General features: G+C 43.0%; 1 protein-coding gene across 2 annotated transcripts; it reads left to right on the top strand.

Annotated features, from left to right (window-relative positions):
• Positions 1–50,174: 50,174 nt before the first annotated feature.
• Positions 50,175–67,013, top strand: PGRMC2 (progesterone receptor membrane component 2). Of its 2 annotated transcripts, XR_005882344.1 has the most exons (4): positions 50,228–50,645; positions 63,053–63,208; positions 64,899–65,109; positions 65,994–67,013. XR_005882344.1 is itself a non-coding variant. In XM_040966916.1 (3 exons), the coding sequence occupies exons 1-3, from the start codon at positions 50,228–50,230 to the stop codon at positions 64,994–64,996; spliced, it is 672 nt and encodes a 223-aa protein (XP_040822850.1). In that variant the 5' UTR covers positions 50,175–50,227; the 3' UTR covers positions 64,997–67,013. The 2 variants fall into 2 exon arrangements, 1 of the variants encoding a protein (XP_040822850.1); XM_040966916.1 differs by having other exon boundaries at positions 50,175–50,645; positions 64,899–67,013.
• Positions 67,014–72,089: the final 5,076 nt, after the last annotated feature.

Raw genomic sequence — 72,089 nt, 5'->3', positions numbered from 1 at the left:
AAAGGGTCTTTCCTCCCTTATAGCCCCCTCTTGTCACTATTGCAGGATACTTCCCTCTCACTCTCTCTTAAATAAATCTTGCCTTGCACACTGAAATTTTATGAAAATGTTTCTTTCATGGGAGACAAGAAATGAGGTTGCTGTCACTTTGCATCAAATTCCCTGCAGCATTAGCACAACCAAGATTTTTTCCAAATAGCATAGTATTAGGTAGTGCTGAATGATTTACATACATTTCTGTTTCTACCTCTGGATTTGGGGGGGAGGGGGAGAAAGCTGTTAGCAACCTAGCAGCCTAGTACCTAAGCCAATCTTTAAGCAATTGGTAGTTGTTGTTTTCTTTTTATGTATGACCTAAGTACTTAGCTCGTATTCTAAGGGAAACTGCTAAGCAATAGGAAGAACGGAACATGGTCTCTTTATATTTATCTTGGGACACAAAGACCTCCTCTGGACTTTAAAAGCTGTCTAGGACAGTTAAAAATGAGGCAAAAATTGTATAGTCTTGGATCACCTCCAGGCAAACAAACAAAAAAGCCTGTTTTATATGTTTATTCAAAAGTTCAGGTTAGGATCCCAAGCCTGAACATAACAGTGTATTTTTCAATGTTTATATCACTGCTTTTCTACATCCTATGTACTTCACTATGCTCAGTTGTTTCTCAGAGAAAATTTTATTATATCATAAAACAAACAGTAGAGCTCTTTAACTTGCCAAAATTCTGCAGTCTAACATCATTTGCTAACAGAGGAAGAGACTGCTGCCACAGCACAACAGTGCCATTATTACAAAGGCATATTTCTGTATTTCCGACATTGAAACAGGAAGAATGACAATTCATCTTAGATTGATTGGCATGGCGTTATTTAGCCAAAGTAAAAAAAAAAAAAAATCTCCAGGAAGATCTAGCTATAAACCTGTAAATCTTCCCAGCAAATATGAAAACTATCCCCAGCCATCAACAGTAGTCACACTTTGGCTCTGCCAGACATGCAAGCAACACTTTGCTGGGCAACTGAAGAGCATGCTTGGCATTGGCCAGAAAATCACACAAAGCACCATGCTCCCTTCGCCAAGACAGCAGGTAAATCAAAAGTCAAAACCGGGGTATTGATGCTGTTCTGCAGTGGGTTAAGCCACCCCTGGCAGCACCATATGCCACACGGATGCCACTCCACTTCCAATCCAGCTTCTTGATGTGCTTGAGAAAGCAGCAGGAGATAACCCAAGTGTTTGAGCTTCTGTGCCCACTTGCATGACTTGGCTGAAGTTCCTGGTTCAACTTAGCCCAGCCCCAGCCAGTATGGCCACTTGAGGAGTTAACAGAAGATTTGCCTTTCAAATGATAACAAAATGGGTTTTCTAAAAAAAAAAATCAAAAGTGTCACAAAAGCATGTGATAATATATTGAACAATTTAATAAGCAATAATGTGAGATTATAAGTATACCCCACAAAAAAATAAGAATTTATCCTAGAGATTAAAATCATTTATAGAGTAGTTACAATGGTTTAACCAAAGCTTTAAAAAAAAAACTACTGGTCCCTGCGCAGTAGCCTAGCAGCTAAAGTCCTCGCTTTGCAAGCACTGGGATCCCATATGGGCGCCAGTTCTAATCCCAGTGGTCCTGCTTCCCATCCAGCCCCCCTGCCTGTGTCCTGGGAAAGCAGTCGAGGATGGCCCAAAGCCTTGGGACCCTGCACCCTTGTGGGAATCCCAGAAGAAGCTCCTGACTCCTGGCATCAGATCAGCCCAGCTCTGGCCCTTGTAGCTATTTGGAGAGTGAACCAGTGGATGAAAGATCTTTCTTTCTGTCTCTCCTTCTCTCTGTGTATCTGCCTTTCCAATAAAAATAAATAAATCTTTTTTTTTAAAAAAAAGGGGATGTGATACAATTCTAAGATAATTTACAATAAAATATTTATGATTAAAGTACACTTACTAATGCAAGCATTTGTAAAATTGCTTGAATTTTCAAACATCAGCCTTAATTGTTTTACTTCTAAATAAATTTACTACAAGAGAGAAGAATTTCAGAGAAACATAAAAATAGAAGATTTTGGCTAATATTTTTGCATGGAATTAAAAAGCATCAAAATGTGCTATGTCAAACACAAACCTAAAATTCACATTGTTGTGTGTGAAAAAGATTGACAGTTCAGGGCCCATTATTCCTCAGAAGCATGATAAAAACAAGTATTATATTTTGAAAACCCATAAAATGACAGCATCCCAAAGAACTCAATATCATGTAAGAATATAAAGATTCTTTCAACAAAACGTGTGTCAGTCACCACATTGGGAATGTGACAGTTACAAGGTCAGTGTGTTTACCCTGAAGCATCTTGCAAACAGCACAGAAACTATGCACATCATGCATTCTATAATTTTATGCCTATCAGTAACGTCACCAAAAAGGGTAGAGAAATACAAGATCAACTGTCGGTAGTAAGTACAAATAAATAGTTGGCAGCTAGTGTTGCCCTAAGAGATGCCTAAAGCAGAGCACTGGTGAATCAGAAGCAACGTGAGCCATCCATGGCACTGGAGAGACCTCAGACTGGGTGGCTGACTTACTTACTAGTCATGCTCCCCTAAGTCTGAAGCTCTGGTTTTCCGTGCTTTGTTTTCTCAGCTAATCAGAAAGGTGGATGTGGGCCTCATTTCAGACAGTTATCAACTAAGGAATAAAAACATTCGCTCCATAGAAGCCTGGACACAACACTCTGAATGACTCAAAGGAACCAGATGGCAGCCTGACCTTTGTGTAGTTTATCATCTGACTGTGTAGGCGAAATACCCATCAAACTATTCAAGAGGGAAAAAACCCATTTAAGTGTAATTGTTAAGCGACATGAAAACTAAACACAAGTGAGCTGATACAACATATACAACGTGCTATGAGAATGTCAAGTGTGAACCACTCAAAATCAGAACACTGCCACAAGACCATGCTCCCTCAGATACAGCACAGGCTATGACTTACACATTCCAAGAAGCCTAGAAACAATCTAGACTTCTTATCCCATGCTGAGGTCAGAGGGAGGAAAGCCTGTCACCATGTATATTGAAAGGTAGTTTTCCAACTGTTTAACCTCACAAAACCCAAGCTACTTTATCATCATCACCACCATCATCATTATCGTCATTCCTGTGTAACATTTGCTGGGGACACAAGGTAACCATAAACGATGGTTCCCAAAAAGTCACCAGACCCAGGTTTGATTTCAAAGACTATTTTTCCCATGATTCTTTTCTTTTACCACACTCATTTGAATAAGGGTTACCGTCCCCAAACTATTTGCTTCTCAGAATTTTTGCACTATAAAAATATTGCACTATATGTATCATAAACTTTGGAGTTAGGGCATGAAAATAGATACCTTAAAAATGCTCCTAGGTGATTTTACATACTCCTACTTAAGAATTCTGCCTCAAAGCAGGCCACATGTGGAAAATGTAAACTGAGTAATTTTGAACATTCCCCAGAACTAAGGAATATGAATTTCCAGATGAAAAGTGCTCACTAAATGCCTGTCCAAATTGGCTACAGGAAGGCACAGCTTTATGAAGTGGTAGAACACTGAGAAAAAAGATAATATCCAGTGAACTTTGAAAAGATTCCTTTCTAAAGATTTACTTATTCATTTGAAAACTCGAGTTACAGAGAAAGATCTTCCTTCTACTGGTTCACTCCCCAAATGGTCGCGATAGCCAGAGCTGTCATAGCCACAATTTGAATCAGAAGCCAGGAATTTCTTCCAGGTCTCTCATGTGGGTGTGGGGGTCGAAGTACTTGGGTCATCCTCCACTGCATTCCCAGGTATATTAGCAGAGAGCTGGATCAGAAGTGGAACAGCCAGGACTGGAACCAATACCCATATGGGTTGTAGGCACCATTAAATACCAGCTTTGCCTGCACACAACAGTGGCAGCCCCTGAGGAAAGGTTTATAAAAATTTGTAGAGAAGCAATACTACTATCAGAACAGCTTTAGGACCTCAATAATATTGAAAGCTAAAATTAAAAGGAACAATGGTTTCAAAAATGAAGAAATATGTTCCCAATCAGTTTTACACCCAGCCCAACTTTTAGGCATGAACAAAAGTGAGATACAAAACATCTTTATATATGCAAGGTCTTAGAAATTTGACTCCATGCATCCCCTTTTTGGGGGGTGTGAGAGATAGTGAAAAATTAGCAGTAGAAAGAGTAGACACAGAAAATACTGTTAACAATGGACCCACCAAAGAAGAGGACGAAGGGAATCACCAGATGGCTGATGAGGGTGTGTTGGGCTGATGGCTGCGCCCCCTGTCCCAGAACAAACATGTACATGGAAGAGTCAGAGATAGGGTCCAGAAGATCCAGAAGAGATAAACCTAGACATGAACTCAATAGAATGGTGGGTGTTTCTGCATATCATGGGAGGAGACCCTGAGAATGTGTGAAGCTGGGAGCTGAAGTGCATTTAGCTGCAGGTAGGCAGGTTTTTCCTGTAAAGAGCAATACAGCAGGCTGGAGTCTCCATCATACTACTTCACTCTGCTGTTGTAGGGTGAAAGAAGACATAATGAATAAATGGACATGCCTGTGTTTAAACAAAATTAGATTTTATCTACAAATATGGGTAGCAGGCATAGTTTTCAGAGTCCTGATACACACACAAACGCAAACAACCATCTAAGCATGGAAATTATTAATTTCAGGAAAAATAAGAAGTTGTATGGAAAATGAAAAGTTTTGTGGCTCAGATTAAAAAATAATAACATTCACAGTGTTAGAATTCTGCAATCAAGAAATACTGACACTACTAGAATAATTATATATCCATATTAGGGGGACAAAGGGGTGGGAAGTATGCGGCACTTGTGATAGGTAAAAAGAAGAATGAATGAAAGATGTCAAATCCTCACCTTGCACAGTATGAAAATCACCTAAAATGAAGGTTTCAAGATGACTACCTTCTCAGTCACAACTGGGGTCAAGCTTTTCAGAGTAACCAAAACTCACGGGAGAAAGAAAATAAAATGGTGAGATGCCAATGTGACAAGCCATTACACTCAGATGTAAGAAGTTGTTAGGACAGCTAAGGCATTGCCCACAAGAGGGCCTCCCAGATAGACAGCCAGTTCTACTCACTGCCAGTTCTGGTAGAACATTACAGAAAGAGGTCAAGAAGCTCAGTTGCAACGATTGGTAAAGGTGTGGTTGTCTAAGGCCATGCTTTCAGCCAATGCACACGACCAGAATCAATCATAGAGTCTCGGTGTCTAAAGGGATTCGCCAGGCCACAGGCAGCAGGCGGAACAGCAGAGCGCCCTGCACTCTCCTTTATGTTTCTCATACTGCACTTTCTCACCTGTTTCCAGTCAGAACCCTTAGAGAGCCTCGACAAAACTGGGCCTCTTTTGACAACCTGGGTTCGAGTGCTTCAATAACTACTTCTGATATCTTCCTAAAACTTCAAATTAAGAATTCCTTCGCAGTTGTTTTTTTGTTGTTGAGATGGATGATGAAGTAATTTTTTTTCAATTATTAACATTAGTGTTTACTTCATTCTCTGCAGTTTCTTGGAATGACCTCCGCCTACTCAAGCGGAAGTACCTCCATTGCCTCACAGAGAATGAAGACAGTTACAGTGGGAAGGACAGGGTGTGGAATTATGTCACGATGGCAGATTGGAAGGTGAGCAGACAAGCAGAAATGATCACTCTAGATCTCCTGATTAACTGCAGATCACTTGGGCTGGGACTGAAAGGAAAATAGTGATAAGGATGAACTCGTATATAAACAGGAGAAATGGATTTGGGGGAACCACCTGGTAACTAATCCCATGGAAATCAAAGATGAGCCAGGACTCATCGACCACCCAAAATACCATTCTGAAGAATGAGGGGCTATAGAGGGAGACGTGATCACTGACAAAGGCCACATCACCCTTGCAGCATCTGACAGGGAGATGTGTACTCATCCGCGAGACCTTGCTGAGTTCCACATGAACTTCCCCTTGAGGACATCCCTGAAAATTCCTAAGTCCATGAAACCCAGAGAAATGATGGGTCATAAAAAGGGAACCTTCAGCAACCTGTGAACTACACATTGTTTAAATCTACCCCAATCACAGGCACATCAACTCAGCAGGCTCTTACCTACCCAAGTAGACATATTTCTTTTTTTAAGAGATATTTATTTTTTATTGGAAAGGCAGAGATATATAGAGAGAAGGAGAGAGAGAGGAAGATCTTCTATCCACTGATTCACCCCCTCAAGTGGCAGCAACAGCCAGAGCTCAACTGATTCCAGCCAGGAGCCAGGAACATCTTCCAGATCTTCCATGCTGCTACAGGGTCCCAGGTGTTGGGCCATCCTCAACTGCTTTCCCTGGCCACAGGCAGGGAGCTGGATGGGATGGGAAGCAGGGCCACGAGGATTAGAACTGGCTCCCATATGGGATCCCGGCAAGTGTCAGGTGAGGATTTTAGCTGCTAGGCTACTGTACTGGGCCCACAAGTAGGCACATTTCAAGGTAGTTAATGAGACTTTTTTTTAGATTTTTATTTACTTATTTAGGAGGCAGAGAGAGCATCCATCCTTTGGTTCATTCCATACACACCTGCAACAGCTAGGACTGGGCCAGGCCAAAGCTGAGAACCAATAAGTCAATCCAGATGACCCACATGGGTGGTAAGGACCTAACTGCTTGAAGCATTACCTGCTGTTTCTAGGGTCTGTATTAGCAAGAAGCTGAGTCAGGAGCAGGACTGTGACCGAAACCCAGACACTAGATCAAACAGCCAACTCAGGACATTTTTTTTTCTTTTTTTGGTCTGTAAAATAGAGTTTTTCCAAAACGTTCATGGAAGATGCATAGTAAATAACTCTGCATGAATTTCAAAATATTTTGTACCAAATTAGACATCTTTTAATTTACTTTTCCCATAAACTTTTTTGAGTCTTCTTCTATATAAATGCTCATTTAATTAAATACATAATTTTATATATGTGTGTGTGTGTGTATATATATATATATAGAGAGAGAGAGAGAGAGAGAGAGAGAAAGTTCATTTTGGGGGTGTGAAGAGAAAAGCTTCAAAAGTTTCCACTTTTAAATACTATGTGAAATGTATCAAGGGAGTAAATCAGTTACCCTGAGAAAGAAGCTTGGTAATAGGAATCTCTTGGTTAGTCTCTTGCTTGAATGCAGGGTTCACTAACAACAGTCCCCACTGGAACCCAACATATGTCCAGAGGAAACAGCTATTAATTCCAGACAATAAGCCAACCACCAGAAGCAACAAGAAAAGTACACTTCCCTTTGGATACTTGGTATTTCTAAACATTAATATGCTATTCACAGGATACAGCATCTTTTCAAGAAATTCACCATTCTTACATTTAGAAGTAAATACTAGAAGTTCTACTCAGATCTTACACCTTGGATCAATAATCACCTATAATTTACAGCCAGTAACAAATTGTCAACTTAAAGCCATATCCTCTGTGTAAATCTCCACTCCTCCAGTTTAATAGATACAGAGGGCTCTAAGGTCAACAACACCTCATATATATTTACCAAGGAAATTTTCAACTCTTGAAAACAGAATGGTCTACAGCAAATCTTTTAAACTAAGAATTGGAGCAAGAGCTCAGGCATTGCTTAATAGCAAGTAGGAAATGTGGCTTAGTTAGATGCCTGCTTACTCATTCACGCTCATGACAGGATTCCATGTCCACCCAACATTAGGTAAGAAAAATGGTTCCAGGCTAGAATTGAAAGGACAAACTATAGCCACCAACTCCTAAGTGGAATGTGGTGACTCAGGAGAAATACAGTGGGTGTGTAAATACGCAGTTTATAAACACTACCTAAAAACAGGTTGACTTATGTCTGCGAAGGCTCCCAATAAATTTCTGGGTATGTTTTACAACCTTACCAAATTAGATGTTCCAAACACAAGAGCTGTGTTGCATAACTTTAAAAGACTAAATTTTTAATTTATTTATTTTATTTTATTTGAAAGAGAGAGAGACAGAACCTTCCATTCCCTGGTTCAGTCACTCCAAAAATGCTCACAACAGTCAGGGCTGGGCCAAGCTGAAGCCAGGAGACTGGAATTCCATTCAGGTATCTCCACATGGGTGGCACAGATTCAAATATTAGAGCCATCCCCTGCTGCCTCCCAGGGTGCACATTCGCAGGAAGTAGTAAGAAGACAGTAAGAAGAGTGGTAGGAAATAGGATGGTAACAAACTTAGCTGGGACTAGAATCAGGCAGGCACTCCAAAATGGGACACAGGTGTTCTAGTTGGTGATGTAACTGTTAGATCAAATGCCCATCCACCCAGAAAGTCTTAAGTTATTAAATCTTAACAAATGACAGACTGAACAAGTCTGCGGTACATATTGGCAAGCATAGGAACCAGAATACGGAGCAGACCTGGTGGGGGTTATGGGAAGTTGCCCCAACTAGACTGCAGCTCCCACTAGTTTGCATGGGGGCTGAGTATGAAGTGGGCAGGATTGGGCTGGACTGCAATACCCATTGGTTTGTATGGAAGACAGGGCTGGAAACAACTGCAACCACAAGAATATGCATAAACTAATTAGGTTGACAGACTGTGCTGGACCCTGTACTGGCAAGCACACACAAGAACCAGGTCTAGGGGCCCGGCGGCATGGCCTAGCGGCTTAAGTCCTCGCCTTGAAAATGCCAGAATCCCATATGGGCGCCAGTTCTAATCCCGGCAGCTCCACTTCCCATCCAGCTCCCTGCTTGTGGCCTGGGAAAGCAGTTGAGGACGGCCCAAAGCTTTGGGACCCTGCGCCCATGTGGGATACCTGGAAGAGGTTCCTGGATCCTGGCTTCGGATCGGCATAGCATCAGCCGTTGTGCTCACTTGGGGAGTGAATTATCGGACAGAAGATCTTCCTGTCTCTCCTCCTCTCTGTATATCTGACTTTAAAAAAAAAAAGAACCAGGTCTGGGATCACCTTAGATGAAGTTTTCTCTGGGGATCCCTCCAACTGAACTGCTGATCTCAGAATCCCAACCATGAAGAGACTATGTCAGCCAGTGCTGAAGAGATTTCACTGTGCTTGGAGCGGCAAGATTGGCAGTAATTCAAAACCGTTGAACTATCATAACTGCATGAGCAGGACCCTTGGAGCATGTCCCACATTAGGGACCTGCGATGGGTCAGAGGCTGGGTGGAGCTTTTCTTTTTATCTCTTCCCTTACGCCGGATGCAGAAAAAAATAACAATATTAATGTAGAAACAATGGTCTTACCCACTTTAGCTCTTAACCCTTTGTGCCTTAATCAACTATGTAAAGATTACCAAAATACAAGAATTTTTAAAATTTTTTTAAAAGCTAAACATAAAAAAAAAATCTTAACAAATGAAGAGGAGTTGCTGCTATGAACACCAATGGAATGTCCACAGCTCTTAAAGCAAATCTTTGGAGGAATGTGGAACTCAAGTATTCAGAAGTAAATTAAATGAAAGACACTGTTAAAAAAAAAAAAAAGGGGGGGGGGAGTAGTGCCAAATGCAACAGCATAGTGGTTAAAGTCTTCGTCTTGAACACACCAGGATCCCATATGGGCGCCAGTTCGTATCCCAGCGGCCCTGCTTCCCATCCAGCTCCTTGCCTGTGGCCTGGGAAAGCAGTCGAGGACGACCCAAAGCTTTGGGACCCTGCACTCACGTGGGAGACCCAGAAGAGTTCCTGGCTCCTGGCTTCAGATGGGCTCAGCTCCAGCCATTGCAGCTGCTTGGTGAATGAACCATCAGACGGAAAATCTTCCTCTCTGTCTCTCCTCCCCTCTGTATATCCACCTTTCCAATAAAAATAAATATTTAAGAAAAAAAAGAGGGCCCAGCGCATTGGCTCAGTGGCTAAACCTCATCTTGCAGGCCCAGGATTCCATATGCGTGCTGGCTCCTCTCCCGGCTGCTCTACTTCCCATCCAGATCCCTGCTTGTGGCCTGGAAAAGCAGTAGAGAATGGCCCAAAGCCTTGAGACCCTGCACCCATATGTGAGACCCAGAGGAAGCTCCTGGAACCTGGCTTCAGATCAGCTCAATTATGGCCGTTGTACCCAATTTGGAAGTGAACCAATGGATAGAAGATCTTTCTTTCTGTCCTTCCCTCTCTCTGTAAAACTGCTTTTCCAAGAACAGTAAATAAATCATTTTTTAAAAAAGATGATATTTCCAATTTAAGGTCAGAAAAAAATTACAGATTTCTGAGTTAGAACAAACCTTACACATCATCTAAACCAAGTCTCTCTTTCTTAGCATATAAGAAAGACCCAGTATTATACTAGTTTTCTCAATTACCCATTTCAATTTAACCAGTTTTGGCCTTTTCTACTTTAGTTTCCTGAGAATAAGAACCTTAGCCTTTTAAAAGATCCTCATATTCCATAACTCCTTGTTTCATGAGAAATTTCATAGCTGTAAATCCTGGGCCCTTCAACTTCTTCCCTACAGGTCAATTCTATACTTCCAGTTCCTGTATATCACCCAAAGCAAACAAACACCAATGCAATACATTTCTCTGCATGGATTTATGAAGGAAGTAAATAGACACGTCTATTAACAAATCATTTCATTGTTCCAAAGATGAAGAAAGATTTATACAAATGTCACCCTTTGGAGATGTTAAATGTAATCCTAGAGAAATAATAAGGGCCAATACAAGACACAATGTCTGCCCAAAAAGGCCTCCTGATGAAAGAAAAATCCTACGCTGGTAATTATTTACACTCAGTCTCAGGTGTCATGCCAACAGCAAGGGAGGCATCAGTTTGAGAAGGTCATCCGGGAAAATGCACTGATGATGCTCCAAGTGTCCTCTGCTCTTTCAGTATTTCTTGGGCATCTTCTCTATGTCATGCATTGAAGTAGACTGGAAGACACAGCAGCAATAAAGCCAAAGTCCTGCCCTGCTTACTCAGCGTCCTTCCGGTCAGTTCTCTGCTCTACAAGCACCCTCTATCCCTTGAGATACCTACTGTCTCTCTCCCCTCTCTCCTTCCCCCTCTTGCAGAGCCAACATTCATCAGGCCTTCATCTAATGCCCAACCCAATTTTCTAACAGATCTCTCAGTCCTCTTAAAAAACAAACTTATGTTTTTGTTTTGTTTTTATTTTTTTTTCTATTGGAAACGCAGATATACAGATAGAAGGAGACACTGAGAGGAAGAGCATCCACTTCCCCAAGTGACTGCAACTGAGCCGGAGCTGAGCTGATCCAAAACAGGAGTCAGGAGCTTCCTCCGGGTCTGCCACACAAGTGTAGGGTCCCAAGGCTTAAGAAAAAATATAAGGGATTGAACATATGATATATTGATAGATATAACTTTGATGTATTTCAGAAAGATACAGAAATGAACTATTATGCTCTTCATGGTTGGGGCATCCTCGACTGGTTTCCCAGGCCACAGGAAGGCAGCTGGAAGGGAAGTGGAACAGCCAGGACAGAGACCAGCACCCATATGGGATGCCAACGGATGCCAAGGCAAGGATTTAGCCACTAGGCTGTCACAGCAGGCCCATCTCCCAGTCTTCTTACCAGCTAAAATGTTTACTGTGATCCATTTACATTTTCAGAAAATTCTTATCTGTTTTCAGTTAGCTTTACAGAGAGTTCCACACAGCCTACTTCAAGTTTATCAGAGTAGCATGGCCCAGACTCCAAGTTTTGACTTCAGCTCTTTTGTCCAGATTTTATCAGCAGGAACACTACTGAGAAGTAATTTTAAACTGCATTAATAGTTTGACCACATATTCTATAGGTTTACAGAGAAATGATTTATGAGACAAATAATTCTTTCACTTATGAGTGTTCAATTCTCACAAAACTTATTTTAAACCAACATAAAATGGATAGACTTTAATTTCTTCATAGAAACGAAGTTATTATAGTGTTTCACTTCTAGCCAGAAGGCTAATGCCCAACATTTTTATTGCAATTCAAGACAATGGGGAAAAGACTCTTTGTCAAAACAAAGCAGCATGTTATTTCAGGTCAAAATGGCTCTCCTTCCAACCAGATGGATACTGAACCAATCTGGATACGAGTCATCCACATTATCAAATTCAAGTTACAAAGCACAGGGCTTTCTGAAGTATGTGCAAGCAACCAATCAAGGTAATAAAATCACAAGAATGTGTTTACTATGATAAGGTATCAAAACCTGCACAGTTTTCTTTGCTTACTGGATAACTCTTACTTAATTCTCCCTACAGTAAATCCAAGGTTTAGGTGCACCTTCACCAAGGACATAGAATTCTGGAGGATTACCCTGGGTCAATTCTAAAAGCATCCTGGAGATCTAGAGCTACTTGCAACTTTTTTGATGATACTGATGTAGGGGTATCTAAACTGCCAGTGTCCTCTGTTTGCCTCACAAGAACAGCATGTTCAAGGTAACCCAGCCTGAGAGGCTAAATTAAAAGCTCTGTGTGTTTAAAAACTTTCCTGAAGGACCATATAATTCTTCAGGACATGAAGCGAGTCTCTCAATGAGATGAAATTTGTGAGCCCTCAACTTGTTAAAACCACCCAAAGTGATGTGGGCAAAGGCCAGGCTGAAAAACACAGTACTGGGCCCGGAGCAATGGTTCAATTGGCAATTCTTCCACCTCCAAGTGCCAGGATCCTACATGGGTGCCAGTTCATGTCCCAGCTGCACCACTTCTTCACCCAGCTCCCTGCCTGTGGCCTGGGAAAGCAGTAAAGGATGTTCCAAAGCCTTGGGACCTGGCCCCTGCATGGGAGACCTGGAAGAAGCTCCTGGATCCTGGCTTCAATTAAAAAAAAAAGGACCAAGCTTGATTTGAGCCTTAATCACAGCTGAGTTGTTGCCTGATAGTTATAGAAGGTAGCCAGCCTGAAAGATGCAATGAGTCAGGTAGGTAAATTTTTACAGATAGATTATGTCCTTAAATGTGTTGGTAATTTTTTTCACAACTATATGAAACTATGAGTGCACATGGCTTTGTTCCACTGCATGCCAAAAGCACTTAAAAATGTGTGTGCCTAATAACCAATGACAAAGAAGTTACCATGAAGGATATTGGTGAATTTATTTCTGAGATAGCAAGACTAATGATCACTCCCCTAAGAAGCATAGGAGTCCTTCCTCTTCCATTCATTCTTTTTTCATTAAGAACAACTTATCCAATTCACATGTTCTTTACTTCTGTTTCTCATTTTCCTCCCCATTTCCAGTGGAAGGGTTAGGAGATACGCCTGGGGAATCCTCCTGCTAAACATGTTTTTACTCCATTACACGGAGCCTATATGGAGAGCTCATATTCAGCTCTTATGTCCCTGTATAGTTGTGCTGGGAGTTTATGGCTTGCATCCACTCTGATTGGCAGATGAATGTGCTATATCATTTGTTACATTCTTTAGTATCAACTGTGTACAATCACATGCATGTGTACATGCATACATACATATATTATGCATTTATGGAAGGAGAGAGAGACATGTAAAGAAACGGGGGAGAATCAGCTAGGAACCTGTAGCAGAGCCAGTTATGGAAGCTGTAACTGTCAGTGCTCACATAAATACTCATATACAGTTTCTGTATACAGTAGCAATGCTCACACACAGAGGAACTGCCTTCAGCCCAGTACCAGAAATAACTCTCCTTTTGGTCTAAACATAGAGCATGGTTAGCAAAAAAAAAAAAAGGAGAATTTCAAGAAATTTGTTCTCTCCATCTCCAGAGAATGTAGTTCCCAAAAGAAGGATGTGGAGAAAATAGTTCATTTCTGTATCTTTCTGAAATACATCAAAGTTATATCTATCAATATATCATATGTTCAATCCCTTATATTTAAATACGTGAGAAGCAGGGAACATAAAACTCACATAGCAGCATCAACTTCAAGAATTGTGCTGTGGGGCCTAGAGAAATGGCTCAGTGGCTAAATTCTCACCTTGGACGCACCAGGAAAGCTGGGAAAGCTCCAATTTGTATCCCAGCTGCTCCTCCACTTCCCAACCAGGGCTGGGAAAGCAGTCAAGGACCGCCCAAAGCCATGGGACCCTGTACCCATGTGGAAGACTGGAAAAAGCTCCTGACTCCTGGCTTCGGATAGGCTCAGCTCCAGCCATTGCGGCCACTTGGGGAGTGAACCAGCAGACAGGATATCTCTGTCTCATCTTCTGTCTGTAAGTCTGCCTTCCTGGTAAAAATAAATCTTAAAAAAAAAAAAAACAAGAATTGTGCTGTGAGGCCAATGTTGTGGCACAGTAGAGTAAGCCACCACTCAAGATATAACCATTCCATATGGGCTCCAGTTGAAGTCCCAGCTGCTCCACTTTCAATCCAACTCCCTTTTAATCCCCTTGGGAAAGCCATAAAAGATGGCCCAAGTCCTTGGATTCCTGCCACCCATGAGAGACTCATGGAATCTATGGCTCCTGGCTGCTGGCCATTGCAGCCATTCAAGAAGTGAACCAGAAAATCAAAAATCTCTCTGTCTCTCCCTGCCTCTGTCTCTGCATTTCAAATTCACAAATTAAATATTTTTTATAAAACAGAATTGTATGTGTCCCTGACCATAATAAACTTGAAAATGCCCTTCTTTTCTTTTAAAGACATTTTATTTTTTAATTAGAAAGGTAGATTTACAGTATAAGCATATACAGGTATATGCACATACAGTATAAGCATATATACAGGCAGCTGCAACGGCCAAGGCTGTGCCAATCCAAAGCCAGGAGCTTCTTCTGGGTCTCCCATGTGATCCCGAGGCTTTTGGCTGTTCTCAACTGCTATCCCAGACCTCTTATTTGTCTTCCATGCCCTAGCACATAATGATTAATACTAGTAAACATTTGTTAAAATCTTGAATACTTTACTTAAATATAATGTACACACAATGTCTGTTGTTTCGGTCTGTGTGTTTATCACCACATTCCTTAAAGAGAATAGCTGTTTCCCACCACTCTCGAGCCATGGAGTTTAAACTTCTTATCCCACTCAAACCAAACATGAGTCATGAATTATCTTATACAAAATAATCCTCTTAGGCAAAGGCTCAAGGACAGGCACGTGGCACCCAGTTTGAGCCACTTAGCATCAGATCCAGGGCTTTTGTCTTGGCCGGGGGAGGGGGAGGATGGGATTGGGGGCTAAAGGGCACAGTGAGAGCTTTCTCATGTCTGATGGATTTGAAATCTTGGGAGTATGATATCTTGGGAGATAGTAGCCTTTTTGCAACCAAGAGGGGAGATCACATCTGAGAATAAGATCTTATATGTGAAACAGAGAGAAAATGGAGATGACAGGTAGCCCTGGAGATGGTTCTAGAGCACCGATGTCAAGCACCAGGGAAGGTAAGCCAGATTTGCCAGTTACTAAAGCCAGTATATTAAATCCATTTAGATCTTTTTTTAATTGGAAAGGCAGATATACAGAGCGGAAGATCTTCCATCCATTGATTCACTCCTCAAGCGGCCAAAACGATCAGAGCTGAGCCAATCCAAAGCCAGGAGCCGGGAGCTTCTTCCGGGTCTCTCACATGGGAGCAGGGTTCCAAGGCCCTGGACCGTCCTCAATTGCTTTTCCACAGGCACAGAGCTGAATGGCAAGCAGGGCCACTAGAATTAGATCCAGTGCCCATATGGGATCCCAGAGTGTTCAAGGTGAGGACTTTAGCCTCTAGGCCACTGCACCAGGCCCTATTAAACCCATTTAGGTTGAGCATTCCTAGCTGTCTACCAAAGAAACTTAACTTAGTTACTTCTTATAGCACAAAGAAAGCAGTTTGCTCCTACATGTTCCTGCAAGAATACGGAGGGGCAGACATGGTCAATAATGAGCTTTGTCAATAAGGGATTTTTCAAGGTGAAGGCTGGGGTTTGGGTGGTTTTGACAACTCTGAATCCAATATTTTTGTTTAATTCATCAAACTGGAGCCTTGCTGTGCATGTATTATTTATAAAAGGACCTTACATGGACCCAGGACTGTAGCCCAGTGACTAAAGTCCTCACCTTGCACACACCAGTATCCCATATGGGCTCTGGTTTGTATCCTGGTTGCTCTACTTCCCATCCAGCTTCCTGCTTGTGGCCTGGGAAAGCAGTTGAGGACGGCCCAAAGCCTTGGGACCCTGCACCCTCACGGAAGACCTAGAAGAAGCTCCTGGCTCCCTGACTTTGAAATAGGTCAGCACCGGCTGTTGTGGCCACTTGGGGAGTGAATCAGTGAATGGAAGAGCTTCTTTGTCTCTCCTCAACTCTGTATGTCTGACTTTCCAGTGAAAATAAATAAATCTTCAAAAAAAAAAAACACCTTACATGGAGCAGGTGTTTAGTGCAGTGATTAAGCTGCTGCTTAGAACTCGCACACCGCTTATCGGAGTGAGTGCCTGGGTTCAAGTTGTGATTGTACTCCCAGTTCCAGCTTACTGTTAAGGCAGGCCCTGGGAGGCAGCAGATGATGACCCACCACCCACATTGGAGACTGGGATGGAATTCCCATCAGACTGGCTGGGCGTGACTGACATGGGCCTTGGGAGTCAATCAGTGGATTAGAGATTTCTGTCCATCTCTCGCTCTCAATCTCTGTCTTTCAAGTAAAATAATCAGTACATACTTTTTGAAAATACTTTCATAGGGACTGGCATTGTAGTGTGGTGCGTAAAGCTACAGCCTGTACTGGTTTGTGTGTTTCCATGCAGCTCTCTGCAGATGCTAGTTCAAATGTTTAAGCCCCTGCCACCCAGGTGGGAGACCTGGATGAAGCTCCTGGCCCCTCCCTGGCTTTGGCCTGGCCCAGCGCTGGCCATTGCAGCCATCTGGGGAGTGAATTAGTGGATACAAAGTTCTCTCTCTCTGTAACTCTTCTAAATAAGTAAGTAAATCTTTTTATACAAAAAAAAAAAAAAAGATAGACCTTATGTGACTTTACTTGATTTAACAGAACTTTATAAAAATAGACTTGTAGGGGTGAGCATTTGGTGGAACATTTGGGATGCTGCCTGGGACGCCTGTATCCTTTATTGGAGTTTCTAGGTTCAGGTTCTGGCTCCACTTTCGAGTCCAGCTTCCTGTTCCTGCACACCCCAGGAGGGAGCAGGTAGTTGGCGCAAGTAGTTGGGTCTTTGATACCAATATAGGAGACTCAGCCTGGCTTCTTAGCTCCTGGTTTCAACCTGTTCCATGCTCCCACTCTTACCCCAACTGTAAAAGGCATCTGAGGAGTGAACTAGCAGACAAAATAATTCTCACTCTCTTTCCTATCTCTTTTTCTGTTTTTCAAATAAATCTAAAAAAAAAAAAAATTAAAACAGACTTACTGGGAATTACATACCTCGTGGAATGAAAACATTTTCCTATTGGAACTTAATCCCCATAATGTAGAAACTGAACCCAGCTTCTTGTCTGTTTGCCTTAGTCTAAGATGTTTTTGCTTGTCCTTTATCAAAAAGAATTCACTGACTTGGGAGTAGTTCAACTGGCCTTGCAAGGCTCCAACCACCAGATTCAAGGAGTTATTTGCTTCTCCAATAGATAAGAACTTTAATGGCCAGTATTGTCCTGGGGTGCTTTGTGTAGGGAAATTTCAGGTCTGGGCAGAATCTGTCCTTTCCTGTAATCCCCAGACCAACTGGAGTCCACCTGGCCATCATAAATTCCCTAAAGAGCACAGCCTCACTGACCAATTTGAGGAAGGTCATGAACACCATGGACCTACTGGGAACCCGGACATAAGCTGATTACACACCTCTCGGCCCCAATTCCAATGGATAAAAACCTTCTCTCCTAACTCGTCTGGGAGACCAAGAACTAAGCAATAGCTGCCCTGGGGCTCCTTGCCCTGTGATCTGCAATAAATACCTACAGTTTTCCACCACTCCAATGTTAGCCATTGGTTTTCTGTGCATCAAGTGAACAGACCCAGTTTGTGGTTCTGTAGCAACATCCCCAACTAGTTGGAGATGTTACTCAGCATCCCAATACAAATATTGTAAGTAGTGCAAATACAAATGGAATTCTGATGCTAATTTTTCCATTTGCGACTCCTTTAGGAATTGGTTTAAAAGTATTAACTAAATGTGGTTACAGCAACAGTCTCTATTTTTGTCCAGACTTTTCATCACCTGCCTATTTCATATGAGGTTGGAATGAGAGGAGATTGTATCTCAAGACCATGGCCTGCTGAGATCCATTCCAGGTGTGCCAATGCCTGCCAACTCACTTTAAAATACCACGAAGTATCAATAACACTCCCAAAGAGATCTCTCCAGGCTTCCCCAGTATTTCAGACAATTTTTAACTCTATGGTTCCTCCCGATTTAAAAACAAAATGAATTTCACAAACAGAATTGAAATGTCAAATTTTACTACCATCTGGATTTAAAGATTGTAAGGAAAACTAGGTTTGGGTTGTTTTATTTTTGTACCCAACATAAATGTATTACAGTACATTTGTTTTCAGACCATTTACCACCCTGTCTCTATGCATTTCAATCCCAGGGAATAAGATATTCAAGTGAAGAAAGGGAAACTGTCTGGAAAATTCTAAGCGGACCCAATAATTCCAGCAGTCTCATTCGATATCATGGGAAAAAATCCTCCAAATCCTTTTCTTCATCATCATCATGAGGATACACCAGACCTGTTCACTGCACTGAATTTAGAACAGTGAGTGTGAGTTAAATTCAGTGGTTATGCTCCTCCAGGGCTTTCAATCTGATGTATATAGAAACATAACGGCTATGTGGGCAACTGAACAAAGGCTTTATGGTCCATCCATTTGGAACTCAGTCTAGCTTCATTGCTCCAGAGCAGAAAAAGGAAGAGCAGCTGTGACCATCAGGCAAGGTAGATCTATTATGGAAGAGAGGTGAGTTTAAATCACTGCTAGCACATGGATAGCTAAGATCTCACCTAAAGGAAGAACCCAGGCCTGTGACACCTGCCAAAGGCAGCTGAGCAACGACAGCAGAAGAGCCCTCCACCAGTGTATCATCCAGTTCTCTCAGGAATTCTCAAGAATTCCAGCAGGCAGCTGGTGTTATAGTATAGCCAGATAAGCCACCTTTTGCACCACTGGTGTCCCATATCACAGCACTCTTTTGAGTGTTGACTGCTGTGGTTCTGATCCAGCTCCATGCTAAGGTGCCTGAGGATGCAGCAGAAGACCAGTCAAGGGCTTGCGCCCTTTCTACCCACCTTGGGAAACCCAGATGAAGGTCCTGGCTGGTGGCTTCTGCCTGGCCCCACCCAGGCCTTTGGACCTTTTGGGTGTGACCCATTTCTCTCTCTAGCTCTCCACTCTTTCTCTCACTCAACTTTCCAAACAACTTTTTAAAAAGATTTATTTTTTATTGGGAAGTCAGATTTACAGAGAGAAAGAAATATAGAAAGGAAGATCTTCCATGTGCTGATTCACTCCCCAAGTGGCCACAGTGGCCAGAGCTGAGCTGATCCAAAGCCAAGAGCAAGGAGCTTCTTCTGGGTTTCCCATGCAGGTCCAGGATCCAAAGGCTTTGGGCCATCCTCTACTGCTTTCTCAGGCCTCAGGCTGGGAGGAAAATGGAGCAGCTGGGACATGAACCAGCACTCATATGGGATCCTGGTGCATGCAAGGTGAAGACTAGCCACTAGGCTACAGTGCTGGGCCCTCCAAACAAATTCTTAAATAGCTTTGTCTGTGAAAGAAAGAGTGAAAGAGTGAAGGAGTGGAAGGAAGGAAGGAAGGGAGGGAGGGAGGGAGAAATAATTACAAGAGACTGGTCAAGGACAACCCAGATTTTAGAGACATGGAAACTTGTACCCTAAGAAGTTATAATTTGACTTGGCTGACTTGAGAGAAGCATGGTGAGAACATGTGCCACAAAATGCTACATTGACTTTAGGCCAAGATTCCCTGGATTGAAATTTGGCTTTCATCGTATGTTCATTCATTCATCCCCAACACATGGTTCTGCCACATCCTATGCACTGTGCGAGGTGCTGGACACACAGCTCTAGAAGACAGTTAAGGTCGTCATCATCAACCGAACTTGCGCTTAGCCGGGAACATAGATTCTCTTTTTATTCTTGTGTTTGTTTATTGTAGCAAAATATGCAAAACAAAAAAACATTCCTTTTTCACCACTTTTATGTGTGTAGTTCAGCAGCATCAAATAAATTCACATTTGTGTAACCATCATCATACTTATTGCTAAGGCTTTTTTCCATCTCAACAAGGAAAAAAGAAAAATTTAACTCACTAAATAACTAATAACTTGCTATTCCTTTTTCCCCCTAGTCCCTGGAAGCCACCATTTTATTTCCTGTCTCTATGGAGCTATAAAATTCTTGGTACCTCAGAATCACATAATGGACCTGGCGTGATAGCATAGTGGTTAAAGTCCTCGCCTTGCACATGCCGGGATGCCATATGGTTGCCAGTTCTCATCCCGGCGGCCCTGCTTCCCATCCAGCTCCCTGCTTGTGGCATGGGAAAGCAGTTGAGGACAGCTCAACACCTTGGGACTCTGCACCCATATGGGAGAACCAGATCCTGTCTGCTGGCTTTGGATAGGCTCAGCCCTAGCCGTTGCAGTCACTTGGGGAGTGAACCATCAGATAGAAGATCTTCTTCCCTGTCTCTCCTCCTCTCTGTATATCTGACTTTCCAATAAGAATAAATAAATGTTTTTTACAAAAAGAATCAGGTGGGCCTGGCGGCATGGCCTAGCACCTAAAATCCTCACCTTGAAAGCCCCAGGATGCCATATGGGCACCAGTTCTAATCCTGGCGCTCCACTTCTCATCCAGCTCCCTGCTTGTGGCCTAGAAAAGCAGTTGAGGACGGCCCAGAGTATTGGAACCCTGCACCTGTGTGGAAAACCCAGAAGAGGTTCCAGGTTCCCAGCTTCAGCTTAGGATCGGTGCAGCACCGGCCGTTGCACTCACTTGGGGAGTGAATCATCAGACGGAAGATCTTCCTCTCTGTTTCTCCTCCTCTCTGTATATCCGCCTTTCCAATAAAAACAAATAAAAATCTTTAAAAAAAAAAAATCAGGTAATATTTGTCTTTTTCTATATAGCTTCTGTCAGCTAACATTTACCATCACATCTCATTCATATTGCAACCTGTTTATTGATTCACTCCTCCTTGTGGCTATTTGGCTAATACAGATACGAACGTTGGATTATCATTATCATTTCAACTCCCTGTTCTAAACTCTTTTAGACACACTCACAAGTGAATTTCTGAATCATATGGTAAGTCTATTTATAAATTTTTTAGGAGCCATCATGCTGTTTTTCACAGTGGCTCCACAATTTTGCATCACCACGAGCAGTATACAAGAGCTCTGATTTCTCTACATCCTCATCAACTCTCATTATTTTGTTTGTGAAGTGTATTTGCATTTCCCTAATGATCAGGGAGGCTGCGCATCTTGTCATGTCTGTACAAGCCACCTGTATATCTACTTCAGAGAAGTGTCTATTCACTTTAGAAATTCTTTATGTTATTGGATATTAATCCCTTATAAGATATGTGATTTACAAATATTTTTCTTCCATCCTAAGGGATTTTTTTCCCACTCTTGTTGATGGTGTCCTTTGATGTAAATTCAGATTTAGATGAAAACTGCAAGTATCAGCCATATTTGAACACAAAGGTATAAAATGAATAATAAAAAAGAACTTGTCATAGTTTGAGAGGGTAGAGCACTTCCTCTGCCATTCACCAGTCCAACATTCATATATTCTGGGCACTGGGGATAGAACAATGAAAACAACAAACTCCTCAGCCCTAAGGCGCTCTTAAGCAAATGACATTGGTACAGTGACATCCAAGTTGAAGAAAGAAACATCAGGAACAATTTTATAGGGGCTGAGCTTGGGAGTTAAGAGAGAAGAAAGACACAGAGTGGAAGGGAACCAGAAACAGTAAGTCCGAATGCCGTTTGGGGACCAGAGTGGAGGTGACTAAGTCTTGAGCAGAAAAGGCAACTAAAACACAAGACTAAAAAAGTTGGGAAGCCTACATTTTAGAGAGTCATACTCAATAGTCTTACCCAATAGCCAAAACATTATAATGCAAATAGCCACTTATTCTTTCTTTTCTTTTTTTTTTTTTTTAAGTGGCTGACCAGGACATTGTATTTGCAGGCAAATGTGGGGGCTGAAACAGGGTGGTTTGGAAGAGGAATACCCAGGACATCTGCCAGCACATCTCACATCTCAGAGGAACTCTCTGGGTCAGACCAATACACCTACCCACATGGTAGACCTGAGCCGGGCTAGCTGGCATCAACCACTGCCCATCAGCACACACAAAAGCTAAAGTTTAGCCCTACCGCGCTAGTCCACAGTATCCATCCATGAGTGTCAGGACATGGGGCGGGCCATATTAGGCTGAGCCATGACACTAACTGGCACATGAGAAACCAGGCCCAGGGGCAGATTCTGTGGGGGATTTGTGGAATCACCCCTTTGGGACTGCAATTCCTGCTGGTATGCTCACGAGCTGAGAGTGCTGATGGACCAAGCTAGGCATGATCACAGAATTCACCAACACTCATAGGAATCGGTATTGAGAGCAGGCCAGACTGATCCAGGCTGCAGCACCCACAAGTATAACCAAGAATTGGATGTAGGGTGGGCTGGGCCACAACTTCCACAGCACAGAAAAAGGCCAAAACTAGGGGACACACTTTGCCAGGAAGAGGCCTAGCACCTGCTAGCCTGAATGAGATCTGGGTCTAGGAATGGCCCTGGTAGGGGAAATAGGGAATTCCCCTAGTATGCTATAGTTCCAACTGATAAGCACATGAGTTAGGGCTGGGTATAGGCCGGGCCAGGCAAAGCTGCTCCACTTGTTGACAGGTGTGTGGACTGACTCAGGAAGGTGGACCAAGCAGACCCTGGCCAAACCATAACACACTGGTACACTCCCACTGGAGAGATTGAAACAGGTATGGGCTCATCTGGCAAGGCTACAGTATCTTCTAATTAATGTTGGGATTGGAGGTGGGCCTAGTGAGGCTGAGCCAAAAACCCACTGGTATGAGGTGGTCTTACAGGTGAGCTCTCCTGCTAGCAAATACTGAGACAACACAAGCCATGCCAGACTGGGCCATAGAACCCCTCAGCACATTCAAGATCTCAGGCCAGGAGCAAACCTGGTGAGGGGCATGTAGGGCTCCCATGCTAAGCCACCACTCCCATTGGTGAGATTGAGAGCTTGGACTGGGGACAGACTAGTCTGGGCAGGGCTGCAACACCATCGGCGTGCAATCTGGATTTGGGGGAAATCTCAGCTAAGCCTGGCCACAGCATCCACTGGGAGATGCCAAAGCCAGGATAAGTGCCAACCAGCTGGGCTTTGCTGCAGAATCCACTGCCAAGTGCCAGTACAGGGTGCAAGTCATGTTAGACTGGACCACAGTACCCCCTGGAAAGTACAAGATCCAGGACTGGAAATGGGACTAGTAGGGAAATTGTGGGCACTCCTCTGCTGAGTTGCAGCTCCTGTTGGTGGACATGAGAGCCAGGGCTGGATTTGTGGTCTGACTTGGCTCAGGACTATGCCTCCTTGACTGCTGCTGCATGTGCAGTGGACAGCATGCCCAGGTGCATATGAGGGACAAGATAGCCAGCCTATTTAGGCCTGCAGAGATGTGGAGTGCCATGTCAGAAAATGGAGCACAGAAGATTGGCTAACTCCCCTGGCTGAGCTTTAACAGCAGGTGTCTGGATGAGTGGATGCAAGGAGGTAGATTCTGTCAGCCAATGGACTTTGGAAGGATTTTCTCAGCCTTGGAACAACCAGACCAATGGCATCTCAGAACTATAAAGATCATTCAAATGGTAGCCTCAGAACATTCTCCACACCTAAGATGACATCAGGTGGACATCCCCCATGCCCAGGTACTGATGTAGTTTGGTAGCTGGGAGCGGCTCCCTCCCCATCCCTTCCCCACCCCAACCACACCACTAGATAGAGGAGAAAAGGGGAGAAAAGGAAAATTGGAAGCATTTGTCCCGTCCATCTTCCTCCATGCCTCAACCCTCCCCACTATAATCAGTGGTCCTCATGGGTACAGATCCTTGTCAACTATGTAAACAGCATCATCAAATTATCCTTAAAAAGCCAATATATATATAAGTTTAAAAAGACATATTTAAAGATAATAGATGGATAGCTAGATAGTTAGACATGGATAATAGTAGCTGAAGAAGCTGAACGTAGACAGTCAGGTAAGTAACTAGGTAGATAAACAGATAGGGAAACATACAGATGCATAGATAGATATTAGATAGCTAGGAAACCAGAAGGAAAGGAGGGGAAGGGCCAGGAGATGGGTAAGACTTGGTTGACCCTTAGATGTATGGAGAAATACCTAGTTGTTCTTTGGAATAATTCAGTTCTATAATCTTATAAAAATGATATTGTTTAAGAATCTTATCAGCAAAATTAAGCCCAATTTTCTAATCTTTTCATTTTTAATTCCAAAAATTAGTGCAGCTCTGAAACAAATATAATGAAGTAGGGAAAGGGCTAGAGATGAAATCAGAAGGCTACTCTGGAACTGTCAACATAACCTCTGGATCAGAACTGATCATAAAGTCCAAGGGTAGGCCAGTGTGATAACCTAATGGCTAAAGCCCTCGCCTTGCACACACCAGGATCCCATATGGGCGCCGGTTCTAATCCCAGCGTCCCCACTCCCTGTCCAGCTCCCTGCTTGTGGCATAGGAAAGCAGTGGAGGACGGCCCAAAGCCTCGGGCCTGTGCACTTGTATGGCAGACCTGGAAAAAGCTCCTGGCACCCGGCTTTGGATCAGCTCAGTTCTGGCCGTTGGCAGTCACTTGGGGAGTGAATCAACAGACAGAAGATCCTATCTCTCCTCCTCTCTGTAGATATGAGGGACTTTAAAAAAAAAAAAAAAAGACCCAGGATAAGAATCAGCTGGGAGACAAAATTAGCTTTCTTCCAAAGCATGGCTTCAGTCTGTGCTGGCGAAGCAAGCACCGAAGAGTGACTTTAAAGAGAAGCTGATCTTGCCAGGAAAAAATAGAACTAAATCAGGACCAGTCTCCCTCATGAAGAGGACCTGGCCCTGGCTCTCAGGAAGGAGCCCCTGGTGGAAAGGGGTAACTCAAGAAGGGAGTCCAAGGAGCCCTCATTCAAAACTGCTCCTTTGTTTGTGCCTTCTTTAAATAAACTGTGATTTGACTCTGCTCATTCTAGAGGCAGTTAACAAAGCGAGCAAAGCCTCCATCCTAAATCCCTAAGCTTTGAACACACCCTAGCAAGGTGTTCATCACAGCCTCATATGCAACCTCTGGGAAGATATTGTTTTCATTCCCATTTTACACATGAACAAACTAGAGCTGAAGAAAGTCAGGTTTGACTAAGTCCCCTGTTTGCTATGTGAGAAAGTTGTGACTAAGTCCCCCATTTGCTATGTGATAAAGTTGCTCCCACATGCAAGGTCAGAATCTGTGGGCTTTGACTTCATGAACACATTATTTCCTTCTTACAGCCATAGGAGGATTCTGTAATTCAGAAAAAAAAGTGTTTTGAAAATGTTTATTTATTTAACATGCAGAGTCACAGGGAGAGAGATGGAGACACACAGAAAGACCTTCCACCTGTTGATTCACTCCCCAAATGGCTGCAACATCCAGGTCTAGGCAAGACCAAAACCAGAACCAGGAACTCCAACCCTATCTCCCACATGGATGCAGGGGCCCAAGCACTTGGACCATCTGCTGCTGCTTCCCAAGGCACATTAGCAGGAAGCTGGATCGGAAGTGAAGCAACTGGGACTCAAACCAGCACTCTGACATTGGATGCCAGCATTGCAAACAGTGGCTTAACATACTGTACCACAACATTGTCCCCAAGGAGTTTATTTTTTCAAGTTGATTTGTTTTGACTAACTTCTTTTCCTGAATATAAGTTGTTTTCTTGTTAAACACCTTACATACACACACACACACACAAACATAACCATGCTGCACTCTATAAAAGTTGGCATGACAGTTAGCAAAGAAAAACAGGAACTTTGCCATTTCTACAGCATTCAAGGTTGTTTAAGTAAAAAAAGTGTGGACTATTACTCTAGGACACAGAATTATTTATATAGCTGCCACAACTTGTAAAACAATGTTAGCATATGATGTCATTGACTCCATTAAAAAAAAATCCTGACCTTCCCAGATGCATTGCTCCTTAAATTAGTCAATCCAAGGCAAGCATTCTGAGCATCATACATGACTCCACTCCAGTATGACACACTTGAGCTATATTTACTTACAGTAGTTGAGCTTAGAACCAACCACTTTGGGCACCTATAGATCTGCAATTCAGCCAGATTTTCTCAGAGTTCCCCTTCCCCATGTCTCTCACTCAGCTATGTGTTCATTACCCCTCCTCCTCTCCTTTATACTTGCAACCAACATCCCCATCCAAATGCACCCTAGCTATGGGTCATCTGATGTCACTGAATCTATTTCTTCAACGTGTCCTACAGCTCTCCCATCTGATTTGAATGAATGAATATTCTTTCTGTTCACTCCCACATCTCTCATGCTGACTGCCCTGGGCTCAGCAGCCTCTCCTCATTTTGAATGAAGGTCATGGGCCTAGGCCGCTCTCTACCATCCTCTGCATGACTATAGAATGGAGGATAGAATTGTCTGCAGAATAGAATCCCAAGCCTCTTGCTGGCTTCCACCCACAACCTTGGTCTTCCTCTGTACTCAGTCTCCTTTCAACATCTTTGAGATGCTCCAGTTATGTCAATATTCCTACCAAGACCCTTTCTTCCTCTTCAGTCCAGCAAACTCCATCTTCACTGCATCTCAGTCTTCTCTCAATGTAACTAAATTTGGACTTTCTTCATCGTCCACATTGGCTCATTTCTAAAATCTTGAACTAAAAGAAGTGTCATGTCCTCAACTTTCCTGTTCTTTCACCTTCACTGCCATTTGAACTTCATCATGACCATAGTCCCATTAAGCTATCTCGGTTCTCCTTGAACTTCCTCTTTCCAGCACACTCTTTCCAGTGGTCAATTTCCTCTCTCCATTGAATTTCCCACCCCCTAATCTCTTGCATTTCCCTCTTTGTTAATTATTGTCTTTCCCTTAATTTATTAAACTGTTCCTGCCTTTAACCGCCTTTTTTTTAAGATTTACTTTTTTCTTTTTTTTTTTTTTTTGAATGGCAGATTTACAGAGAAGGAAACACAAAGATCTATCTGCAAAATTCACCTTCCTAAAAACCCTTCTTTGTCTAAGATTGTGATCCAGAACGGATCCCTCTTGCTTATTGAGTGGATTCCTCATTCCTTTGGCTGGCATCTGGAGCCTTCCCTGACGTGACCAAATTCACTGTCATGGTTTTCCATGTACACCCTGTGTTCTTCATCTTCATGTCTTCCGTTGTGAGCTCCGTTTCACCTACACAGTTTTCACTCCCAAACTACCAAAATCTGGCCATTCTTATGGTCTCACTCAAAACTTGGAAAGTCCTCCCCGATCCTCTGAGTTGGAGTTGCTTTGTTCCTCAGCATTTTAAAAATGATTTTATGGTTCTTAATATACTCTATTAAAGTTTAAAAACTTAAAAATGTGCCCTCTCCACTATGCAACAGGCCCCAAAAAGACAGGGAATGTTTGTTATTAGTTTTATATCCCCCAAATCTTTTTATATCCAGCAAAATCTTTTGAAAATAAAAGGCTGGGGCCTGACATGATGGCCTAGTGGCTAAATCCCCACCTTACAAGTGATCCCATATGGGTGCTGGTTTGTGTCCCAGTTGCTCCACTTCCCATCCAGCCCCCTGCTTGTGGCCTGGGAAAGCAGTCAAGAATGGCCCAAAGCCTTGGCGCCCTGCACCTGCATTGGAGACTTGGAAGAAGTTCCTGGCTCCTGACTTTGAAATTGGATTAGCTATGGCCATTGTAGCCATTTGGGGAGTGAACCAGTGGACAGAAAATCTTCCTCTCTGTCTCTTCTCTCAGTTAAGTCTGCCTTTCCAACAAAAATAAATAAATCTTTTAAAAAAGAAAAGAAAAAGGGCAGTACATATCTGTTCAATTCACATGTATGTATCTGTAAGAAAGCACAAGCCAGAATACAAAGTTGTTGAAACCACTCATGATCATTTTTCATAACTCAGCTTTCAAGGTTCTTCGGTGGCATACCTCTTTGATAGAAAAGGCTTAGAAGGTAGATTTCTATCACAGCAGTAAAGTATCGTCCCCACCCATGTCGTGTTCCACCTCCAGAGTGATGGCTGAGCTTACACATGCAACAAGCAAATTAGAGGAAAATAATTGTTGTAATCTGTCCTGGAAAACCCTTTCCCTGCTGAAGCTAACATCAGATTATAGGTTAAAATAGATTATAGGTTAAAATTATAGGTTAAAGTATAAAATTAATATCTGTGGCTCCATACTGATATAAATAAGTACTTGAATCAATAAACAAAAGAGATGATTACTTACAGAATAAGCTTCTAATAATTTACCTACTCTCCCTTTTAGAATTTGGAGCAAAAGTTTCCATTCACCCATGTCCTTTCAAACACCCCAGGCTTAGTGACTTGCTACCATGAGTGTGGAAAAGGAGGAAAAAGGAACTTGATATGAGAAAGCCTGAGGACCTGTCTAACATCAGTGATGTGATGAGAAACAGAGCTGCACCTCTGTGTCTTTCCTCCCCAAACCCATCACTTCTATCTAGCCATGAGAAAATCATCCAAGAAATGTACACTGAAGGACACAGCACAAAAAAAAATCTTGATCAATAGTTCTTGATAATAACATACTTCTGAAAATTGCCAAGGTCATCAAAGACAAGGGAAATTTGAGAAACTGTCACATAGCAGAGAGATCAAGGGCAACATGCAGCCTCAGCCCATTTATGCAGGTATAACAGAATGCCAAAGCCTGGGCCATTTATATAATGAGCAGAAATGTATTGGCTCACAATTCTGGAGGCTCAGAAGGCCAGTCTCAAGATGCCAGCATTTAGCAAGAGCCTGCTTGCTGTGTCTTACTTAACAGCATGGAAAAAAAGGCATCCTGTGGCAAAAAGGCAAAATAAGAGGGCAGACAAGCCCACTCCCATGTTAATTAGCACACTCGTGAGATCACAGCGTGAGCCCACGGATGAGGGCAGAGCTTCCATGACCTAATTCTCTCAAAGGTTTCATCTCCCAAGACCATCTCCAGGATAAATGTCATCATGGAATTCAAACTATAGCACATGATGGGACATCCTGCATGGGATCCTGTAACAGCAGCAAGAGAAGGACATGGGGAAAAAAACAAAACTGGTGAATTCTGAATAAAGAGGTAATCTTGGTTAGTAATAATGCACAGGGGACTGGGACTGTGTACAGCACCTTCAGCTGCTACTTTCAAAAGCATCTCGTATTGGAGCAGCAGTTCAAATCTCAGCTGCAGGACTTCCTATCCAGCTCCTTGCCAAAACACTTGGAAAGGCAGAAATGGATGGCCCAAGTGCTTGGGGGCTTACCACCCAGGAAAGAGACCAGGACGGAGTTTCTGTCTTCTGGCTTCCACCTGACCAAGTCCTGACCATTGCCACCATTTGCAAGAAATACATGAATCTTTAAAACAATAATAATGTACGAATTATTCATTTCTTTTTTAAAAAAATGTTGATTTCTAAGTTACAAGAATTAAGTATGATGTTACAAGATGATAACAAGTAGAAAATGAGCTAATGGCACACAAGAGCTCACTAAACTACCATTGCAACTTTCTGGGGGATCTAAAACTATTCTAAAACAGTTCATTTTATAAATAGTAACAGGGCAACAATAAAATAAAGAAAGCTCCACTGTGAAGAAATTATGTGACTTCATGATTTCAAACCTTGAAAAATTACACTTTAGAAAGTTATGCATCTTTTACACTTCTGAATAAAGTGAACAAGCAGCCCAGTATGCTCTTCCTACTGTAATGCAAGTTAGTTGTGCCCTAAGATTTAATTGACCTACTTAGAATTTTGTTTCTGGGCCTGGTGCGATAGCATAGTGGTTGAAGTCCTCGCATTACATGCACTGGGATCTCATAAGGGCACCAGTCCTAATCCTGGTGGCCCCGCTTCCCATCCAGCTCCCTGCTTGTGGCCTGGGAAAGCAGTCGAGGATGGCCCAAAACCTTGGGACCCTGCAGCCATGTGAGAAACCCGTAAGAGCTCCTGGCTGCTGGCTTCCAATCAGCTCTGTACCAGCCGTTGCACTCACTTGGGGAGTGAAACATCAGATGGAAGATCTTTCTCTCTGTCTCTCCTCCTCTCTGTATATCTGACTTTCCAATATAAATAAATAAATCTTAAAAAAAAAATTTTGTTTCTTCCAACTGATCATTAAACCTACAAACTAAATTTATGCATGTTCTTACATGTCTTGGCAGGACAAATTAATACTATCTGATCAAATTAATAATGTTGGCTCCTGACTCCTGTGATTTTTGGCAGTTATTCTTGGAGTTTCAAAAGCTGTCCTCAGGGAGATTTTTGGGTGAGGGTAGACTTTCTGATCAATGCAGGGAGTTATCCTTAATGAGGGCTAAAGAACGCCCCTGAGGAAAAACAGACCTCCACAGACGTTCCTGTCAAGGCAGGAAAAGCTGGCCCTGTGCCCTAGGAAGAGACCAAGATGAAAACATGAAATACAAATCCTCGCGGTAAGGAAGTAATGCACTTACTCAACCACACTTTTCTTAATACCTGTGCCAAAAATACAGAAATGACGAGCGCTGAAGGGTTTCCATTCCTACTTCAGGGGCAACACAGCAACATGTTGTCAAGCAGGAAGTGTAGAGCTGTTAAGCAAATGAAAGGAAGTTCTCAAAATACAACTAGCACATCAGAAGTGGGAAGCAGTTGGAATCAACATCATACACGCTTTATGAACAAATTCTGATCCGGGTTGAATTGCATTGGTTGCTTCCTCTGGGCCCAGCGGAGGCTACACGGAAGCTGTTAGGACACAGTTTGAGCCCTGAGGACACTTGCTCTCTGGCCACAAGGATAAGGAAATATACATTTATTATGGGCACAAAGTAAAAGTTAAAATATGTCCCCCCAAAGTACAAAGTGCTCCTAATGTCCTAACAGGAAAGGAAGGAGGAAAAGGTAGCATTTGAGCCAAACCTAAATCATGGCGCAAACTAGACAGGTTTCAATGGGGGCATGAGAGGCAAAGGGACTGTCTCAAAAGCCAGCCCACTTTTTAGTTTATCTCAGGTAGAAGTATGAGCGCGCCTCAGAAACTCATAGAAAATTGAGTTACACGATGCTAACTGTCATACAACTTTTTGAAATTCCTGCATGTTATTCCTTACCATGTATATTCCATGAACTTCTGGAAATGACTTAAGTTCTTCAAACGCGGCTTTGAATGGGGACCAGGGTAGACCCTGACTCTGCACCAGACAGTGGTATGAGACACATGATATTGACATGCCCTTTAGGCATTCCCACTGAGATTGTGAGAGAAAGTAGCACCTGTACTGTGAGGAAGGCAGAAGACACCTTGACCAAAAGAGTGGCACTAACACAAAGGGAAAACCAAATGTGTCCAACTGTTAAAAATCAGTGAATATTGGGGCAGGTGTAGTGGTGCAGAAATTATTGCCAGAGACACCCACATCCTGTTTCACAGTGCCTTGGTGCAGTCCTACCTCCACTCTGACCCAGTTTTCTGATAACGTGCCTGGGAGGCAGCAGATGATGGTCCCAGCATTTGGGCTCCTGACTGTTACATGGGATACATAGCTGGAATTCTTGGTTCCTGGCTTTGACATGCCCTAATCCTAGCTGTTGTGGGTATTTGGAGAGTAAGCCAATGAATAAAAGATTCTCTTTATCTCTCTCTCTTTCTCTCCCTGTGGAGGTGTGCCACTACGTCTGTCACTCTGGCTTTTATGTATATTATTAAGTAGATAGCTGCCTTCAAAATGTTGCAATATCAAATTTTATAAATCTGTCAACATAAGCAAAGGGCATATAATGTCACAAGGCATTCTCAGTATTATTCTCGTAAATTCTCTGTGACTCCAAGTATCTCAAAGTAAAATAATTGCTAAACACCCTAGAATATACTAAAATCAAAGCTTTTCTCATTCATGATACTAATTTACGTTCAATTAAGATACAAATTTTTTTAGGATTAATTTACTTGTTTGAAAGTCAGAATTACAGAGAGGAAAGGCAGAGACACAGAAAAAGAGAGTACTCCTCCAACTGCCAGTTTGCTCTCCAGATGGCCACAGTAGCCGAGACTGGACCAGGCTGAAGTGTCCCATATGGATGCAAGGGCCCAACATTGTGGTCCATCTTCCATTGCTTTCCCAGGTGCATTAGCAGGGAGCCAGATCTGAAGTAGAACAGCTAGGACATGCACTGGCACCAACATGGGATACCAGCATCATAGGAGCAGATTTACCCACTTATGCCACAAGGCCAGTCCCAAGATATAGATTTCTTACATAACTGTAAATTACTATTAATATAATATTTGAAACTTTAAGATTCTAGTTTTTACTTAATATTGTCTTAGTCAAATATTTTCATGCATCAACTTAGTCATATATCCATCATGTTTAGTATATATTAATATGTACTATATTATATATGTGTGTGTCATTAGATATAGCTGTCATTTAATCATTCTTCTGCTATTGGAGATTTCCATTATTTCCAGTTTTCACATAGCATCAGTGCTGTAAACATTTCTATCAAAATTACTTTATTCTTTGAGGCATATTTCCTAGGGTATTTAGAGTAATTTTTTTATTCTTTTCAGGATCTGTAAAGCGGTTGTATTCTGTTTTAGACGTCAAAATATATAGACGGAGATCTACTCATGCAAGAGAACATTTCCCATGCTTGTGAAGTTGGAATCAGTCTCAAGGTTAACCATCAGTACATTGGTGCTGCTGTCAGGTGGCAGGCCTCAGACACATACACACCCACACCATTCACCACGCCCCGAGGAGAAAACCAAATGGGGCAGAAGAATGCCCTAAGAGACCAAGCTGACTACTGCTGGGAAATAATTTTATTTTACTTTATTTTGCTAGAAGGCTATTGCCAACCCAGCTGGAAAGCTTTATCCAGTTGAAATAAAGCACAAGTCAAACTCAGAGGCAGTGGTTTGAATTAATATATCTTATTCTCAAAGAACTTGCAAGATTTTAATATAGAAATAACTGGATTTTTGTCCTTAAAAATGTGTGTTTTGACTACACTAGGGAACTTGAGCATCTAATGGTTGGAGAATAACTTTGGGTGTGATGATAACAACTTCAGGCTAAAGACCAGCTTGAGTTAATGTCTGTAACCAAGGAACAGTAATAGGCCATTTCAGCAGTTTGGAAGTGGTTTGCGAAGGGTAGGGAGCATTGGACACTGTGAAAACAATATTTCTGTCTCCAAGGAAGTACACATCCACACTCAGCAGAATGGCTCCTCCACTAAGTAGCCTCGAGTGAGGCTGCACAGGGCAGTGGTCCAGCAACACCATCAGCCAGGGCAGAACCTTACTGAAATCACTGAAATCACTCAAACACCAGGTTTCAGGGTCCACATCCAAAAAGAGCCAGCATTCATGAGGTTATTGTAAAGATCAGATCTGATACACAAAAGCCTGGTTGCTGCTGCTGCTGCTGCTGCTGCTAGTAAACCTTTCGTTATTTCATAATAACATAGCTACACTTACTTCTTCCAGTTCAGTTGAAGAATAACTAATTTAAACATGAGTATGAATTTGAAGAAGTCAAAGTACATCAAACATGAACACACTCAGCAAAACAGGCCTCCTCTCTTGTACTATTTCTCTGCAGCCCAAAGGGATCTTTGATATCAACAAAAGCATCTCATCCATGAAGGAGGTCAAGCCAATCACAATTCTGTTACTGATACTTCAGAATCTTACATAATACAGGAGGTGCTTAATAAAGGGGAGAAGGTATGAAATGTAATATTTTAGGGCCACATCCAAGCTATGTCATAGTGCCATTCCATGTACTTTGAGAGGGTAGTTAAAAGGTGAGTTTCCTTTCTATCTGTACAGCAGAGATTATAACACCTGCTTGATGCGTGTCTGAGCTTTTCTTTTTAGACTTGTGCAGGAGGGTCGAATGTGTTTGTTCTATGATTTCTCTGTTTACTCAATATAATTTCATCATGTAGAATGCTTTAATAACACAGGGACGGGGAGAGCCTGGATCATTAGAATTAGGTTTCTTTCTCTTGATTTAGTGACACAGAAACATATAGAGACTGAACTTTCCCCTGAGCAAGAATAAAGTTCCAAGCTTTCCTCCACTCAAGCCTAATCAATTGTTCACCTTTACACACAGTGATAAGAGCCTGTGCCAAAGGTTCTCAGATCTGTCGACGTAAAAGGACTGTTATTAATGGTCAATAGTGTTGGAGATGAAATGTTGAGATCCCAGACCACAGGTAGGCATGAGGCCTTCTCCACAGGTGCATAGATGCTCCTTCTGATGGGGCGGCTCTTGTGCTGACAGGTAGTACCTGTGCTCCTACGTAGCCCACCCCGCAAAGGGCACAGCCATTGCTGGGCTCTGCTGGAGATGACAGAGACAAAGGGGAGGCAGAAAGGGCCAAACTTGCCCTTTAACCAGACCCAAACTGGTTTCCCTGACCCTCTGGGCCACATGCCAAATCAACAAATTTCCAAGAGCAATGATTGGCCTCGAGTAACAGAATGAACTATGCCCTGGTGGTGTGATCTGAAGATACTTTTACCCCAGATTTTCCCTTCTGGACCTTTAGCTTATATATTTAATGGGCATTCTGCACAATTTTACAGAAAAATGGAATTAAAAGATAAAATTATTTTGGTACAAAAAAAAAGAAAATCCAGACCTTTTTTAAAAATTTGCATTTCCACCAGCCTTTAAGATTGAATTAGATTGTGTTGTTCTGTGATTTTATTTCTGAAAGTAGAATTTACCATAAATTAGAGGTCATTTTCCCAAAATAAAATCCTTTTTTGTATAATGGTATACAGTTTTCAGTACTGATGTATACATTGCATCAATTTTTTTGCCCTAAATGTGTTATTTTAATAAATATCTCTTGAATGAAAAAAAATAAGCAAAAAAAATAGAAAAAAATAAAATTTGCATTTCCAATGAAATTTTAGAAAACTCCCTTCAAGTCTGGAACCCATTATTAAAATGCAAATGCCCCTGGGACTGGTCATTAATGCTGTAAGCCATTAACTGGTCATTCTCACCATGGAATAAGCTTGTTCCTGTCTTCTTACCAGCTGGCTGAGATCATCAAATCCAATGAATAAGTTTTGGGGTTAACTTACATTGCTGCTTTTTGGTTTTGGGGGCTTTTTTATTATCTTTTGATTCAGGAGAACTTAGCAAGGATTGAAGATGATTTGGGGGTGTAGACATCTGCAGTGGAAGCATGGGGCGGTAACGAACCAGGGTTAGTTTCTAGAGGTCAACAGGAGGGCTCTGGCCACTCAGAACAAGGTGAGGAACACAGAAAGTGAGTACAAATCCCCAGGAAGCCCCCATTATTTCCCAATGTTGGGACCAGCCTGTTTTAGGAAACATAAACATCACTTCAGATCTGGGCAGTAATCCAGAGTTGCACAAACTCTGCTTATCTTTCACAGTAGTGATTGATGAGAGAGTAATTTTTCAGTGCATAAACTGAATCTAGAACAACCCCATAATCACATGAAAAAAAAATGAGGAAAAAGTAAGTATACACACAGGCTATCAGGTGCAAATTCTAATTTAGTTGAGAAATGAAATTCCCAAACTGCAGGCGATGCAGAGAAAACAACCATGTCTATGCTTTTCTCCCTCTTTACAGAGGCACAGAGCAAGGACTAAGGGGGCGTCCGTACAGTGCCTTGGGGCATGGCAGATCATCTTCTCACACTGACTTGCTGTCCTGGCCTACCTTTCATGTCGCCATGGCCACCATCATGTTTGGAGTAGATAAGGACAAGACCTACACAACTGACAGACTTCCAAGCATGGGACCAGTGGTCACCTCTCATCTTAAGTGGGCCAGCAAATGTGTTAGCCAACAGCTGTGGCTGGTCTTCAAATAAGTGACTGCATTCTAAATTTTTGGGGATTGTGAAAATTATCCAGGTTGCCATCCCTCAGAATTCTGATTCAATAGGTCTGGAAAGGGCTCAGAAAATTGTGCTTCTCATCAGCACTTCAGATGATTTTTGTAATCAGGGAAATTTCGTAAACACAAAGATAAGAAGTTTGTAATTGCACACGGTAAATTAGAAAGAAGATGAGGACAGAGGGAGTTGCTTCTTGCCTGAGAAAAATGCATTGCTGTCCTGTCTGGGGGATAAAGTAAATTATTATGCTGCTCCAGTCCATTGTCTGCCTGAAACTGAAAACTTTCCATGGTGTCAACAGGACACAGGACTCCAAGATAAAGAAACAATTTCATTCCTATGTGCGAAGGTTTATTAATATCCAAGACCTCATTAGCCTTTTGGCAATACATCATGAAGATCTAATGTTGTATAGATCTTTGTAGTATGCTTTGTCGTGCTAGTCTTAAAGTCATAACCCCACCATCAGCAAAGAAAACAGATGCTAACTTTGGTTAATGCAGTAAATCAAACACAGGTATAGTAAGAGCTAGTTCATGGTCCAATGCACTGTCATTTGGTTTAAAGATTTATTTTCATTGGAAAGGCAGATTAACAGGGGAAAAAGATATTTAATCTACTGGTTTACTCCCCAAGTAACCACAATGGCCAGAACTGGGCCAAGAACTTCTGGATCTCTCACACAGGAGCAAGGTCCCAAGGATTTGGGCTGTCCTCCACTGCTTTCCCAAGCCCCAAGCAGGAAGCTGGATGGGAAGTGGAGCAGCCAGGCCATGAACCAGTGCCCATATGGGATTCCAGTGCTTGCAAGGCAAGGATTTAGCCACTGATATCATACTAGCCCCTGGAATACACTGTTGAGCACGATTACTCACACACAGCACTGTATCTTGAGCCCCAGCCAACAGCCTCACGCCATGTGGCCTGGTTCTCTAAGGGAACATGGGAAGGTAAAAATGGTATTTTTATGGAACAACAGTAGTGTCAGTAAAGCTTTTCTGTATGTATTTCCTCTTTTGTTATTTTAATGTAGACGTGATAGATAAGAAGCTGACAAACATTAACCCATTCCTTGCTTCTCACTCATGACTATTTTGTCAAAAAGCAAATGAGAATAGGACAACTGAGTCTGTTTCCTAATCCTCCTATTTAGGAAGACATTACATTCTAACAACACGTTCCCTTCATTTTGACTTCATTTGCAGACACAGAAACAAGATGTGGCATTCAGAGTCATGAACCAATTTTAGATGAAGTATTTTATACCGGGTGAAAACAGAAGTTGCTATTTCCTAAAATGAAACTAGGTGTCCTGGAAGAGTTGACATATGCCACATTAGTCTCTGAAGGAAAATGAAAGGAGAAGTTCAATAGTAAGAGAGAGGAAAGGACAAGGTCAGCAGCCTCAGATTGACGTTGTACTTGTCAACCAGGCTCTCTGCCACCATCTTTGCTGCCACATAGTCAGAACTGCCCAAGGTGGTTCCATGATCCTTTCATGTTTTGATAGAGAAGGAATGAGTAAGCAAATTAATAAAAGAAGTAGCAATCACATATTAATAGGTCCGGCGCAGTAGCCTAGCAGCTAAAGTCCTCACCTTACATGCACCAGGATCCCATATGGGCACCAGTTCTAATCCCATTCAGCTCCTTGCCTGTGACCTGGGAAAGCAGTAGAGGACAACCCAAAGCCTTGGGACCCTGTATCTATGAGGAAGACCTGGAGGAAGCTCCTGGTTCCTAACTTTTGATCAACTCAGCTCAGGTCATTGCAGCCAGTTGGATAGTGAATCAGCAGACAGGATCTTGCTCTCTGTCTCTCCTCCTCTCTGTATATCTGATTTTCCAAGAATAAACAAGTGAATCGTAAAAGAGAGAGAGAAGTAGCAATCACATATTAAATAAAATAGAAATAAATGGTGATTGTTCATTAAGTATGGGCAAAGGCTACAATGTAACCAACCCTAGTGAAAATTTTGGAAGCCCCCATGGTTTTTGCTTTCTTTTAAGATTCATTTTCTACTGGAAAGTGCGATTCACAAAGAGAAGGAGAAAAGATTTTCAGCAGCATTTCCTCGTCTACATGCTCCCACTTTCCCTCTGGTTGACTCCAGGGAATTTTGGTCACCTTGACCAGTGATTCTCCTTTTCCAACTCTCTGTTTCACCTGTTCCTATCCCAAAGCTCTCTGCATGCTCAGCTACACCTGTCTTTCCTGATCAACCATCTTGTCCTATCCAAGACAAAGAGCTTCCATCTGCTGCTTCATTCCCCAAGTGGCCGCACAAGCCAGAGCTGAGCCAATCTGAAGCCAGGAGCCAGGAGCTTCCTTCGGGTCTCCCATGAGGGTGCAGGGTCCCAAGGCTTTGGCCCACTACTGCTTTCCCAGGTCACAAACAGGGAGCTGGATGGGAAAATGGAGCAGCTGGGATACGAACTGCCACCACGTGTGATCCCAGCAGATGTAAGGTGAGGACTATAACCACTAGGCTGCTGCATCACGGAGTCCCTATTTCACCAGCCAGCACTTTCTGTTACAGGAACTCAATACAGTGTGTTGCTCAGATCTCACTGGAGGGATGAGGGCCTGTCCTTCATCTGCTCCAGACTCCCTGTCCAGCCAGATATTCTCTTTCTGAACATGCTCTTCACTCCTGACAATAGCAGACCACAAATAAATCAGTCCTTGCACTCAGAAAATGTGCCTTAGCAGAGCCCTCACTAGGAGCATAAAGCCCCTGATCAGAAACACAGGATGCAAGGTCTTGACCCTACACACCTCCTTGTCTTTCTAGACAACTTACTCTTCCAGATCTCAGCTTCTTGGTATGTAAAATGGAGCTAAAGCAGCCCCTACATCATAGGGGATGTTGGGAGGATTTCATAAAAACTCCCCATGTCTTACCAAGTATACATAGCAGCTGTTCATTAAGTGTAAACATTTGAGGCCTAGGGACCTGGTGAGTGATAGCAGCCCTATCCCCTCCAACAGAACCTCTGCTGTGATCTCCATTTGACCCTTGAAAGAACCCATCAGGAGAGTCAGCATGGTACAATAGGTTCTGCTTGAGTGCAGATGATTCGTTTCTAGCTGGGTGACCTGGCAAGGGTTGCTTAACCTCATGGTGCCTCAAGTTTCTCATACGTCACATAGTAATAATAATAGTCCCTCCTCCATCTATTACCATGAGAATTCAATATACACTCTGTAGAAACAGGTTCAATCTGTAACCGTACAAATCAGCTACTGTTGATATTGTAGGCCACTGTCTACCTTCACTTTCTACTGAATAGCTCCTCACTAAAGTAGAGGATATGACCTTTCATGTGGTCACCGAAGGAAGTTTAAAAGACCTACCTGTAATATTTTGTGCTTAGTATTTCTGTTGGACAAAGTTGGAGGCCAACACATCAATTAGTTAATTTATGTTTTACTTTATTGCTAAACTGGAAGAGGCCCTAAGCACTACTGACAATGCACAAGAATCATATTTCTCCCAGAAAAGCTGGGATCACCTGCCCCTCAGCGTGTGTGTGTGTGTGTGTGTGTGTGTGTGTGTGTGTGTGTGTGTGTGTGAGGGAGAAAGAGAGAGAGAGAAAGAGAGAGAGAGAGAGGCAGGAGAGCTGTTTTGTCAAATAAAAATGACCAGAAAAAGATACAGAATTTTCATTTGATTGCTCTTTACTGAAGAAAAAATAGTAAATTCGGTTTACAGGGATTTTTAAATAAAATTTTTAATTACTTGCCAAGGAAATGGCACAAGTTACACACAAAATCATTACATCGTTTTGGAGTTAAATAAAGTAAGGAAGCATCCAAGATAAGACTGATCATTCCCTTCCCTTTGGCAATCTGTTAACTGAAAAGAGAGAAGAAAATGAAAAAGAAGGAAGAAATGAAAGAAGCAAACTTTGAGGATGCAGCAGAGAATCAGGCAGACAAGCCCCATCCCCTATGAAATCATAACAGAGGGACAGATCATAGTCATAAATACAGCAAGATGCTCTCAGGGAGTGGTAAATGCTATGAAGACAATAAAATATGATAAAGAATAGTTAAAGTTGGAAGACAGAGAGTGAGTGCTCTATGAACCACATGGAGTGAGGAGAGAAGATAGGGAGGAAGGAATTATAATTGAAGTCAATCCTAGGGCCAAATTGGGTCTCTACAAAAGGTATCTTCCCGACTCCTATACATATACTCAACAGCATTGTACCAAGACAGAACTACAATTTAGTGCTTAGTGCTTTGCAAGTCACTGGGTCTCAGTCTCTCTCCCAGTCTCTGTCTTGGTCGCTCTCCTCTTTTCCTGGTATTACTACCTCGGTGCATCATGTTGCTTATTAAGCTACCCAAGACAAATACTTGAAGAACCCTAAAGTCCGGCTACCCTAGTAACACATATAAGTTTGCCACATGTCAGAAAGCTACTGCTCTGGGAGCAGCTATGTGCCTGTGTAAAATGAGTCAGGACACTCCATCTCGTTCCACATGACTGACATCTGGGTCACATATCACTTTGGAATCAGCATCCCAGTGACATTCTGTGGGTGGCAAGACAGGCCGGAATGACCTTGGACCCTGAGCCACCAGAGGCCAGAGGCAGAGCTCCTGATTGGGTTCCAACAGGGGTCACTCTTACTGGGGAGTTCATAGGAGGAAAGGGGAGCAGCTGTGCAGCTTCAGTCAGCACATGTAAAATGAAAAAAAAAAAAAGACATAAGTAGAATATTTGATGGTGCTTAACACATGCTTTTGGAGAAAGGGTTGAAGAGATGGTGGTGAAAGGGTACAGAATATCAGCCTGACTGGAGGAATAGCATCTTGAAATTTATTGCCCCGCATTATTATTTCTCATTTTTTAAAATCTAGCTGAAAGAGAGACAGAAAGAGATCTCCCATCAGGGTCCAGCCAGGCCTATGAAGAAAGCCTAGCACTCTCCTGGGTGTCCAAGCACCTGAGCCTTCTGCTGCCTCCTGCAGCTACATTTGCAGGAAGCTGGATCCAAAGCAGAATAGCTAAGACTCCATCCCAGGAGTTTCCACACTTGCCAATAAAAAGGTTACTCATATGTATTATATGTTTTAAAACTACTCAGAGAATAGATTTTAAATGTTCTCAGGTCAAGAAAAATGATAAGTATTGTGGTGATAGATATGCTAATTAGCTTGATATATACATTCTATAAGGTACACATATATCAAAATATCACACTATATTCCATAAATATGTATACACAAAAATAAAATTTAAAAACCACCAAAATGTAGGCCAGACTTTTTCCTAGTCTCCATCCCCAACCCACACATGATCTATCCTGGTTCCTTGGCTGTAAGCCATGATTTGCACACAATGGACCCAAATTTAATTTTCATTAAGAGCTTAAATGTTTCCCTTTGCAATAATGAAATTGGAAGTTCATTCCAGAGACTCTGTAAAGGATATCAGTCCTTAAGATCAACACATTTTATTCTTTTATTAGCTGATAGTGAATAAAAAGAGCTTATTTCACCAAAAGGGGCACAAACACCACTTGTGAAACTTTTTTGTCATTAAAATATTCTGGAAACATGCCCCAAAAGGAGACAACATCAAAATTCACTTTTAGAGGCTTCTCCAACACTGTCGAAAAGTGGCTTCGGAGTAGCAGTATCATTTCTCCCATTTTATGGGACAGAGCCCTGAGGCTCAGAACAATCTCCCAGGATTTTAAAACTAGAGTCAAACTCATTCTCATATCCACAGCCTCCCACCACAGATGTATCACTCTAACCCACAGGTCTGGCATCAAGAGCACATCTTGCCTCTAAACTCTTTAAAAAGTTTAAGGACTCAAAGCAAAAGATGGCTTGAAAAGTAAAACACACACACAAAGTAGAGTAAAATAAAACACAAAACATAAGGGGCAAGATAACGACAGGTAAAAGTCAGGAGAAAGAAGCCAAAAATAATCTAGTAGTGAATCAGAGTGAATTCAGGCCAACCTAGCTTTCTATGTGACATATGATTCCTAGGTCAGATAAGCTTTGCTTTAGACTAGTTAAGTGGTGCTCACTTCAGCAGCACATATACTAAAATAGACTAGCTAAGCGAACCCATAAATCCCAAGAAAGCAGAGATCTCTCAGAGGAGATCAGACACAGACCCAAGCGTAATAAGGTTATCAAAGCCTCCAACACCCTTCTAGGAATTTGCTTTTAAACAAAGAATTTAGAGAAATTTGCAGTATGTATTGTGTCATTATGAATAGCACTGATAAATAGGTTGAGTGTATCATGAATAGGAGATCCAGTAAACCGTCATCCTCTTCCCTATCAAGTTGTAAACTGAGAATTAGCCAAAAGAGTAAACAGCAAGAACTATCACTCCCACTGATAGCTGGTGCTGGAAACTGTGGCAACTGTAGGTCTCCAACCCTGAACTCTAGGACAAGGGAAGCTTATCACTGAGTTAATGGTGGGCAGTGTTGGACTCCCATACTTCAAGACTTCCCTGTAAAATTTGCAGCATAAAAAAATTGAAATAAACAGGCAGCATGATTCCTAAGGCAGCAAGATTCCTGAGGGTAGGTTCACTCCAAAAGTATGCTTCAGTCAATGCTGTTGAGGTGTCTCACGCAGTTTCCCACTACCACACAAGTTATTCCAAGAGGAAGAGGTTGGGGAGATCCAAGAAGCTGGTAGTGTTAATTGAACACTTGGCAACTACACTACATTTCGCACTCCACTGTAATCTCTTCATTTAGTCATCTTCAATTCTGACCTGGATTCCATGAGTACTTCCTGAGGGGAACACAAGCACTAACGATTTGGAAGAAAACAATTCTATTTATTCAGTTTTCACCTACTCCTTCCCAGACAGAACTGCCTAAAATGTGACAGGCCAAAATGTGACACCAGTTCTATTTTTTCAATTCCCTTTAAAGCTCATTCTTTTGGGGCTGGTGATGGGTCATTGGCTAATCCTCCACCCTGCAGTGCCAGCATCCCGTGTAGGTGCCCGATTCATGTCCCAGCTGCTCCAGTTCTCATCCAGCCACCTTCTTATGGCCTGGGAAAGCAGTGGAGGTTGGCCCAAAGCCTTGGGACCCTGCACTCATGTGTGAAATCCGGAAGAAGTTGCTGGCTCCTGGCTTCAGATCTGCTTAGCTCTAGCCATTGTGACCATTTGAGGATTGAACCAATAGATAGAAGATACTTCTCTTCTTTTCTTTCTCTCTCTCTCTTTTTTTCTTTAAAAATCTGCCTCTCCAATAAAAATAAATAAATCTTTGTTTGAAACACTCACTGTTTTCCCACCTTACAGAAAACTAGGTATCTTTCCATCCATCCCAGCTTTACCATGGTTAAGTGGCTCTGCTGTGCAAAACAACCTTTAAGGCCCCTCACAGAGGATATCAATAATTTGATCACTGACACATCAATAGTGACACCAATAATTTGATCATTGCATGATACAAGATTCCCCAATCTTATCCATATTTCTATTTAAAAGACAGCATGATACTAGAAACTGAATATTTTGATCTGTGTAGGAATATTTTGAGTTCAGATTATTGTAGGAACTAAGATGTTTAGATAATTTTTGTCTAATATCATTTCCAGTTCTACCTCCTAATGTCAAAGAATGCGGCTGAGAAAGCAAAGAGAAATATTGAAGATGACTGTGCCCCATTTCATCACATAACCAACAGACAGCGAGGTTTCATGGTCCACACATTTATCTCATAATTTCAGTATGTATGATTTGTGGGAAACATTCTGGGAAATTGCATCAGCTACCAGGCATACCTATTCAGTAATGGAAAAGAATGTGACACACATCTCTATCATGTGTCTCAGCTGCAGCATATCATGGTAGCTCAAGGAGAAGGATACAGAGAATCTTCTTCCAATAGATCAATGTCATATGAAAAAGCAATATGTATCAGAGGTTAACTAATGCTTGTTCTTACTTGAACAATTATTCATACACAGAGGAGAAGTGTATTCAATAATTTTGTCAAAAATGAATATGGCAGGGACCAACATAATGGCTCAACTGACTAATCCTTCACTTTGCAGCACTGGCATCCCATGTGGGCACCAGTTCACATCCGGCTGCTCCACTTCCCATTTAGCACTCTGTTTGTGGCCTAGCAAACAATGGAAGATGGCCCAAAGCCTTGGAATCCTGCACCCAAGTGGGGGACCATGAAGAAACTCCTGGCTCCTAGCTTTGAACTGGCTCAACTCTGGCTGTTGCAACCATTTGGGGAATGAACCAGTACACGGATGATCTATGTATCTCCTTCTCTCTTAAATCTGACTTACCAAATACAATAAATAAATCTTTTTAAAAAGTACTCATAGTTACATTAACACTAAGAATCACATCTTTTTAAGTTAACAACAATAACAAAAATCTGATTACTAACTGGTGTTCAGTTAGTCCCCTGCCAGCTTGGAATCCGATTATTCCCTTAGCTGAGATGCCAGAAGTCAGTGCAGTGCTGCTCCCACCTTCATGAAATCACTTCTCCAGTACTGATTGCACCTGTCTCGTAGGACCTAACTAAAGTAGATTTATCCTGTACTGAATGAATCAAAACAGCATATCAATTCAACCAGTTCATATGCCATTCTGTACCCAAAGCTGAAATTTATAACCTGCTGAATTGCCATCTCATATTACATCCTGCTACTTGTCCAATATAGTAAATTCTAAAAGGGAATCACCCACTTTATTAGAAGCCAAAAAGATGTCCCCATTTGATGTCGATCCTCTCCCAGTAAGAATTTTCCAGGGCAAGATCTAGAGTTCACAGTTAAACTACTTTGCTCTTCTAAACTATAACCCAAAGTAGCCACAATCAACTTCATATTAAAGTCCAAAGCTAATACTGTCCAATATTGAACTCTCTGACCCTTGTGAATTAATGTTCAAACAACAGGTCTCTGTACTCTCTGGAGGTAACCTTGGCTCCTCAAACCAAAAACCTCCCTCCCTGTAAGGAGCCTATCCTGTTAAGCCTGCCCCCAAGGAACCCTAGCAAGGGCAAGGTTCTGTAACACATTTGTGAGGTGCAGGGCAGACAGTCCACTTTCCAAGGGAAGCTTGGCACCCAGGAGAAACAGGAGGGGATGGGCCATATCTGTGCCAGAAGTATCACAGAACTCAATGAGGAAACATACTAGCAGCAATGGAACAAAGGAACAAACATCATGTTAGTGTTAGTGGCATCCTCTCCACATGACTAAGACTGCCCAGAACACACATTCAGGGAAGCAGTTAAGGCAGCCACTATTCAGGTGCCTGGGTTCATTCAACATCCTACTCTGCTCCGGACCCCAGCCTCCAGCTGTCACACACCCCAGGAGGCAATGTCGTCAGTTACAGGAACATGGCTCCTGTCACCCACCTAGGACACATCCATGTTATTCCTTGCTCTGGGCTCCGTTGTAGTCACTTGGAGACTGAAATTATAGATGTGTTTTCTCTCTCTTTCTCTCTTCCTCAACCTGTAAAATAAAAAATTTTTTAAAAAGCTGATGGAGAGAGGAGAGTGTTTTCTCTTTAAATTGAGAACTACAATAGCACCTCTTATTTAAGAAATATTTACTGAATGGCATGGCACAATTTTCCGGGCTTGGTTCACGGGAAGATTCACGACTTGATGATGCCTCCAGCCATTAATGTTTGAACACATAGATAGATGTCAATTTCTCACATATTTTTTGAGAGCTAAAATTACTTCCATCCTTTGGTTCACCCCCCAAATGGTCCCAACAACCAGGACTCAGCTGGGCTGAAATTGGGAATTTCCTCCACATCTCCCACGTGGGTGGCAGAGGCCTAAGCACTTGGGCCTTTCTCACCTGCTTTCCCAGGGGCATTAGCAGGGAGCAGAGTCCGAAGTCGAGAAGCTGTATCACAATTTAGCACCAATGCTGTTGTAAAAGGTGACTTAACCCCTTGTGCCACAATGCCAGCAGCCTCAGGCCTAATACTTTAGATGTTTGCTGCGACAGTGCCCTATCACCCATACCAGGTTTTTTATTAGAACAGAAAATCTTGTATCAAACCACACCAAGATCTCAGTGCCTTAAAACAGAAGAGATGTGTTTTTGATTCACAAGTCAAAGTATGTTTGCTGGGATGTTTTCTTGACTGTGACTCTGAGACAGGGCCCTGGCCAATGCAGGGAGCCACCACTACAAACACTGTTGGAATGGAGACTAAAGATGTTCACAGATTCTCTTTTACTCTTTCTCTCATCCTCATGAGGGCATTTTTCCTCTTCCTTTTAAAAGTCATCTGACCCTATGACTGCTTACACCAGTAAAAAGCCTTCATTTCCACAACCAACACTTGCAAAAAAAAAAAAAAAAAATCCTGACAGTGTGCTATGGAGAATCTTGTTCTGCCAAGTGAGAAGGCAGGCTGTTTTTCTGGAGAAACTTTGCAATAACACAGGGAAAAACTAAGGCTCAGTTCCTCTAACCTGTCAGTTGAACCTCCGAATTACCCAGCCCCCAACAACATCTGGCTGGAAACAGAGGAAACGCCCTAAAGCAAGATTAGACACCTGCCAATGGGCTTGGTCAACCCTGAAGTCATTAGAGATAATAAGAAGGTGACTGTTTTAAGTCATTAAGACTAAGGATGAGTTGCAATGGGACAACAGAAAATCAAAATCAATGCGGCCAAAGGAAGAGAGCATGACACATGTGCACAGGCACTTTGAGCTCTTGCTTGGATGTGACATACATTACATTCCAATCCCATTTCATTAGCTATGCCTCAGGCCAAAGGACTGGGGAAATCTGAGTCTTCTGCATGTATGAAAAAGAAATGGAAATAATTGGTGACATAGGCTAACATACCTCAGAGAAAAGTCAGGGCTGCCTTTTGGTGTCACATGTCTGTGATGACGGGTAGTTTGTACTTGCAGTGTCAGGACGCAAAAAGGTAGTAACAGGAGGAAAGAAGTTGGATGACACATGCTTGCAGATGACCCCTACACAATGTTAAGAATACAAGAAGGAAAAAAAAGGACGAAGGCAGTCAGAAGCAAAAGGAAGAATCTTAGATTCCGAAAGAGAATTTCGAGAATGGACTAACAGCACATGACAAACAGTAAAAATGGGTGGCATGGGCAAGGAAGGAATCTGGAGAAATGCAAGGCAAGAAAGAGATGAGTCCAGATGAGCTGAAGCAGCCACAGACATCAAGCCCAAGCAGAGAAAGAAGTAACAGGATTCTGAAGCCTGGGAATGAAAGAAAAGGATATTGTCAGTGAGGAAACAGCAATGAGGAGTAAACTCCTGGAGTGGATCATGAACCTAGCATGGAGGAGACAAGGGACCAGTTATCCTAAGAGAAAATCCATCACTATGAGTGTTTAAGGGATTGAGTTCAGTGAGGAAGGGGAAAGCAGGAAGGACATGTAAGGATTGATGGAGGCCCTTGTACATCCCTGAGCTTTCTGAGTGGTTCCCTTTAAATTGCTAAGCACTCCTAGAAACCGGTGTCTGATAAAAAGAATCAGATCTCAGGTCAAGACCCTTCGGGTGAGACTGAAGTAGAGCGAGACTGAGCAAGTCACTAGTTGGAAAGTTAACTGCAGTCTTCAAAGCAGGACTATCCTCCTAGGGGAGACTGGTACCTCGAGGTGAAAAGCAAGAACTCCTACACCAGTTCAAGGGACCTGCAATGAGAGAACTCAAAGGTGGGGTTAGGGGAGAGGTTGAAGACATGTATGTTATCGTGGGTATGAAAGAAAACTGCTATTCCCAAGCAGATAACATTGGTTGCCCACCGAACATTCCCCCACCCTACTCCCTTGACAACAGAACTCCAATACTAGGCAAATCCCCCGCTCCAAACCAGTCAGGAAAAAGAAACACACAGATTTCAGCTCCAAAGTAAATTGTGATTGGTAAAAAGGCAGCAATTCTAAAGCAGTCACACTCCTCCAAGGAGTATTTCTGTGGTGGATGAGAGGAAGGCTGTGCTTGGATGTCATAGCGCCTGATGTGTGCTACTGACATTTAGTGGGAAGGGACCACAGCTACTAAGTGCCCAGAAATGGAGAACACAGTCCTGCGTACACACTGTCAAGAGCCAGGGAAAGACGAAGCAACCCATGCCTTGTCGGTGACTATTTCAGGGTTACATGGTGACTCAGTTCTGATCAGTAAAAGGTGTGGCTTGCTCTGAAGCCTCCAGTGTTCCTGTCTTCCCAGCTGATGCTGTCCCACTGTGTGACACTCAGGACTGTAGCCATCTTAGCCCATAAATCAGCCTCTATCATTGGTACTGTTTCCAAGCCCTTTCTTCACCCTTAACCCCAGGGTGACAGTTCATCTAGGTTTGCCTATGAGAATCGCATGACTCTCCTGCTTTCCCAGTGGAATTGTTAATAGCGCCCTCCTGCATTCCCAAAAGTCTTTTGTATTGGATGATTACATATTCAGCTGCCTCCCAGTTGAGTCCTCTTGGTTCTGCCTCAGGAAAAATACTTTTAATTCAAGGACTGGCAGCCGGTGTGCTGTTTCTTGCACCTCCTGATGGCTTTAGAAAATAGCTTGCTATATTATTAAGTAGTTGAAAAAATCAAAATAATATCTTCATGACACCTGAAATCATCGTCTATAACAACATTTTATTGCAAGAAGGCCACATGTTTATGGCTGCTTTTTGGCTACAAAGCAGAATTAAATACTTGGAACTTGTGGCACGCTAGGGGAAAGTACTTACCAACACCAGCAGTTCCAGGTGTCCTAACTTCATGCAAACCGATTGCCCAACCCCCACTTCCAATTGCTCATATACTTGGTTGCTAAATGAAGTCTCTAGGAACTCCTGCAGTAGCACCTGCAAGTCTGTCACCACCGTATATGGTCCAAATCTGGTACTAAAGACAACCAGGCTGTACTCCTCTTCACTTAAAGTGAAAAGACCCACTCGTTGCTGTCCTTGGCTCTACTGTAAGGTCCACTGTTAGTCCCTGCCTTTCCTGGACACCACCGGTTCCTCAAAATTAAGTGAAAACCCTCACTCATCGAACCAAGGTGGTTCTTGTGGGAAGACATAGAGAATGGAGACAACAGAGCCAGCACGAAAGAGGTCAAAGGAGTCCCCAACATGAAGTTTCTGAGGTGAGCATGTGGGATTTCTTAGGATCTGAAAGGCTCAGACATCCCAGAAACAAAACTGCATCAAACTGAACACAAGGACCACGCCGTCCTATCACGTCCTACCACCGCCTACATTAGGATCAGTCTCAAGTCATGAAACCTACGAAACGCAATCCTGTCAAAGGGACAGCAGCTACTGGGTTTGGGGCCAAGGCGAGCGGGCACACAGACTGCCCCCATCGGGGAAGCCCAGCGCAGGCTTCGTGCATCCTGGACGCGCCGGGGGCCGCCCGCTCCTCGCCTCAGTCTCTGGGCGACTCCTGCCTGGCCGACGGCTCCCGGCGGAGCAGCAGACACCGCGGCCCAGCACCTAGCCTCCCTCTCACGAGCCCCCGCCACCGCAGCCGCCTCAGCGCACGTGCGCCCGAATGCCAAGAGGCGGGAGTGCACGGACGCGAACCCAGGCCTAGGAGGGGCCGCGCGACACCGGGCGCACGCGCACAGCAGGGACCTCCACCCGCCCCCGCCCCCGCCCCCCGACGCCGCCGAGGACCAGAGAGCGCGTGGCGCTCCGGGACCCGCGCACGCACCGCGGCCTAGCTCCGCCCCCTGCGCGCCCGCGCTCTGCGCAGCCTCGCCCCTCTTCAGATCCGCCCTCCTCGTCAGTGTCAAAGAGCCGCGGAAGCAGGGAAGTGTGGGACGAGGTGGGCGGGGCGTCGCACGCGTGCGCAGGGAGGGAGGGGTACGAGGAGAGAGCCGCGACAACGTTACCCCGCCAACACCCAATCGGGAGCCTGCCCGACCCCGCCCCCTGCCCTCCCGTGATTGGCTGGGAGGCCCCCCTCATGGGCGGGGCCGGCCTGGGGTTGGGGGAGGGCAGGGGGCGGGGAGGAGGAGGAAGGCGCTGGCGCGCGGGCAGTGATGGCGGCGGGTGATGGGGACGTGAAGCTAGGCACCCTGGGGAGTGGCAGCGAGAGCAGCAGCGACGGCAGCGGCGAGAGCCCGGGCGGCGCGGGAGCGGCAACGGAAGGAGGCGGCTGGGCGGCGGCGGCGTTGGCGCTCCTGACGGGGGGCGGGGAGATGCTGCTGAACGTGGCGCTGGTGGCGCTGGTGCTGCTGGGGGCCTACCGGCTGTGGGTGCGCTGGGGGCGCCGGGGTCTGGGCGCCGGGGCCGGGACGGGCGAGGAGAGCCCCGCCGCCTCTCTGCCTCGCATGAAGAAGCGGGACTTCAGCTTGGAGCAGCTGCGCCAGTACGACGGGTCCCGCACTCCGCGCATCCTGCTCGCGGTCAATGGGAAAGTCTTCGACGTGACCAAAGGCAGCAAGTTCTACGGCCCGGGTGAGGAGGAGCTGGACGGGGAGCGGGAGGACGGCCCGTTCGGATTCGGGAGGCCCCAGCCTTGCCGTAGCCGGGACCCGCGCGCCTGGGCCGGCCCTCCCCACGCCCCCGGCCGCCCCCGCAGGCTCGGCGTGCCCCTGGGCCCCCGAGGAGCCGGGTCGCGGGGCCCCCCAGCTTCGTTCCATGCAGCCCGTGCTTCAGCTGAGTGTTCCAGAATCCTTGTCGTTGTTGCCCGTCGGACGTCCACCTCTCCTTGAGCATGCTTAGTTTCCTGGGATGGGTGTGGGCGGGAGGGAGGGACGGTGTCCAAACTTAGGGCCTCCCAAGTTTTAGACCCTCGTAATTTGTACTTTTAACCCTTGCCACGGATCTGGCTCGCTCTTTGGGCTCGCTACCACTCCTCACAGGGCCATGTTTAAGGACACGTAGTTTCAGGTCCCAGCCTTCAAGTCTGGGAACTGCATTCGGAGAAGCAGTGTCTGAGATGCTTTCCAAGATTAACAGTGTCTGGGATGAGGACTGACGAGAAAGCAGATCCTACTTAAATATGGGGGCCAGGCTACTCGCCCCGAGTCCTCGGGGTGGAACACATACACGCAGCAGGCGTGCCTGGCTCTCTCTCTGCTTGTTACTTTTTACCTCCCCCTCTTTTTTCCTCTCCCTTCGTTTTACCTGTGTGACAATTTTCTTTTTTGCTGGTGGGAAAGTGAACATTCAAATTCAGATAAGATCATAATGACCTACTACTGTGTTTTTAGTTAGCCGAACTTAGGAGAAAAAAGAAGGAAAAAACTTGGAGGAACTTTAGATCCGTACCCTGCTTGTACCAGTTCAGCGAGTTAAAGATTTTTGCAATTTGCTTTCAGAGAGCTGTTGGTGGTGAAGCCCTTTCACAATGTAGTTGAAGCTTACGCTTCAGATTATGCTAATAAGCTTCAGATTCAAGGAACCTATCGCCATTCCTTAAGAATTGAGCAACACACTGTACATCCTGGCTGTGCAGTGATGAATAAGATTTGGGAGAAAAAAATGACTACAAACAGAGTCATAAAAGTAGAGGTCTAAAGTGACTTAGTGGAAAGAGTGCATCGCAGCTTTCCAGTCAAAGGGGCTGTGGGCCAGGGACAAGCCACCTCTCCCTTGCTCTCATCTGTTAGGCCGTAAGGTTTATTGCTTAGTGCATGGAAGGTATTTGGGGAATACTTTGTTTTGTCATTTGATTGGAAGAGACATAAGAAATTGGAGATTTTCAGTGTTAAAAATTATTAACTTTATTTCTTAGTTGTATCTCTGGTGGCATAAAGATATTTGTTTGCCTCTGTTTCTGTATGAATACCAGACATCTATTGCATATATCAGTTTACGTAATACTTTTGCTTACTGAAGTGTATGCAGAGCAAAGGAAATTTTTAATCAAGGATTTTCGTAGTATTTTGTCCCAGTGGATATTACAGCGTTCAGGGATAAGAGATGGTGTTCAGCTTTAGACATGTACTATAGATTACACAACAGCGAAGTGCTAGATAGAAGTGTGAGTTCTCCCGCACGTTAAACTTTACAGCTATCTGAAAATAGGTAGTCATAAACTAAGCTTGGCAGCCTACAGTGGCAAATGCTGTGTGACAAACTAAGAGCTGAGGTGAGAGACACAGGTGGGCCAGGGGGTGGATTTCCTGAGGCGCCCGTGTGGGGGGGGGGCTCCACTCAGCCACAGGGAGGCACTTGTGGATGACTTCCACCAGCCCCAGGCCCCAGTGACCATCCCAAGTATTACTTTATGCTAGCTATTGATCAACAACTGAAAGGAAGCTTGAAGGTAGCTACATGGCTTACTGGGCTTAAAACATGGTAGTTCGTGTTAATAAAAACTGGAAGCACGTTATGAAAGACTTGAAGGAAAATCCTGCTGATGAATGAGCTATATGTTCAGTTTTGCTTTTAATTTTTATTTCCATCCTGAAATAAGGTAACCAGGTTTGTAGCAGAATAACTTAGATGCAGCATGCCGTATGTAAGGAACTTAAAAGAATAAGCTGAGAGAGCTGCAAAACCTAGTTTCTATGCATAACCAATACCTAACCTGCCATTTCACAATCATTATTTTAGGGTTCATTTTCTGAGATCTGTTTCCATAATGAGGGACATATTTTTATTTTTGAAGTTTAGATTCTTAAAAACTAAGTGTTGACAATTCAACACAGTAAACAGTTTGGCAAACAGTTAACATTAACTGCATTTGTCAATATTTAATAACAGGCCAGGCACTTGGCTAATAAAGTGTGGTCAGATAGGGATGAATATGGGAGGAAAAAGGAAGCAGAATTTGTTAAGGACCTACTGTATCCATTAACTTACCATTTCCACAACAGTTTGGTAGGGAAGTACTCTTGTCCTATTTGAACACAGAAGTTACCTACAGTGTTTCTGGAAAATCACATTTTAGTATAAACGTATAGAAAATCTTACTGTTGCTTTTCTTTATGTGTTCCTCAATTCCCATAAGGATTTATTTTTCTTTAAAGATATATTTTTATTGCAAAAGCAGATTTACAGAGAAAGAGAGATACAAAGAGAAATATCTTATTTCTGCCCAGATGGCCACACACAGCTGGAGCTGATCTGATTCAAAGCCAGTAGCAAGGAGATTGTTCTGGATCTCTCACATAGATGCAGGGTCCCAAGGCTTTGGACCATCCTCCACTACTTTTTCAGGCCACAAGCAGGGAGCTGGATGGGAAGTGGAGCAGCCAGGACACAGACTGGCGCTCATATGGGATCGTGGGCATGAAAGTGAGGGTTTAGCCACTCAACTGTCACACTGGTTCCTCCCATAATAAAACCTCAAAGAAACATACTTTCATGACTTTATGTTTTGCTTACCAATATGGTAGCCACAAGTGGCTAAGTAAACTTGAATGTAACACTAGCCACATATGTGCTCAGCCACATGACTGACAGTGTATTTTATAGACTACATATATGCATCACTTCATCTGCGAATTCAGCCAGTCTTGGATTGAAAATACATTTTTATAAAAAGTTCAAAAACATTATACTTGAATTTGCCTCACACTAAGCACCATGCTAATTATACGTGGATGAAGTGGTGTTTCAGCATGCCCTGCTGTAACCTCCTGTTTCACAGATTCTGTCTTTCTCCAACACTCCTTGTTGCAGCAGTGTTTGCCTTGAAACTCTTTCATTTGTTAGATTGTCAGGACTACTGTGGTTGCTCCTGAAACTGATGAGGCACAAACTTTTATAAGCATTGTAAGTAAACTAGAGGTGATTTGAAATAAATAGGAGAATGTGTATAGGTTATATGCAACTGCATTATTTTATATAAGGTCTTGCACATCCATAGATATTATCTATTAGGATTCCTGGAACCAGTGCCCTGCAGATACTAAAGAATAACTTTCCATTGAACACCAGTTGATTCTAGAGGTCAGGATAAGTGGAGGAATCTCCAGTTATTAAGCCCATAATCCCATTTAGTTTTCAAACAGTTGTATGAGATGGCAATGTTCCTGTTTTATAGATATGGAAATTGAACCCCAAAGTCAACAAATAGAAATCCAGCCCAAGTGTAGCTGGCTTTGTAGATCTTCCCTTCCCATTGTATCACATCATCATGTATTTTTTTTAAAAGATGTATTTTGTTTTTATTTAGAAGGCAGATTGTGTAAGAGAGGAGAGCCAGAGAAGTCTACTGCTAGTTCACTCACCAAATGGCTGTGGCTAAGCCAGTCTGAAGTCAGGGACTTAATCCTGTCACCCACGTATGTGCAGGGGCCCAAGCACGCGAGCCATCTTCCACTTCCTTCCCAGGGAGCAGGTTTGGAAGTGGAGCAGCTGGGACACAAAGCAGTGTTGACAGGGTGCTGTTGCTACAAGAGGATGATTAGCTTGCTGTGTCACCATGGGGGCCCACATTCAAATTCTTTTACCTATCTGACACAGATCACTCTTCCCTCTCTACACAGACTCCTGCCCTCTCTTGCAGCCTATATATCCTGTCTCAGAATCTTGGGGTTTCAGCTCTCTTTGTAGTACTAAGAAGGAATTACAGTAAAACCTTAAATAAGATGCTTTGAGACGTGGCATTAACAGTCTTGGAAACAGACGCATGCATATCCTCATAGAGTCAGTGATTTATTGAACAAAATAGGTAATAAACAAGCATTTCAATTACATGTAATTAAATATGCTATGAAGGAAATTAATAGGATATGTAATAGGGGATAGCAAAAGACTATTTAGATAAAGTCTGTTTACATATTAGATTAAGAAGAGGCAGGTGGTATTTAAAGCAAAAACCTGAGGAAGTCAGCCATACAAAATCAAGCACCGAGAGTGTGCTGAGGCCAAGTTTTTTCTGTGCTCACTTACCTAGGGATACTGGGTGAGTTCAGAGCCATTTAGTGCCATGTGGAGAACTGATCATACTTCAGGCGTCCTAATCTTTATTTTTGTATTTGGCTTCAGTATCAATTAGTTCCAGTATTTCTCTTTCCACTCCTTTGCTTTTGATCAATCTGATACATTATTTTTTTCTTTTAAATAACCTATGTGGGTACTTCAAGAAGTTCACAAAATGAAATCAAGATTTTTGTGCAAAAGCATTTTGAAATCCTTGCTTTAAAAAAAAAAAAGTGTGCTTATTTATCTGAGAGAGTTACAGAGAGCCCTTCCAGTCACTGGTTCACTCCCTGCCTAGCCACAGTAACCCAGCCTGGGCCAAAACCAGGAGCTAGAAACTCTGGCCCAGCCTGTCCTGTGCGTGACAGGAGCCCAAGTACTTGGGCCATCTCCCATTGCTTTTCCAATGCCTTGTTTGATTTTGCATCTTTTCCCACTTACTTCCCTTCTCAGATTGATGTAGTATGCCTCCCAATTTCTTTTTTCTTTTTTTTTTTTTAAGATTTATTTTTTTTTCTTTTTTTTTTTTCTTTTCTTTTATTTTTTTTTTAAAGATTTTATTTTTATTATTTTTTCATTGGAAAGGCGGATATACAGAGAGGAGAGACAGAGAGGAAGATCTTCTGTCCGATGATTCACTCCCCAAGTGAGCGCAACGGCCGATACTATGCCGATCCGAAGCCAGGAGACTCTTCCGGGTCTCCCACACAGGTGCAGGGTCCCAAGGCTTTGGGCCGTCCTCGACTGCTTTCCTGGGCCACAGGCAGGGAGCTGGAAGGGAAGCGGGGCTGCAGGGATAGAACCGGTGCCCGTATGGGATCCCGGGCGTGCAAGGCGAGGACCTTAACCACTTGCACCACCGCGCCGGGCCCTCTTTTTTCTTTTTAAAGACTTACTTATTTTTATTGGAAAGGAAGATTTACAGAGAGAAAGATCTTTTATCTGTTGGTTCGCTCCCCAAGTGGCCACAACAGCCAGAGCTAAACTGATCTAAAGCCAGTGTCTCACACAGGTGCAGGGCCCTAAGGCTTTGGGCCATCCTCTGCTGCTTTCCCAGGCCACAAGCAGAAAGGTGGTTAGGAAGTGGAGCAGTTAGGATACAAACCAGCACCCATATAGGATCCCAGAGCATGCAAGGCGAGGACTTTAGCCACTAGGCTACTGTGCCAGGCCCGAATTTCTGTCTTTTGATTTTGATACATTCTGTTGGGTATGGGATGCAATTTTCCAAGATTTTGCTGTAGTATAACACTATTCTGTCCTGAATAATGTAAGAACTTTAGTCAAACATAATTTTTATCATGGATTAGAAAAGCCTGTCCTTTTTCACATGCTTTCTATAGATATCTTGCAGGCAGTATTACGTCCTCCATCTTTTCCTTCCACTGGAGCGATGAACACCTATTAGCTTTTCACATTGTTCTACATGTCTCTCGATGTTTCCTTCTTATCTTCCACGTCTTCCTTTCTTAATTTTGAGTATGAACTTCGCTTCAGCAGTTCTGGATTGTTTCTGTTTTGTTTCTTGGGGTATTTCCTATGCCATTCCGGGAGACTAGGTTGTAAAAGTGTTCCTGTGGAATGGTTTGGGGTGTGTTTCAAATGAAGGCTTCATGTTAGGTTCTTTTTGTTGGTTTGTTTAATGTATCAGGCAGTACATATTTCAAACAGAAAAGTCAAAAGGTTATCCAGTGAAAAGTAAGAGTCCTCTCTTCAAGAATTCCCCAGCCACTGTGTCCCATACCATAGACACCAGGAGCCAGTGTGAACATTGTCCCGGCGCTCTTCCATGCAAGTACAAACATGTGGCCATGTGCCTTCCTCCACACTAATTATAGCATAGTGTACATACCTCTAACAATATTTTTAGTATTAGGAGTCTTTCATATCAGCATAGAAGGCTATCTCATTCTTTTGGATGCATGAGTAATAATTATTATTATGATATTGATCGCTCCTTGACTACAGGTGTTCGTTATAAAGTAAATCAGCCTTTGCTTCAAATGCTTTTTCCATTTTGTTTCCTTAGCTTATTTTTGGTGTGTTTTGAAACATGCAGAAAGTTTTGGTTTTAGACAGTCAAAGTCACCTTTTCTCTTATAGCTACTGCTTGTGTATCATTCTTAAACGCTTTTTGCACTTAAAGGTTATAATCTGTTTTCTGTAGTACTTTGCATGGTTTCTGTTTTTTAGTGCTATTGGGGATTGATTGTGCTTTAAGACATAAAACTCCAACTTCTACTGTTTCCTTGTCCCAACATCATTAGACTGACTCTCTTCTCCCAACACTGTTTATTTTCTTCATTGTTGATTCATCCTATAGATATTTGAATCCAAGCTGTTCTTTCACCTTAAAATTCTCAGTCTGTATGGATTGACTCGAGTCCCAGTCCCACAAGTGGCACAAACATGGGAGTTTCAGCTTTTGAAAGCCATCCCTTCTCCCCTCAACACCTGAGTCCTGGGGCCACGCTGTAAGCCCAAGCCATAGTGTTGCTGACAGCCCTCTAATTTGCATTTCACAAACAAGTTTGGATTTTTAGTCTCTTATTAAATCATAGTATTTTTGAATAACTTCTTCAGGTTATCTAGTTTGCACTCAACCTAAGGTGGATAAAATAATTTGTCCATTTTATATAAATACTAGAGGCATTTTAAAAGACAGGCCAAAATAAGCTAGAAAACTGAGCTGTTTGTTAACTTTAATGAACTTAGAAGTTTTTTTCTCTATAGACTTACTTGTTTATTTGAAAGGCAGAGTGACAGAGATCTTTCAAGTGCTTTATTGCCTAAATGACTACAACAGCCAGGTCTTGGCCAGGCAGGAGCCTGGAACTACATCCTGGTCTGCCACATCGGTTGATGGGGACCATGCACTTGGACCATCTTCCACTGCCCTGCCAGGCACATTAGCAGCAAGCTTGGTCAGATGGAGAGTAGTTGGGACTCACACTGCCAACCCATATGGGATTTCAGCACTGCAAGTGGCAGCTAAATCCTCTATGCCAACTCCACGTTAAATTACTCTTAACACACTGTTCTTCAATGAACATACGTTGCCTTTTTGAATTAAAGTAAGCCATTTTAGTATATAAGAAACAGTAGGTTTAATTGATTTTTGAACTTTTAAAAATCTTAACAAGTTGGGTTGATTTTAAATCAACCAATTATAACATCTGTGTTTTAAATAATATGGTGTTATTTTGGTATATAGTGCTGTGTATTTAAAATAAAATTATCTTTAAAATTATGTCCTATAGCGTTTATTGTATAAAACAAGAGGCTCTGCTTTGAATAATGCTATTAATTTTTTTAAATTGTGAATCTATTGTATCAATATTATATTAATGTCTAAATGAGCCTTCATTATAAAAGCCAGATTAATTTATATAATGTATCCTTTTTCCATTGATTATACGATCCCACAGACTTAATATTATTTCAGCTTTGCTTTGTTTGGGAAGTTACCTGTTGTTTTAGTATTGTGGATAGCCAAGTGTAATTGTCACTTGGGAACACTAATGTTGGCTATGGAAGGGGGTAGTGGAATGGGAAGATACTGTGTACTCCTTGATACCGCTTGTGGTTATATTACAGATGCGGGGAAGTCATTTTATGAAACTCCAAAATCTCCTTACTTGACACCCTTTCCATTTGAAACTCTAGTGCCTCATGTTATATTCTTTATCGAAAGGGCATTTCATAAATTAAATGTTTCTTGAGGGAAATTCTGAACTTGAAGAAAAGACAGCTACACTCCAGGTTAGGGAATAGGGGCTATGTCTCTGTCACTTTACATTTATTCAGTGTTGCTACTTCCGAAAGTTGACAGGGACATTTACTGGAGAAGACCAAATGGCACGAAAGCTACTGTGGCCTCCAGCTTCACTGTTCATTCTCTTTTGGCTTCAGTATTGTAACATTTCCAGGCCCCTGGGATTGTGTGCTTGGCGGCCTTCTCCAGTGTTGAGGGCTGTCATTCCACCTTCGGGCTTGTGGGTCTTTGAAGCCCTCAGGTAACGAGGGAGTGCTGCAGTTAGAACAGTGGGAATGGTGCGGGCCCTTCTGTAAGTCGCCAGTGGCCTCTGCTCCTAGTTTTCATCTGCCAAGTGGGGAAGGCAAAATCTGTTCCTTCAACTTTGCGAAATGCTGAGAGGAACGTGAGGTGGCTGGGAAATTCTTCAGAAAGAATTGCTCAGATGTTTTAGAAAGAAAGCGCATGTAGGTTTGACAGCATTGCTAGGTTTTATTTTTCCTGCTATGTGTTTCCTTCTGCATGGTCTCTGTTTGAAGCACAGTCCTGTCGTTATTAGGAGGTTATATAGCAGTATTTACAGATGTTTTTCTTTTTGGTAGTCCTTGTTTCTCTATCAGTTCGTAGAAATCGTACCAGTTCCTCTTTAGATGAGTTTATCTTTGATCACCTTTAACAAAGCATGTAGAGTTCTGAAGAAAAAAAAGGCAACTCACAGAAATGGTAGCTACGAACTAAATATTAACTAATCAGAAATTTTAAAAATAAAAATTGTTTAAAATAGACCACTCACTTTAGGGTTGGCCATTCTTGCTTTAGAAATTATCATTTCCCCAAATTGTAATCCTCTCCCACATAATGAACTTTTATTTCATACTGCAAGTAAAGATAATATTCAGTTGTTTTCCAAATGCCCAAGACATATTTGAATGTTAGTTGAGATGATGAGCAAAGTTTGAAAGCTACAAATGGTGGCCGAGGGCAAATTGTATCCCAGTGGTACATTTGTAAGTATGACAAAATAAAATAGCCTAAGTTTATAGTAATAAGAGAATGGCCAAATTATGAGTATATCCATTGAGAGAAAATATATAAATTATTAAGTGATAAATATTTAAGAATGAGAAGAAAGAAGATTTAGAGGTACTTTAAGTATTACCTTTATTGGCATGGTAATGTGTCAGTAATGGCATTAATTTCAAAATTACTGGCAATGCCACTTGTTGAACCATGCTATAAACTTTATAAAGAATCTCTGACATCTTGTGAAATTTATGGTACAGTGTTAATTGTAATTAATGTGCATAAGTGCTTAGATTTTTGTCTTAAATGAAACTGATTTCTGGCTTTAAAAGGTACAGATACTTTTTAATATATAACATTTGACTTTATTATTTCTTTTTTAAGATTTATTTACTTTATTGGAAAGGCAGATTTAAAGGGAGAACAGGAGGTAGAAAGATCTTCCATATGCTGATTCACTCCCCAAATGGCTACAGTGCTAAGCTGATCCAAAGCCAGGAACCAGGAGATTCTTCTGAGTCTCCCACAAAGGTGCAGGGTCCAAGGCTTTGGGCCATCCTCTACTGCTTTCCCAGGCCACATGCAGGGAGCTGGATGGGAAGTGGAGCTGCCAGGATATGAACCAGCACCCTTATGGGATCCCAGCACATGTAAGGCGATGATTTAGCCGCTAGGCTACCATGCCGGGCCCAACTTTTGACTTTCTAAACACTTTCAAAAATAACTATTGATATAATCATTTCTCTGCACATTTAAGAAAGAATTTCTAGCTTTTTCTGCTTGCTACTTCAATTAGAAAATATTTTATTCCTTTAGGGCAGCAAGCCTTCTTTATTGATTGTTGTTCACAACAGTGAAGGCAGTGACTGGTTTTTAAATTATTTCTTCCAGCGACCTTTGTCATATACATGGATAACACAGGCAGTAAATATTTTCATAAAACTATATTTTGGGGGCCCGGCGCGGTGGCGCAAGTGGTTAAGGTCCTCGCCTTGCACACCCGGGATCCCATATGGGCGCCGGTTCTATCCCTGCAGCCCCGTTTCCCTTCCAGCTCCCTGCCTGTGGCCCGGGAAAGCAGTCAAGGACGGCCCAAGGCTTTGGGAACCTGCACCCGCGTGGGAGACCCGGAGGAGGCTCCTGGCTTCGGATCGGCATAGTATCGGCCGTTGCGCTCACTTGGGGAGTGAATCATCGGACGGAAGATCTTCCTTCCTCTCTGTCTCTCCTCTCTGTATATCCGCCTTTCCAATAAAAAAAATAATAAAAATAAATCTTTTAAAAAAAAAACTATATTTTGCAAGTCTTGCTTATTAGCACTTAATTCTTTAAAAATCAAACAGGGAAAAAAGTCTGCTTGGTCTGCTCTATAGCCGGAGGTGAGGAAAGTTCACAGAGAGGTTTGGTTTATAATAGTGTGGCCATGGGGCACAGTGGTGCGATGCCCGCACCCCGGGCTGCAGTGCCTGCTGCAAGTCCGCACACATCCGCCAGCAGATGCCCTGCAAGGCAGCAGGTGACGGCCCAAGTGCTGGGGCCACTGCTACTCTTGTGGAAAACCTAAACGGAATCTGGGCTTCTGGCTTCAGCTTGTCCCACCCCAACTGTGCCAGGCGCTTGGAGAGTGAATCAACGAATGGAGACAGCCCGTGGCTACCTCTCCTGCTGCCCTTTCTTCTCTCTGTCTTTCTCCCTTTCGTGTAAATTCTTAAAATGTAAGGTTTTTATTGTAAAGCTCATTTTTTCATAGCCTCAGTTTACCATTTGTGTGAAGTAAATTTTCCTCCTTCCATTCCCCAGAAATGTTGCCAGTGCTAAGTATTTGGTTGTTCCTGCTGGTTTTTATGCATCTACAAATATTAAGCATGCATCCATGCATATGATTTTAATTCAAAATAAATTATGTGCATCCATCTGATCGCTTTGTTTAGTTACTATGGAATGGATTTGTTTCAGTGTGATATCCAGGATTACCTGATTTTCATTGTAGTGTAACGTATTTAACCAATATCTTGATAAAGAATATTAGATTATTTTCGATTTATTGCTTATTACTGTGTTTCAAACAACTGAAGTATTCTCTTGATTGTGTATTTGAGCAGAGAGTTTTCATGCCATAGTGAATCTATTTAGAAGATCAGAATCTTGAGCCTGGCTTGATGGCTCAGTGGCTAATCCTTACATTGCAAGCTCCGGCATCCTGTATGGGTGCCAATTTGTGTCCCAGCTGTTCTGCTTCCCATCTACTCCCTCTTATGGCCTAGGAAATCAGAAGGGGATGGCCCAAAGCCTTGGACCCTGTGCCTGTGTGGGAGACCCAGAAGTTCCTGGCCCCTGGCTTTGGATTATCAGTTCTGGCCATTTGAGGAGTGAACCAGAAGGTGCAAAGCTTTTCTGTCTCTCTTTTCTGAAAATCTGCCTTCCCAATAAAAATAAATACATCTTTAAAAAAAAAAAACCTCGGATCCCATAAGGGCTCTGGTTTGTATCCTGGCTGCTCTACTTCCCTTTCAGCTCCATGTCTGTGGCCTGGGAAAGCAGTGGAGGATGGCCCAAAGCCTTGGGACCCTGCACCCACGTGGGAGACCCAGAAGAATCTCCTGGCTCCTGGCTTCAGATCAGCCCAGCTCTGGCCTTTGCAGCCACTTAGGGAGTGAACTAGCAGATGGAAGATAATTCTCTCTGTCTCTCCTCCTCTCTGTATATCTGACTTCCCAGTAAAAATGAATGAATCTCTTCCTCTCCTTATTTCACTCTCTTTTCTATGAAGTTCTGCTTTTCAAATAAATTGCTGTGGGTTTTTGTTTGTTTGTTTTTTTAAGTTTATTTGAAAGCGAGAGGGAGGGAGAAACAGATGTTCCAACTGCTGTGCCCTCCCCAGGGCTGGGACACAGCTTAGCCAGGAGCCTCTGCGTCTCCGGTGTGAGCCGCAGGGGCCCAGCGCTCTCGCCGTCTTCTGCTGCTTCTCCTAGGCTGTCAGCAGTGCCTGTTTGGGTTGTCAGCCTTGTAGGCAGCAGCTGTACCTGCTATGCCACAGTGCCAGCATTGTCCCATCTAGTGTCCATGTATGTTTAATTAATGCTGTGTACCATATAGGAATCATAGTGGGTGGAGTGTTTTGGTTTTGGTGTTTGACGTTTGCCTTTGAGATATTCTGAAATATTGAAATATTGTTGGACTGTCTAAATACTCTTTTTTTTTTTTCCAGCGGGACCATATGGAATATTTGCTGGTAGGGACGCCTCCAGAGGACTGGCAACATTTTGCCTAGATAAAGATGCACTTAGAGATGAATATGATGATCTCTCAGATTTGAATGCAGTACAAATGGAGAGTGTTCGAGAATGGGAAATGCAATTTAAAGGTACTTTCATTTTTATAATTCTTTGGAAAATTAAATATATGTTCAAAGAAAGTGTATGCCATTTCACATGCTTTTCAATCCTAAGATGTCATCTGTTTTCATTGCCATTGTTATTTGCTAGTTTAAACATTGATGTATATTAAGTTATAAGTGATAATTATTTTTTTAAGTCCAATTGTAAAAATCGGCTTATGTCACAAAAAAGTGACAATTATAGTTGCAAAGGCTTGTGATTAAGATATAGTTTTTAAAACACAGCATGAGGCCTGTGTTGATGCAGCAGAACAAGGGGTATCACCAGCATCCCCTATCAGAGTATTGGTTGAGTCCTAACTACTACCCTTCCAATCTAGCTCCCTGCTGTTGCCCGTGGAAAGGCTATAGAAGATGGTTCGATTACGTGGGCCAGTGTCACCCATGTGGGAGATCAGGGTGGACTGCCTGGCTCCTGGCTTTAGCTCTTCTGTTGCAATCATGTAGGAGTTGGAAGATTTCTGGCTTTTGCTTTCCATTGCTTTGCCTTTCAAATAAATCAATCAGTCTTTCAAAAGGCTTATATTTAAAATGTAAATGATTAATGATAGCTCAACTATAGTTTATTCTAAAATGATTTTATTGGTCTTTTCCTTAAATGATAAAGAAAAAACACTGCTCCCCTGTATTAAGCCCTTGTGACATCAGTTTAGTGCCTTTGTAACACTGTGTCAGCTGGTTGTCTGACCCCTGTATCCCTTGGAACTGCTCTTGTAGCTTCTTGGCACTTGGGTTATTTCTGCTTTATGAAGCAGTCACCTTTCTTAATCCCTTGACAGTTAATTCTCTGAGCCTTGGTTAATTCATTTGAATTCTTGATCAAGAAATAACTAATCCTGTATCACTTAAGAATAAGGTTCTAAATTAAACATTAACACATCTAAGAAGAAAGTTTGATAAGAGGAAAGAATACTAGTGTGACAGGCATTACAAACAGACCCCGAAACACACAGTAACAAGCAACAAATGGATTTTTAGTTTCTCATTCAGTTTATTAATTTGAGGACTAGTGGCATCACCTCAAGAGGATCTCCCGGGAAGATCTGCCTCCCATGTGACTCGTGCCCTCAGCCACCACCCACTCTCCCTTCTTCAGAGCCAAGAAAGCCATTTCCTCTTGTCAGACTCTGCTGCAAAACATTACTCTTGAATTGTTTTCATCTTCTTCATAAAGTGCAACATATTTATAGATTTTAAATAATTGTGAATTCCTTTTGTTGCCAGCTCATGTTTAGAATACTTTGGGGCTAGTAAGAGTTCAAGAACTGTGGGGTTTCTCAGCGTGCCTTGGAGCAGCTTCAGGGGCACAAGTCTCAAGGCCCGGCCCAAGATAGGGGTGGTGTAGGTCTGAGATAGGTCTGTGACAGACATATTTTTTCTCAAGATATCCAAGTGATTCTGGTGTTTTGTCCGACTAAGAACCACTGGTACAGAGCACTCTTATTGCAAAGAGTGATTCCCAAGTCTTCAGGAGTCTGGGGTCCCATTTCAACTTGTTCAGGTTTATGTGTGGGTAAAAGCCAGGCATGATGAAGCAATAGGAAGAACTTCACTGATCCTGTTTGATTGTAGAAGAGGCAAAAGCCCTTCTTCCCAAGAGTAATGGGACAGGAAAACAAAGCTCATTGTTTCTGACTACTTTTGCTGTATCTTTCAGAAAAATACGATTATGTGGGCAGACTGCTAAAACCAGGAGAAGAACCATCAGAATACACAGATGAAGAAGATACCAAGGATCACAATAAACAGGATTGAACTTTGTGGACAACCAAAGTCAGGGGCCTTCAGAACTGCAATTCTTAACTCCCTTTCACAGAATGCCCAACGTCTTTGGGTTTGATTCACCTCCTGCAAAAAACACTCAACAGGTTGTGTACAAGATAAATTTGAATCTCACTATGAAGATTTGAATACTAGACGTTCTTTGTACTGCCAGACCCAGTGGTGGCAGGTATTTGTAATGTCTGATGGGGCTTCCTCATCCTGAAAGGAGACAGGGATTTTTTTTTTTTTAAGGAGCAAGAAAGTCACACAATCTCCCCTCCCTCCTCTTTTTTTTCTTTGATTTTTTTTTTAATTTCAAATATGTCAAAGACAACCAGAAATGTATTTGCTACTGAAATGTACAGATCTCCTCGAAACACAAAGGATGCCTGTTTAATGTGCCGTGGTTCTTTATTTTAGCATTGAGAAGGGAGGAGACCATGGCAGGGAAAGTGGGTGTGCACATCAGCTTGAGTATTTAGGACTACAGAGAAGTTAAAATATCAATTCCGAAACTTTTCTGTTTGGACTTTGTCAGGGGAGGAAAAACAAAAACACTTCTAAGAAATCTTTGTAAATCAGGAGATGAGGTTTCAAGTGGGTTTAAAGTCAGTTAATTCTCCAACAGTAAAATCATTTGAAACCTGTTTATCTCTTCCCTCCCCTTCCCCTAGGTCAGATCAATATTAATTGTGCCTTATTTCACTTACATAGACTTGAATTATTTTTAGGGAAACCCCCATATGAATTCTGAGGTCACTACAAGCAGCATTGAGACTGAAGTTAGAATTTTCTGTTGACCACAAAACCTTGACATCATTCTGTGTATGAAGAATGTAAAAGGAGTATTCAGTGTTAACTGCCATATATGTTAATATACACAAACTTAATTAGCATTGTGTTGGCCAAATGCGTTCCCCATGCTTTTCTCTTTTCAAAAAAAAAAAAAAGAAGAAAAGAAAAATCAACAACTCTTATCCCCCAACAGCTGCCTAATTCGGGAGGCTATCCTCACATCTGCCCGGTGAGGGTGCGTGGGACTGCGACGTGGATGGCTGTGTGGGTGAGTCTGAATGTGTGTGAGAGCGTCTGGGAAGGAACTCTGCAGATACTGTAAATACAAGTACCATTTTAATAAAGCATGTACAATAAACCAAAATAAGCCCGAGTTGGATTTTATATATAAAATTGCCAGTGCATTATGATGCAATAGTAAGATTGTGGATTTGATTCAGGATAAGAAAAAATCTTGAAATAAGAAGCAAGCACTGGTTAACCAGGTTGTACACATTGTACCACTTTCAGTGTAACTTTTGGAAAAAATTCCACTTTTGTGGAACATTCTCAAGAGAACTGAGATTATTCAGGTAAGAATCGATATATTAGAATGTACATATTTTTATTTTATAATCTGATGCCAAGTGATCATGCTAGAAGTGATAGCACTCCAGACAGAAGTTACTGGACACAAACAATGTAAAGGGTACCTCACTCATAGGCATTAAATCCTTAATGTTTAGGTTGAAAAAGCCCTATTTATGCCAATCTGATTTCGTGAGGAGTGCAAGTTGCAACAAAAAAGGCAAGTTAACAAGTTACCAGTTCAAGAAAGACCCACTTAATACATGCAGAAGCTGAGGAAGAAAGGGAAACTTAAGAGCAGTGAGTTATAGTATGTAAAACTACTCCGATCTATTCAATCTTCAGATGTTGTGTTGACAATTACGATGTTGAGGCACATCTCTGCCAGAGATTGGTTGTGAAGATGAAGAGTGTCCATGAATGCTGTGTGTTTTTATGTGCAGTGTCCTCTAAACCAATTGTTAAAAGTACATGTCCTCTGTAGTAGGCTGACCTATATGAATCATTGGAGCCTAAGTTTCAAGAGTAAATCTGCACTTGTGAGTAGGAAACCCTAAATATTCATGCAGTACAAATTATGTGATCTGTTAAGAAAAATGAGTAATTTTGTGTTTTGGACTTGAAATAAACAGTGTTCTATAGATAACTCCTCAATTTCAATGGAATGTTTCTCGTTTTCAGGAAGTCTTTGATACTGGGACCAGAGCTGTGGCAGTGTTGTCCCTGTTATCCCTCCCCCAGCCTCACCGTGGTCAGTGCTTTCCACACTCACCTGATGTTTAGAATCCCCTGTGGTGCTTCAAAGGCAGGTTCTCAGCTCCCGTCCACACCTTCCACCCCCGAGCCAGAATCTCACCTGAGAGGAAGGCCTCTGGTAATTCTTGCAATAAGACACACTTGCGAAACACCACACTGTCATCTCCTGTCCGTGCTTGTCATGAAGTTGAAATGGACCACTTTCATCCTGCTTTGTATCATTCTTTAAACTTCCCTAGAGTTTCTGAGTTTAAAACCAGGTTTCATATAGAAATATGAAGTGTGACTTTGGGCAAAGGACAAACTTTAGGTCACTGTTTAGATTATCGTTTGATTGTGTCACCAGGTAAGCTCCGCATTGTGTCCTGGCCAGTTTCTCTGAAGAGTGGAACCCACAGCTAAGGCCTGGGCTGCACGGCTGAGAATGCTCAGATTTCCCCACAGCAGTCCCACCTGCTGGCTGAGATCAGCAGAATCTCACCATCCCTCCACTAGCCTGTGTTGTAGAAAACTAGAGTTAATAGTGATCTGGATTGGTACTATGACAGTGGGTTAAGCTGCAGCCTGTGGGGACGAGTATCCTGAGGGTGCTGGTTCAAGTCCCAGCTTCTCAGCCTCCTGTCAAGTTCTCACCCTGCTAAGGTTCCTGGAAGAGTAGCAACAGAGGATGGCCCAAGTGTTTGGAGTTCCTACACCCACATAGCAGGCGTGGGTGAAGCTCCTAGCTTTACCTCGTCCAGCTGTGACCGCTGTGGCCATTTGCTGAGTGAACCAACAGATGGAAGACTTCTCCCTGTAACTCTGCCTTTTGAATTTGGTTTTTATTTATTTATTTATTTATTTTGTTTAGTTGAAATATCACTAGGATTTGAACATACAGAAAGACTAGTGGAATATTAATTCCATTCTAATTCCTCCCAGTGAAACTAACATGCTTAAAGACAGCTTGTGACTAGTTCCATTAAGGTCAGTTATCAGCAGATTATCAGCTGAGGCGAACAAGCTCCAAGATCACCTGACTTCACTGTTTGAAGTCCTGGCTCCACTCCAAGTCCAGCTTCCTGCTGGAGCACTCAGTAAGGAGTAGTTGGTCCCTGCCACCCACGGAGGAAGCCTAGGTAGTATTTAAGGCTTCTGGCTTCAGTGTGACCCAGTCATGTGAACCAGTAGATAGAAGATTCCTTTTTGCTTAAAGGTTTTTAGATGAGAGATTTTCCTCAAAGAATTGATTGACTCAGCTTTAGAGATCACTACAGTCCCATGGCTAACACGGTTTTGAGCAGCCAGAATCTGGGATGTTGAGGATGGTCATTTTTTTATGTGCCTACTTGTCCAGTCCAGGGTGCCCAGCTGTTGAGTCAGACACCAGTCTACATGTAAAGGTACCTGCACAAGTGATTAGCATGCAATCAGTTGATGACTTCACCCAGTTGAATACTCTAAAAACAAAGCAGGTTTACAGAAAAAGAAGCAATTCTACCTCAACACAGAATTCAACACAGAAGCTGCCTTTTCAGCCTCCTGGCCACCTTCCAGACTGGACTCCAGAGGAACATCAACTCGCACCTGAGCTTTCAGATGGGCAGGGCCACCAGATGTCAGCCCTTAAAATTGTGTGGGCCAGTTCTGTAAAATAAATATGTGAGGTACTTTTAAAACTTGGTGAAAAAAATGTAGTAAGATAAATTTACTTATGCAAAAAAATTGAACTCCATACAATTTTTTAAAAATGATTTCTGTGGGCCTGGAATGATAGCCTAGTGGCTAAAGTCCTCACCTTGAATGTGCCAAGATCCCATATGGGTGCCGGTTCGTGTCCCAGCTGCTCCACTTCCTTTTCAGCTCCCTGCTTGTGGCCTGGGGAAAGCAATCAAAGACAGCCCAAAGCCTTGGGACCCTATACCCAAATAGGAGACCTGGAAGAAGCTCCTGGTTCCTGGCTTCAGATTAGTTCAGTTCTGGCCATTGTGGCCACTTGGGAAGTGAATCAGCGGACAGAAGATCTTCCTCTTTATCTCTGTATATCTGATTTTCCAATAAAAATAAATAAATCTTTAAAAACATTTTCTGGGTCTGGTGCAGTGGCTTAATAGGCTATTTCTGCCCATACAAGTGCTGGCATCCCATATGGATGCTAGTTTGTGTTATGGCTGCTCTACTTCCCATCCAGTTCCCTGCTTGTGGCCTGGGAAAGCAGTCGAGGATGGCCCAAAGCCTTGGGGCCCTGCACCCCTGTGGAAGACCAGGAGGAGACTCCTGGCTTCAGATCAGCTCAGCTCTGGCCATTGCAGCCACTTGAGGAGTGAATCAGCAGATGGAAGATTCCTTTCTCCTCCACGTAAATCTGCCCTTCCAGTAACCCTCCTCCCACTCTCCTTTTCCCTTGTGTCCCAGCTGGGACACGAACCTGTCTCCTCCCTCTCCTTATATACAGATTCACATTTACATATTTCTGTTGACTCTTTCTCTGAATGTCCTAATCTGTTATTTCCTAGTTAGTAGTACATATGAGATTTTTGAAGTATTCATTTCAAAAAGAAAAAATCTGAGTTCAGTATCTGAACTAATATGGTCATGTGAGCTAAAGTTTCTGAACTCTGAAAGACATTTAAGCCTTGGAGTGTAACGCACTTGCCAATATGCCTTCCATTGTTGTAGATAAAGTCAGAAATACCATTTCATCTCGTCTCTGAAATGAGATTTCATCAGTTGAGACCGACCAAGAGGAAAGATTAATATCTGATCTCAAGGACATTAAAGTTGATGTGATATTTAGGTTGAATAACAAAATCTAGTTATCTTGAAAACTGCTTGCATTCACCCCAAGATAGATTTTTTTGTTAGATGTTTAAAACTTTATAAATACATTTTAAGAAATGAAATCATCCTCTTTGGGGAAAACCAAGACAAAAATATTGTGGATGATGAAGTTTTGAAATTAATCCTGCCCCTTTTCTGCTTTCTCTCCAAAAATGACCACAATTTTTAATTTAGCCTGCATTTTCCTGGACTTTTCCATAAGTATTTACATCAATGTAGGTGTTTGTGAAGATGCTGCAGAGTTAAGGTCGTGATTCCAACCCAGCTTTTGGTCTATATTTTGAGACTGTGTTTTCAAAATACATCAAGATCGGCGACGGGTGGCCCAGCTTGTGCCTGGCCAGGGACCTAGCTTGGGTGGTCCAGGCACCAGTGATGCCAGGCGACACCCTCAGGCCACCGTGCAGCTTGCTGTGGAGATGGGCATGTGGGCTTACAGAGGGTCTGGGCTTACCCAGGTGGGGTGAGTGGGTTCCTGAGGATTCATGTCCAGGTGAGGAATGACTACTGAGGAACATCCATAGATATGACCACTGTACCTGCAGGGGAACTGAAACCAAGCGGTTTGGAGGGAGGACAAGAAGGACCTTTAAGGGTCAGACTGAAGTGCCAGCACACATGGGATACCCGAGTTGGAGTAGTTAGCATCAACCATCACCAGATACCACTCACTGGAACACACTAAAGCTAGGCCTGGGGGCCTACATGGCAGGCTAGATCACAGCACCCACCAGTGAGAGTCGGAACTGGGGACAGGTGATGCTGGGCAATGACACCAACCAGCACGTAGGAGAATCAGGTCTGGGGGCAAGAATCTGAGTGGAGGTTATGTGGGCTCACACTTGTGAAACTGTAATCTCCATTAGCATGTATAAGATCTGTGGCTAAGAACAGACCTGGTTGTGGAGCTAAGGGATGCCTCAGCTGGGTTGGGGTTCCCACTGGTGAGCACAAGAACCAGAATGGGGATGGCAAACTGAACTGGGTATGGCTGCAGTATACCTCAAAATGGGTGTTGGAGTGGGTCTGAGGAGCACTCAACTGGGCTAGACTCCAGCACCCACTGGTACTCGTGAGACTCAGGGTAGATGTAGAACAGGCTGGGTTAAGTTTCAGCTCCCGCTGAACCACATGAGAGCTGTGTTGGGGCATGGACCAGATGTGGCTGGGCTGTTACATGCAACAGTAAGAACCAAAATGAGTGTGGGCCAGTCAGGCAAGGACACTGTTCCTACCAGGACACAAGGTGGACAAAGTCTGTCTGGGCCAAGGACCCACTGGTGTGTGCAACATCTATCTGCTATGGGGAGGAGACCTGATAAAGGAGCTTGGAGAACTCCTTTGTCAGGGTGCAGTTTCTGCAGGTGAGCGCAAAAGCTAAGACAAGAAGCAGCCCAGACCAGGCCAGGTTACGGTACTCACTGGTATACATGTGGGTCAGGTCTGGGGGCGGGCTAGATTGGGCCAGTTCATAACATCCGCTGGTAGATCGGGGGGGTGGGGGGGTGGGGAGCAGGTTGGGCCGCAACACCAGTTGGTTCACATTATATCTGGGTCTAGGGGTTGGCTGGAGCTGGCTAAGCTGCAGCACCCACCAGTGGAAGCTGGAACTGTAGGCAGACTGAACCGAGCCAGGTTGAAGCACCCACTGGTGGATGCCCAGGTGAGATGAGCCATAACAGTCTGCATGCATGGTGGGTGCCGGATCTGTGAGCCCCAGGAATGGTGGTACAGCGGGGCTCAGCCTGCCTGGCTGGGTTCTTAGGCCCACATTTGTGGTGGATGCCACGTCCAAGGGCCCCGGGAGGTGGAGGGTCCATTGGTGCATGGGTTGCCTGGCCTGAGTTCGTGGGCCTGCCTGAGAGAACTGGTCCTCCTCTGTGGAAAAGAGAGAGCGGTGGATGGCAGGCCCTGAAGCACATGGAGGATATGGCAGCTCATTGAGGCCTACATAGGACATCTGGTACCATAGCAAAGGAAGGAGAACAGAACAAATTGGACAACAAATGACAGCAAAAATCTGGTACAATGGAGACTGAAAGATCGACTTTGTCAGCCAATGGACATTCGAAGGATTGTCTCATCGATAGATCAACATTAAGAGCATTTCAGAATTACTGACATCACGTGGGCAGAACCCTCACAG

This window comes from Ochotona curzoniae, unplaced genomic scaffold, assembly GCF_017591425.1.
Source record: "Ochotona curzoniae isolate NIBS_2020 unplaced genomic scaffold, NIBS_Ocur_1.0 scaffold_4506, whole genome shotgun sequence".
Lineage (NCBI taxonomy): Eukaryota > Metazoa > Chordata > Mammalia > Lagomorpha > Ochotonidae > Ochotona > Ochotona curzoniae.
The sequence above is the reverse complement of the archived record's forward strand: the minus strand, read 5'-3'. Positions and strand labels throughout refer to the sequence as shown.

What these genes read in the sequence shown, in the direction of transcription:
- PGRMC2 (XM_040966916.1), top strand. Translation starts at nt 50,228, where the DNA reads ATGGCGGCGGGTGATGGGGACGTGAAGCTAGGCACCCTGGGGAGTGGC. An exon ending in CAGCAAGTTCTACGGCCCGG is followed by an intron (nt 50,646 to 63,052) that starts GTGAGGAGGAGC and finishes TTTTTTTTCCAG; the next exon opens with CGGGACCATATGGAATATTT. An exon ending in ATGGGAAATGCAATTTAAAG is followed by an intron (nt 63,209 to 64,898) that starts GTACTTTCATTT and finishes TGTATCTTTCAG; the next exon opens with AAAAATACGATTATGTGGGC.